Source organism: Gigantopelta aegis, chromosome 7 (assembly GCF_016097555.1).
Source record: "Gigantopelta aegis isolate Gae_Host chromosome 7, Gae_host_genome, whole genome shotgun sequence".
NCBI lineage: Eukaryota > Metazoa > Mollusca > Gastropoda > Neomphalida > Peltospiridae > Gigantopelta > Gigantopelta aegis.
The window spans coordinates 4,281,361-4,353,449 of record NC_054705.1 but is presented as its reverse complement, the minus strand read 5'-3'; the positions used below and the strand labels follow the sequence as shown (position 1 = coordinate 4,353,449).

The following is a 72,089-nucleotide window of genomic DNA, read 5'->3' as shown; positions in this document are numbered from 1 at the left end:
TGTACGTGCTGAATACCCAACAGTCAGTCTACTGTACGAGCTGAATACCCAACAGTCAGTCTGCTGTACGAGCTGAATACCCAACAGTCGGTCTGCTGTACGAGCTGAATACCCAACAGTCGGTCTGCTGTACGAGCTGAATACCCAACAGTCGGTCTACTGTACGAGTTGAATACCCAACAGTCGGTCTACTGTACGTGCTGAATACCCAACAGTCGGTCTGCTGTACGAGCTGCCAGGTTGCTCAATATTCAGTTCAATTCCAATGTTGTGAACAATCCAACTCAGTGATGTTGAGGCTGAAGCATTTTAAAATATCCAGTTCAGTTCCAATGTTGTGAACAATCCAACTCAGTGATGTTGATGCTGAAGCATTTTAAAATATTCAGTTCAGTTCCAATGTTGTGAACAATCCAACTCAGTGATGCTGAGGCTGAAGCATTTTAAAATATCCAGTTCAGTTCCAATGTTGTGAACAATCCAACTCAGTGATGCTGAGGCTGAAGCATTTTAAAATATTCAGTTCAGTTCCAATGTTGTGAACAATCCAACTCAGTGATGCTGAAGCTGAAGCATTTTAAAATAGACTCCAGCTCAGAGCATAAGAGAATTGGTAGAGAAGAATGGCGCTCCATAGGGGAGGGAGGGGGGTCAAATCAGTTCCGTGGGGTAGTGAACAAACTGGACAACAGCTACGTAGGGGAGGGTTAACAAAGATAATAAAAAAAAACAGCTATGGGGTATAGTGATGGAACATGAAAGCTTCTCCGTAGGGGAGGGTAGAAAATCAATACCGTGGGAAGTGATCAAACTGGAAAACAGCTCGGGAATTCCATGACATGCTTCCTTTTTTAAATTTGGAACTCTTCTTGTGAAAATTCATAAAACTTACGGCAAAACCGACGCGTAGTGATGAGGCTATATATACGACAGCCGTGTAAGGTATCCTTGAATTTTATATAAACGATCGCCATATATAGAGACTTGGCAAATGGTGGCCGTCTATATACATGGCAAAGAATTAAAAAATATATATATATATTTCATGACAAAATAACGGCGAATACGCCGAAATAAAATAACAGACAGTCGAAAAATGAACTGGCAAGTTTTTTATTTATAATAATTATGATTTCGAAAAAAAAAGACTATTCATAAATCCCATGGCTAAAATCTATTTTTACGATTTTATTTTATTTGCATTAAAACAAAAACAAACTTTTGGAGGGTTTTTTTTACGGAGCTATCGTACACAGTACCACTGCAGGCGCGTGTGCGTGGAATTTAGCAGGGGCAGGAGTCTAGACGGTTACAACTCTATAGTGCTCGGTTCGAAAACGGGTAACATGTTTTCCAGCAGTTTTATTACCTCTGTTCACCTGTTGGCGAACTGTTTTCATAAACACTGTGTGCTCTTAATAAAATGCTTTTGGATATGGCCCGAGGTTTACAGACTGAATAGAAAGCCATTCATCGTTCATCCTGTGTACTCCTCTATTATTAAACAAATGAATGAATAGCTCAACAGCGCTTAAGAGCACACAGAAAAAGTCGACTATGTGTCAAAGAAATACAAATGAATGAAAATCACCACACACGCATTTTGTCTGGCGTCATTAAAGTCTCACTTTAAACCAAACCATACCAGAGTATGTTCTTTTCATAATTTGCATATGATCACCAGGCCCGGCACAGTATAAAAACTAGTGGTATGGATTGAGGTTGCCAGACTATCCTTTCAAATTCACCAGTGACGGACATTTTTACAAATACAACAAATATAACACACACACACACACACACACACACACACAAACACACACACACACACAAAAGGTGGACTTATAGTTTGCAAAATTATGTAGCGTTTTTTGTGGTTTTGGTCGTCATAATGTCACATGTAAGTAGCCTAAACAGACTTTGGTCTCTCAATAATTTCCTACGTAATTTGTTATAAAGAGATATATATATATATATATATATATATATATATAGAGAGAGAGAGAGAGAGAGAGAGAGAGAGAGAGAGAGAGAGAGAGAGAGAGAGAGAGAGAGAGAGAGGGGGGGGGGGGTACCAGAATGTTTATATTGTTTTATTGATACTTTTTACAATTCTTACCGTGATAGTGATCGTCGAGTACCAGCTGGATACCCAGTTCAGTTCCAATGTTGTGAACAATCCAACTCAGTGATGTTGAGGCTGAAGCATTTTAAAATAGTCAGTTCAGTTCCAGTGTTGTGAACAATCCAACTCAGTGATGTTGAGGCTGAAGCATTTTAAAATATTCAGTTCAGTTCCAATGTTGTGAACAATCCAACTCAGTGATGTTGAGGCTGAAGCATTTTAAAATATTTTAGTTCAGTTCCAATGTTGTGAACAATCCAACTCAGTGATGCTGAGGCTGAAGCATTTTAAAATAGACTCCAGCTCAGAGCATAAGCGAATTGGTACAGAAGAATGCCGCTCCAGTTTCGTGGGGTGACAAACTGGACAACAGCTACCTGTACGTGGGGAAGGGTTACCAAAGAGAAAAAACAGCTATCGGGTATAGTGATGGAACATGAAATCTTCTCCGTGGGGGAGGGTAGTCAAAGAGAACATCAATACCGTGGGAAGTGACCAAACTGGAAAACTGCTCCCTGGTTGTGGAGGGTTGAAAGAGTTCCGTATTTTCCCCACTATTGGGGTACTGAATTAGCCATATGAACTGGGTATTGCATTAAACACTACAAACGACGTAGTGCTAGGCCTGGATTTGAACTCCAGACTATCAGAACTGTAGCCGAGCACTGTATCCACTCGACCACGCAGTGGATCAACAAGTGAAAGTGCATTTTAATACTTATAAATCTCATAGGATGTATTTTGACGGAATGAACCGAATGTCTACGGAATAAAACGAAGATTTAGTCCCATGATGCCTCATTCTGTCTTCTGTGCTATATTTCTTCCAAAAGCACCATCAAAAGCACCCTTCTGGAGGAACTTTTACACAGAATAGTCAAAATGTCTAATTTTTCAAAGGCAAAACATCGCGATACTGGATTACGAAATATAAACATGATGTTGGTTTTATAGAACAAATTGTTTTAAAAGATATTGTATATAACTATCGCTAACCCTAACCCTAACCTTAAACTAATTCTAACAAATATTTCTTTAAAATCGTTATGGGAAAAATAAGGAATTTATGCCAAGGGATCTTTTATATGTACTTTCCCATACTGGAAAAACAAATACCACAGATCCACTGAGGTGGTTCGATCCTGCGACACAAGCACCTCATGTGAATAAATATCAGAGTACAAACTTACTATGGGTGAGAGTTCGATGTTAAATTAGTCTCCCTTACCTTGTCGTGTTTCAGATGAGTAACTGCAAAGAAAATGCCGTTTTGCCCTTCTAGAGCTCATCAGTATACCTGGAAGGTATAGACGGCATGTGAAGTATCAAAAGTTCCGAAAGTCTCTCAATCTCCCAACACAGGATTTTATTTCATCAGTATTGTCATGCCGCCGCTGTGTAGGAATGTTTAACGACATCCCAGCACGAAAAATACATCGGCTATTGGCTGTCAAACTGTGGCAATGGCAGCCACTCTGTTGGGAGTCGTCAATGAGGTTTCACTTTAAAAAATTTTTTAATAATTTCAGTCCTGAACTGTCACTGTACAATCTTTCATTTGGCATCGCATTCGCATCCAATATCGCACTATTTCACATTTGGCATCGCATTAACCTGCAATGCCGTAGTAATCCATCATGGCGTCCATGAATGATTCAGCTGATGGGAACTCCTTGTTAAGATGGCTTCTGACAAATTTGACGATGTCTGCTTTTGTCATCCCATTCTGGAGCAGAGCCAGCATCTTGGGGCTTGTCCAGTCGACGACGTCACCATCATCTTCATGCTCAGTGTCCTCCTGACGTTGTGCGGCTGAAACGGGCGACCCTTGGTGATTTGTCATGGCCTCCAGTACTGACACTGCTGTGGGGAATCTGTCTGTTCGATGATACTCGAAGAAACTGCTGATTTCTTGCGCCGCTATCCCATTCTCCAGTAGAGCCAAAATTTGAGGACTTCGCCAATCGATTACGTCCACTTCAGCATCATGCAAACCCCCAGCATGATCATAATGATCAGTATCATCATTCCCACCATCATCATCATCACCACCATCAGTAGCAGCAGTAGCAACTGGCTCTGTTGAAGTGGGCATATTTCTGTTGACGTCCATTACTGACACTGCAGGGGGCGATTCGTTGTTTTGATGAGATCTGAACAATCTGCTGATTTCTTTCTCTGCTAACCCATCCTCCAATAGATCCTGGATTACAGGACTTTGCCAGTCGATTATGTTACCATCTTCGTTATCACTCATCTGCCCAGAATCCACCTGGTCTTCATCAATTCCTTCCATGTTGGTTATTAGTTGGGCCTGAGAATTTCCTGTCGGTTCTTTTTCAGCTAGGGGGCTTGCTCAAAAGCCTGGTGTTAAGTAACACGTTATTAACGCCCTTGTACAGGGTACACACCACGTCTGGTGTCTTTTGTAGTACACAGTTCAACTATCTCAAGAATAACTACGTGAAGCTATCGACAATCCACAGTTCACACTCTTCCAGATACCGAAATAAATCCAATTACACGATAAACAACAACAGATCTTCCATGAAGCAAAACCGCGCACTGCTTCGATGAGCTAAGAGTTCTGCAATATACGTGTGCAAAAATACTTTTTGGGGAAGTCCCCAATCGATTGGGTGGATGCCAAGGGCGAGCGTAGCTTTAAAACGAACCAAGGCGGTCGCCTGAAATGCTACACTCTGAGAAATAAAGATGTGTTTTGTTTTAAAACTCGGTCTCTAGTAGTAGCACTGTTAAAAAGACCGTGTGTGGACGTTGGCCACAGTAGCACAGACATCTGTAGCCCCTACACGCACATAGACCTATTTCCATTGCGTGACGTAACCAACAGCCAATCAGATTACCTGTTCCGTGATCACAATAGCAGCTCGTGACTCGCAGGTCAATGTGACCTGAATCGGTAGACTGGCGGATTACACTGTACCAATTAGAATCCCATAAGCGGCAATGTTAACAATGTGAATGAATGAATGTTTAACGACATCTCAGCATAAAAAATACACAGCGGCTATTGGGAGTCACAAAGGACAAGTATATGAAAATAGTATTTATATAATTATGTAAAATCACAGTGTAAGTAGCTGTGGGGAACAGTATAATATCAAGGTAAGTATATTATAAAACTTTGTATAGAAATCAAAGTGTGTGTGTGTGGGGGTGTGGGGGGGGGGGGGGGGGGGGGAAGTCAGAATACCACGGCATCCAAGTAACGTGGTATTTTCACCCCCGTAGAATAATGACCCCCGGTCACTACGGACGTTTTTGCAAAATAAAAATACCTTTACTTTAGAATTGGGACCGCTGCATGGATTTAGCTCAGTGTTTTGAGCGCTCGACCGAGGCGCTTGGGTCGTAGGATCGAATTTCCTTGGTGGATTCATTGGGTTTTTCCCGTCCCAAACAGTGCCCCACGACTGGTATAACAAAGATCGTGGTGTGTACTGTCCTTTCTATGGGAAAGTGCATATAAAAGATCCTTTGCTGGTTTTTCGGTAGGAGTAGCCCATGGTATTTCCTCTCTCATTATCTTTGAGGTCCTTAACCATGTCTGACGCCATATAACCGTAATAAAATGTATCGAGTGCATCGTTAAACAAATCACTTCTTTTTCGACGGCGTTGACGACGACGACGGCATCAGTGGCGACGACCACATCAACGTTTATGTTGCGAATTAATTTCTAATTGAATTGTTAAAATTTAGCATAAATTATTATTATTTTATAAGTAAAACCAGATAAGTTATGAATTTGTCTCAAATGCAATAACCCTATCACACCCACACCACACTATCGGTCTACCGATTTTAAAAACAACAATTTCAAAGACATGTACCTGGACTAATTTTCAGCTAATTTATGTTATTTGTACCTACCTACGCATTCCAATATTTACAATATTTGATAATGAAAAAAAAAATTAGTTCCTTTGGAACCTTCCAGTTAAAGGCTTAGAAGAGGAATGTTTTGTGTTGGGGTGGGTGGGGGGGGGGGGGGGGGGGGGTGTTGAGGGCGGGTATTAAATTAATATTTTATAAAACTAAAATTAGCTACTTATGGAAAATGTTGAGCGGGTTTGATTTGTAGACCACTGACTAAAAAAAGTGCTTGCTTTGTGGTTTCTTTTAATTCTTGCATCCCCTTGTTTTAATATGATAGAGCACACGTACCCACGCACAAAAGAGATACAGAGAAGAAAGATATATATATATATATGTATGTATGTATGTATGTATGTATGTATGTATGTATGTATGTATGTACGTATGAATGTATGTGTGTGTGTATGTATGTATGTATGTATGTATGTATGTATGTATGTATATATATATATATATATATAGAGAGAGAGAGAGAGAGAGAGAGAGAGAGAGAGAGAGAGAGAGAGAGAGAGAGAGAGAGAGAGAGAGAGAGAGAGAGAGAGAGAGACAGAGAGAGAGAGAGAGAGAGAGAGAGAGAGAGAGAGAGAGAGAGAGAGAGAGAGAGAGAGAGAGAGACGGCTCTGATCAAGTACCAAAACATTACTTAAAGATCAAATAAAACTGAAACAGATATACCGCATCTACTTACTTTTTAAAATGTTAGATGGTCTTTTGACATGCTTACATCAATTAAAAAGCCGAGTCAACAATAAGATTAAAGGGCAGTTATATACAGGGCCGAACCCTGGGGTTAGTAAACCATTCAAATAATATTTATTCATAAATCTCCATTTAGGCTCTTGCTAAAGTACTAAATATCTGCACGATTCCCTCCCCTATACTATAAAACATGCACATTCCCCTGATGTACCTCATAAGTAGGTTATAAACGTAAAACGTAAAACGTAAACGTAAACGTAAAATCCTATGACATGACATGCTGCATTTGACATTTGAATTCATGACATCACACTATGCCCACCCTTGTATTTGGTCAGGGTACGGCCCTGAGATATAAAAGCTGGGTTAGTGCTCCATTAGCTTATTGACGGGTCGCATAAAATTACTTTGTCCACCACTGTACGAACAAGAAAAGTGGTTATATTTTTTTTCAGACGATAAGGCATTGCACAAAGAATAGCTAAAGACTGCATAACAGATATATTATATGACACAAAAAAACAAGAACCCCCCCCCCCCCTCCAAACTGAATCACTGGAGAACGAGACGTTTGTACGTCATTGCCATTAACCTACCCATTCTCGGCGTATTTTTTTAGAAATAATTATTGTTATATTATTTGAATAAAATCTAGTTGAAATATTATATGTTCTTCATTTTATGTATGTTATGTGGACATTTGTTTATTTGTGTGTTTTGTCCACTGTTTTTTGCTGAGTAGGAAGGTTTTGGTGGTTTGCCCTATACCCTATGGCATTGATCATGTTTGTTGTCGTTTTTATTATTAATTTATTTATTTTCAATCAATAATTTCACACAACGAAAAGTATTTTAGAAAACAAAACTTGTTTTATTATGCACAGGGCCAGCGGAGTGCATTTGAAAGTGGGGATGGGAATGAATGAATGAATGCATGAATGTTTAACGACACCCCAGCACGAAAAATACATCGGTTATTGGATGTCAGACTGTGGTAAATGCAAACAAATAAATTGATGATCAACATCAATATAAAAATTAAACACTTAAATGAAAACACAGTGTAGAGAACTGAGCACAAATACAAATATCACACAGATAGATCAAATTAAAATTTAGAGTAAACGTCAGTAGGGCCTATCACGTAAAAATTGTAAAACAAATTCTGGATGGAATTGAAATGATTCCAACACATTTCTCTGAAAAATATATCTTTTCGAGTCTCTTTCACTGCACTCCATCAAAATATGGCGCACCGTCAGAGTACACTGACCAAGGCACACCAACCGTGGCATCAGGCAAATCCAAAGCAGAATCTGCCTTTTCATCACCCCTGATGCCAACATGGCTGGGCACCCAACAAAATACAATATCTGTATTGGCAATGGATAAAAAGACACACTTTCGTATCACCATCCCAATTAAGGGATGATCCAGCTTCATGTTTTGTAAAGCTTGAAGACACGACAGTGAGTCAATAAAAATAATAAACTTGGATGCGCTAGAATCCTTTATTTATTCCAAGGCTTTAATGACTGCTCAAACTTCAACATTAACGATCGATGCCGAGTCAGGCAGTTTTATGAAAAATATTGTGTCTGGTGGAAAAACTGTAGCACAAGCCATGGAATTCCCATCCCGTGATTCGTCTGTATAAACAGGAATGTAATCACGGTACTTGTCTTGAATTTCCATGAAATACATTGCTTCAGATGCGCAAGATCAAACACAATTTTAGATGATGTAATACACCAAGGTGGTAAGACAAAATATGAAGGAGTTTCCAAAGTGTCAGTTAAATCAATGTTGGAAAGCCACAAAAAAGTGCTTAATGCGCAGACCAAATGTACGGATAGCATTCGGTCTTGCATGAAACAACTTCATATATTTGTTATCAAACACCGCATTATATGTAGGATGTTTTGGTAATGATTTAATCTTGGTTACATACTGCAGAGAAAGCTTTGCACGTCTAGCATCCAAAAAATATTCATGTGCATCAACGTACAAACTATCAACAGGAGATGTTCTAAAGGCACCAAGACAAAGCCTAAGTCCCTGATTTTGTATAGGATCTAGCATCTCCAAGTAAGACGTGTGTGCCGACCCGTACACAATGTATCCATAGTCGAGTGTGACGGAACATGCTCTTATTTTTGTTCGCCTGTGGCGATGTTAATTGTTTCAGAGGGATGTGTGCACTTGGTTACATAATACCTCCGCGCGACCGTACTCCCCTAATACACACTTAGACCAGGTGTGGGGGCCATGTGGCCAGTAGTTACGTAATACCTCCGATAGTGCGGTTTTACGACCGTGATTTTTGGCGATCTAGGCGACAGTAAGTCTGGCCATCTAAGGAAAAATACCGTCTCTGGGAGTTGGGGCAAATTCACTTGATAGGTGAGGTGCCGCGTTGTGCCCCCAGGCGATATTCGCTGTCTCTCAGATTTGTGAATAAATAGATAGGATTTTAGAGATATCGGGGAGAAACATAGGAAGGCCCCCAGGGAACGTTGTCCGTCTGGACTGGTAAATATATTTTTCTGCTCTGTTGTATAACCTTGATGTGATTGATGTGACTTTAAATATTTTAATACTGTATTATACCAATATTATTTAGACAGTGTTTCCGGTAACTGACGAAGTAAATTGTAGGCTTCACTGTTCTGAAAATATAAAGCTTAGCCGGTCATCCTAGAGGACCTAGGTAAACTGTATGTTATTGTCTTTATTGTGATAGGTACCATTATTAATTCTGTATTACAAGGTTACTGAATGAGTAGTTAAGGGTTAATTAAAAATTAACCAAGTAGGAATAGAGTTGTAATTTCTTTATTAATTAAGTTCCCCTGGAAGCGTTTCTCAATTATCACACGTGTGGGTGTTGTGTCACGGTGAAGTGATTAGAATATTGTGTAAACTAGACACCTAGTGATTAACTAATTAAGTGATTAGTTCTGGGTTGTTATTATATTGTTGTTGTTGTTAATTAACTACTACGGCAGTACATTTGTCAGCGTAGTATTAATACAGATTCCAAAGTGCATTGTGTTTTTGTTGTGTTTTCTAGTGAACTAAACGTGCTATAATAACACATATTTATATAAGATCTATCTCTGATTATACCTAGAGACGAGCCACTCGGGTTTTAAACTGCCCGATACAGAGAGATCTAATAGATATACAGTTAGGAGAGATATTTGGATAATCGTGTTTTATTCAGTTACGGGTATTATAGGATCCCCGTGACATCAAGTCTTGACCTCACGAGAGATCAATACAGGCGGAGCATAACCTTTCAGTCTGCTCCCCATTCCGTATTGACCTCACGAGAGATCAATACAGGCGGAGCATAACCTTTCAGTCTGCTCCCCATTCCGTATTACCAATAACTTTTAAAATATTGAGAGCTTTGAAGCCCTTCTTTTTAACATATTTGAAATGGGTCACAAAAGATAGCTTCCTGTCAAATATAACCCCAAGACATTTAGTCTCCTCCACAACTGGAATTGGACTTTTTGTCCAAAAACAACTGTGGATCTAAATGGAGACCTCTTTTCTGGCAGATATGCATACAAAACGTTTTTGCCTTTAATAATCTAAAGCCATTGTCAGTTGCCGATTGATGAAGTTTATTCAAACAAAGCTGCAACTTACGTTCAATGATACTCATATTGGACGATCTATAGCAAATCTGAAAATCATCGACATATAACGAGCAATCCACACTAGGTGTTAAACACAGAAAATAAAGTTACAGACAGGATGCTACCTTAAGGTACACCCATCTCCTGTGGGTGAATATCGGACAACGTCGACCCCACCCGAACTATAAAATTTCTTTTTTCAGTTTTTTTTTTTAAATTAAGAAATAAAAACAGGAAGTCAACCTCTAAGGCCCATGCCATGGAGGTTGTTTAAAATTCCATATTTACACGTGGTATCGTAAGTGCTGATTATGGAGGAGACCATGGCTCTATCGGCTCTCGCTTGTTCCGCAGCCCCTAATAAACAATTTGACGAAGAAGAAACACATGTTTTCGAGACATGCAAATAACATACAGACAATATATACATACAATAATTCAAAGCCTGGTGAAAATGTGGGGTGCCCATTAGGCCTAAGACGTTAAAAAAGACCCTGTTTTTCTTGAAACTGACCCTACCAAAATTATAATAATAAAAAAATACATAATAATAATGGGCTGACCCTAATTATATGTTCCCTATTTTTCTTTTGTTTTTTTGTTTTTTTAGAATTATTTTCTGTTAAAAAGAGTACACATGTAGTAACAAAAAATATATATATAAAAATTATACTGGCTCTACCTAATATGTTTTGACATGTTCCCAGAAACAGAATTTGTTTTCGGCACAAGGCAGAATAAAATTTTATTTTATTTATTTGTTAAACTCTATAGGCCTATTTGATTATTTCTATAGGGGGCCTACTAGCTGGATATCAGTATTGTAAGATGAAATTACTGACAAAGACACTAGCAAAGGCTGTTGTGATGCTGATAATGGTGGAGGGACGTTGATGATACACGTACGAAACGGTGTCGGAACAAACCCGCTACAAACATTGCGTGCATGCGCTGCTGCGCAGGACAGGAAGAATTAATACCAGTTGGTGTAGCCGTGTTTTTAAAACGATCAACTGAAAAGTAAGTAGACATATTACATAAAGTATAATGTAATTAATATTGAATTTTATGTGTTAGTGAAGGCGTCTATGCTAAATGTTGTTCTTGTAGGCCAGAACTATGCTGCACCAATGAATTACAAGTGAGCAAATTATAGAATGGGACCTACACCAAGACTGGCAAGGTCGATGACACTGACGTTGACAGAACATTTCGGCAACATAATTTTGGTTTCATGCACAGGGCCGTAGCTAGGATTTTTTGTTTGGGGGTGGGGGGGGGGGGGTGGGGGGAACTGAGTAGTTAATAGTCTAAAACTCCTTAAACAGTTAAGAAGAGAAAATGTTCTTTAAGTTTCTATAATGCTTTCCGGATTTTTTCTGGAGGGGCTACTGCCCCCCCCCCCCCCCCCCCCCCCCCCCGCACCTTGGCTTCGTACATAATAAACGGTAATTTTTTATATGATATATTTGACAACAGGTAGGCCTAGGCATACTTTTTATTTCTTTCATCTTTTAAAACTTAAAATTAATATGTTGTCCAGAATTATGAGAAAACAAATAAAAATACCGACATGTAAACATCGTTGTCTGCTTGTAGAAATTCGACAGGGGTCAAGGCTAGTAGACCAGTTTTTATTTTAATGTTGCGAAGCCTTGTAATAATATAGCTAATTTTGAATTTGAATGACGTCAGTATTCCAATGACGTCGCTTTGCATCTCCTTACAATAACCATAAACTGTGTACATGCCGTTTCCGTTTTAAGAATGCTGGACAAATTCCAATGCAAAATTCCTATTGAAAATGTTTTGTTTTAATATTACAAATGCACCTAAATGTGTTTGAAGAAAATCTTGCAATGAATTGTTTTTTCACTTTTTACGAAATATAGATTTCAAGTGAAATTACGGTAAGATATGCTATATTTATTGTATACGAAGCCAAAACAAGGGTGCGAAAAGTGACTGTCCTCGACCTTAGTAGACATTCTGGCGGGCTAGTAAATTTTAGTTGGTTCTAGTCCGGCGGGCTAGTCACAGACACATTTTCCATTTCTGCACCCCGGTAAAGCAAGTGAATTTTCAAATAATGTTACAGGGGAGAATGTCCTCTAGCATATTCAGCCCCTTTTGGGCACCCAGTTAATGTTTCACCATTTTACCAACCCTGTGAACAAAATTCCTGGGGGAAACACCGTGTTACATATTAATATTGTTTATATATCTTTTTTTTTAAAGTGTTTCATTTATTTATAGGCATGATTCTTTTACAAATCATCATTGAAGTTGCTGTGACCATTTTTGTCCTTGAACCTAACTTTGTTGAAGGTAGGCCTACATCTTTTGTTACAATATACTAAATAATATCTTGACTACATTATTTGTAATTGTTTGCAGGCATCACTGCATGGAAAAAACAAATTTACTTCTACATACATGTGGTATAAAAGATAATTTTTACATAACCTTTTATGGCCTTTACTTTATCGTTGCGTAACAAGTTAAAGGCAATACAGATGATCTTTATAATGGCCTTTACGTACCTAATAGGCCCACTTTACAGACAACAAAAGGTGAAGTCAAGCTGATTTTTTGCTTAAAGTAAAGACTATCTTTTACAGGGATTTCTCCAGGTGTTGTACCGTACTGAACATCTAGTTCATCAAGATTAAACTCGCGTGCAAGCACAACGGCGAGGTTTATCCTGCCTAGCCATTAAGCCATTAGCACTTCTGAACGGTTCCGAGGAATTTTGCTCGGAACGAATTGCTGTTAAAATAACGACTACCATCACGTATTCACACACTAATCGTGTGTTGTGATCTATTTCGAGCTCATGGAGACCAAGAAATACTTACTTTGAAACGATATTCACTTTGAATTAAAGGGAAAAAGTCCAACTGTGGGTTTTTTTCACTGAGCAGGCCTCTCCGTGAGAGGCGAGCAGCGACTCGCGCGCGCCGCATACTCGCCTAAAACTTAAAACTGGCGAGTAGTTTATTGCTCGTTTCAAGCGTTTTGCTATAGGCTATTGTTGAAAAAGTGTTTCAAATTGTAAACCCATTAAGGTAATATCGTAAAAACAGCCGTTTCGTTCTTTAACACTAAACTATCACAGCCACAGAACCAGTGTTCGAGATTAATTTTTTTGGCCAGTATCCTATTTGGATACTAACATTTAAAAATCTGGTATCCCACCTGAGAATTCAGTATTATATGGCATCCCGGTGGGATACTGTGTTCTTGAAGTCTGGTATCCAAAATTAAATCCTGGTATCCCCGGGATATCGGGATACCGTTAATCTCGAACACTGCAGAACGCGTAAACGTTGATAACAGGTAATTATTATTATTAGCGGTACTTACTGCCTCTACGTCACGTCCACTGGCGTCCACCGGTGAACAGTTAAGAAAAGATCTCTTGAAAAATAACCCTAGTTTTAAAAATCAAAATGGTTTGCACACAAATGTTTAGTTATTCAACCACTGAATATATTTCAATATGTGAGTTGGGTAATCTGTCAACTGTTTCAAATTATTAAATAGAAACGTTTCGCATGCTTGCGTGAGAAATTTGTTTTTAATATGGGTATGTTTTCATCATACACCGGTGGACGTTAGATTGTAGCTGAAAGGGGTGTCCGGTCTATTGCCGAGATGGCGAAAGAAAATTTGTAGAACTATCAACCTGTTACATTCTAAATAAAGCTATACACAATTTGTTTGTGGTTTATTTTTAATTTTTGAAATTGCTCTCCTTATTTGGTATTTCTCGCCTGGGATCATATTCAGGAGAGCAGTGGATTGCTCTCCTGCTATTTTCAAACGGAGAGGCCTGCCGAGCGGATTCTAGCAGCCAATTACGATGGCAGACAATTTCAGCAGACACGTGTGGCGACAATCTAAACACCGGACTCATACGCCTTTTAGTTATCTGTATTTCCCACACTTTTAAACACACTGTTATGCTAATTACTAGTATTCACTATAACTTAACAATTTCAGAGTTTTAAAGAGTATCTTCATATAAAAAAAAGCACACAAAAACAAAATAACAACCAACTCATTTTCATAGTCTTATATTGTTACTAATATCTGTATAATATATACAACATAACAGTTTTATTGAGCAATTATTTTTACAAAATATCATTAATAAATGGAGTATGGTGGTTATAAAGATGGTCGAATGAAGTACATTTAAGGACAAATCGAATTATTTTTTTGCTCAAGTAATACTTTTTTAGACCATTAAATAGGTCAGTGGTCTATGACAGTATACCTTAAACCCATGGGCTAAATTGGGTCCAAATAAGTTCGATCCATGGGTATCCAGTTTACAGAGGGGATTGAGGTAAAAGTCTTTGTTGTATTCTGTTCACTATTACTATAATAAAACACTTAGCTGGGGAGGTGGGTGTGCGTTTTCATCATCAAATAATTTGACGTTTTCTCGGACGTTTGACATGTTGCAAATTTCATTTGAAAATGAAATACAGTCCATATCTTTCCACGAATCAAAGCCGAAGTATTTATTTTGTTAAATACACGTTAAATACTTAACAATTAAAACATCAAATTCGTGATCGTCCGTTCACTGCGGAAAAGCCTACGAGATGTAAACGAATTTCAATCACTTTCGCAACTCAAATAACTTTACAATAACAAAGCTAATGCTAAACATAATGAATAAGGTGTACTTTACTTACTTCAAAATAAACGTTTCTATTTAATTTTGGTTGCTTACTTGACATTTGTCAAAAACGCAACACAACCTGAAGTGAAGGTACCGTATTGACAACTAACCCGCAGTCTCGTCCAAGGCCATATTCTGCCATAAATGATGACTGCTACCTATGGGACCGTGTGGTACCGTTTATACTAAATAAACACAAAGGAACTAGATGATTCGTCCACTGTTCAGTTTAGAAGGATAGGCCAAAACATTCATTTAAAGGATGCGTTGGTCATAGAGCCATTCGCAACGCATAGGGCGTCCTCGGGTCTATTAATAGATATGGTGACACTTTTTCTAGTAGAAGCACGTGCATGATATGGTAAAACGTTTAAATGTGCATTTTAAAACGTACTACATCGCACTGCTTCAACACAGAAATATTTATTCTTATTCTTATTCTTCTTGTGAATACCAAAGCTTGGCAAATGACACATGGCTAGACGCTTATTAAATTTTAGGTCCGTAGGAACGATATCTGGAGTGGAGGATGGACATAACCTCTATGGTGGGGAGACAAGCCATATTTTTACTTTTATTTATGTAGAAAGGGCCTGCTATTTTCAGACTTGTTCTCATAACAAATCAACAAGAAACCACGTGATCGGGCTTATCCCGCCTTTTCACGGATCATAATTTTGTTTTATCATACATTATTTTTATGTAACTTATTTAATAAAATTCACTGCAGGTATATATGTAAATACAACTTACATCTGAAATAATACAATAATAAATGTTAAGTAATATGTTTTTAATCTTAGATTAACCCGTCTAACTGGTTTTCGTTTTATCACATTACCGATAATGTAATCAGTAATTCACAAAAATCAAAGAAAATCTCATTTTCACATTTGTGGTAAACAGGCAATTATTTCGTTTTAAACGACAAAATCATAAACTTTGTTTTTCCTTTTTTAAATACGAATGGTATCGAATATAATTTGTCGATCAAATAAATTACTTATGTCATCCAAGATGTTCCGAATGGGGAAATCGGAACTCATTCGCATCTGAAAGGTATTCCGAATATCCACGAGTTAAGACTATTATGTTATCAAGACCATGTTTATTAAACTCTCAAACCACGATATTTGTATAATGTTTTGTGATGAGACACGGCTGATTTCGTTGTTGTTTGTTTTGTTTTGTTTCTTTTCTGGGTTTTTTGCGCCAATAGGTTCTGTTGACTGCAATTGGATTGTTAGTTTGAGTTCGGTTTTTAGTATTGACCTTTGTGGTAATAAATACACTTCCGGTTACTGTTCCGCCAAAAGATGTCTTGTGTTATTTTGGATCGGGTATTTGTGTAATACTTAACTAACTGGCGTGGTGGCAGCGGTGGGATACGATCCTACGTATTAACGGTGTTACCAGGTTCATTTACATCAAATCATTTGCAACATATCGCAACCGATCTATTATAAATACTATATTTTAGCATATTCTGGCGAACATCCGGTGTCAGCGTTCCACGTTTCTGCGAGACAACATTAGATTAGATTTCATTGATATTCAGTTACAACCCGATGAGCGCCCTGAAGATTTGTATCAACGGCTCATTGCATTTGTTGAAGATAACTTACTCACAGCTGAGTCCAACATCACGCATCATGAAGAACATATACCTGATGAAGAAATAACTCCTTCGCTTGAAAACTTTATTGTCTTAACATGGCTACGTTTGGTTCACCCCGGTTTGTCCAGACTCGTTAAGCAACGGTACGGTACCGAACTGAGATCGCGTAATCTGGCCAAAAAGTTCTTCGAGCATTCCCTAATTGTGACCATCAAAAATTTGTTTCTAGAAAGCCAAGCAACAACACCAACTGCCAAGCTACTACAAAGATATGCCCGCTGTGTAAACAGTCTGGCAGACGGAATTACAGTCATTTTCTTAGCACATGTACATTCCTACCCGATGCCGACCGCCGATACATAGCAAGGGCGAGACAAATCATGTCAATCGTAGAAAGTGATGACGAGTCAGAGTCTTGTAATGATATCCCTAATGAACTTGCATACCAGCCATCAACAGTTACCAAAGCATGCGTTCCGCCCGCAGCACGACGAATAAACATTGCATCATTACCCTATCTCGATGTATTCTGCAGACATCACACTGTACGAATTACACTTGACACCGGTGCTACTGGAAACATGATTCAAGAAGCGACGGCCGTCCGCTTAGGTGCTATAATCAACCATAGTTCACAGTCCGCTCGTCAAGCTGATGGCTTTTCTCCACTGGAAATAGTTGGAGAGACCAGACTCACATTCACTAGAAAAAAGCAACACTTTACCTTCGATGCTTTAGTCATAAGAAACCTAGACGTCCCCATTCTCGCGGGTGTTTCTTTTATGGAGAGTAATGATGTTTATGCACGACCTGCATCTAAATCCATTATCCTTAAAGATGAGACTTGTTACAGGTATGGTTCCTGCAGCTCTGCGAATCCTGAGGATGTGCCTCATACCATCCGCCGTACGACCATCCTGCGTGCTCCCTCCTCAGCATCTACAATCTGGCCAGAAGAATATATAGAGATTGATGTCCCAGACTCAGACTACATTGGTGACAGTGACTTTGCTCTTGAGCCTCGACGCGATATCTACCAAAAGAAACAAATGGTAAACATACAGGAGTGGCCCGTACCGGACATAGTCACAAGTGTTTCGGGACATATTCGAATCCACAACCCAGTTATCCTGTGACACTCAAGCGCAATGAACATTTCGTTCAAATTCGACCTGTGTTCATCCCAGAACACAATGTTCCTGACCATCATAAACCTGCTGATCACTACCACTCAAAAAATGGTGTCGAGCACTTGTGTGATGTCATATTGGATCCAGACAACATAATGCCTTCTGATATCAAGCAGGACGTCAGACACCTACTAAAAGAATATGATCATGTGTCCAGTCCGCATATTAAAGGATACAATGGCGCTGTTGGTCCTTTGGAAGCGGTAATTAACATGGGCCCAGTCTTACCGCCCCAGAGAAAAGGTCGATTACCACAGTATAACTATAACCGATTGGTTGAACTTCAAGACAAATTCGATGAAATAGAGGAAAAAGGTGTTTTTGTGCGACCTGAGGATGTCAACCCATCGTTCCTGATTAATAAACCTGATGGTGGCACACGTTTGGTTACTGCGTTCGCTGATGTTGGACGTTACAGTAAACCACAACCAGCACTCTTACCTGACATTGACTCCACTCAGAAAATGTTCAAAGTTGGAAGTATATCATCACCACTGATCTCACCAGTGCCTTTTATCAAATTCCTTTAGCCAAAGAATCGATGAAATTCTGTGACGTGGTGACTCCCTTTGGAGGTGTTCGTGTTTATGTCCCATCAGCAATGGGCATGCCAGGCTAAGAAACAGCCCTTGAAGAATTGATGTGCCGTGTACTTGGAGACTTGGTAAAAGAAGGCTGTGTAGCAAAAATCGCTGATGACCTTTTTTTGTGGAGGTGACACTTTACCTGAGCTCCTACTCAACTGGAGAAATGTACTTGCACGTTTATCAAAATCCGACCTTCGTCTGTCAGCTCTAAAAACTACCATATGTCCAGAGTCTACAGCTCTTTTGGGATGGACTAGGAAGTCAGGCACACTCACAGCTAATTCACACCATGTTGCTACTCTCGCATCCTGCTCTGTTCCTTCCACGGTTAAGGGTTTGCGATCATTTATTGGAGCTTTTAAAGTTCTTGACCCATATTCACAAAAAGGTGAACATTTACGTCTACGACTAGCACTTACGTCTGCCGTAGATTTACGTTTACGTGCAAGAAGCACCTTATTCTCAAAGACGGTCGTAAATGTAAACGTAACTTAGTTGGACGTAAATCTACGATTTAACACTCTCACCGGAGAATTAAAACCCATTAGAAACAATAGCTACAGGGTAAATAACAAATGCATAAAACACAATTTCGTTTGTCGTCTGCTAACAATAACATCGCGAACGACGAACCATGACATTTTGGTATTGAGAGGATCCGCGTTTTGGTACGAACTTGAGGATATTTCTTAAAAAGGAAAAGATAACTCAGGAGAAATTGGCCGAGTCGAAAACATCACCAACAAAAATATGTTAAATCCGTGGGCGTTCGCTATCGCAAACTGCTTCAATTGTTGGAAATGCTGCCAGTTTCCCTAAATAATAGTAAATAACGGCGGTCGTGCCTGATTTATTATATGTACACGACTTACGTGCAACATTAGTTGTAACCGGAGGCACTCTTATATTTACGTCCAACTTTACACGTAACTTACGTTTTCGTTGTTTCGTGAATAGCTCTTCAGTCGTAGATTTACGTTTACGTGTAAAACTAGGCTTACGATGTTTTGTGAATATGGGTCCTGTCCTGTGTACTACCTGGGTGTGCGTCAATCTTGTCACCTTTGGATGACATAGTTGCTGGAAAGGAGTCTAAAGAAAGTATTGTATGGTCTGAGAGTAGATTGGCATCCTTCCTCAAGGCTCAGAAAGAGTTGGCTAATCATAAGTCCATTTTGATTCCAAAACCGTCTGATCACCTATGGATTGTGACTGATGGATCTACCAAACATCATGGTCTCGGTGCTACATTATATATCACAAGAGATGGCCAAACATGCCTGTCTGGCTTCTTTAGCACCAAACTTCGAGCTCGTCAGCTCACATGGATTCCTTGTGAAATCGAGGCATTAGCTATAGCCGTTGCAATCAGACACTTCAGTCCTTACATTATCCAATCACAACATGACACCATCATTCTGACTGACAGTAAACCATGTGTACAGGCATATGAAAAACAACATCGAGGTGAATTTTCTACAAGCCCTCGCGTATTAACCTTCTTGTCTACTGTCAGTAGATACCAAACCAACTTAAGGCATATTGCAGGTGCAGCCAATATTCAGTCCAACTTCTCAAGCCGTAATGCCCCATCTTGCAACGAGATGAGGTGCCAAATTTGCAGTTTCGTACGACAAACTGAGGAAGCTACGGTTAGACAGATTGATCTTCAAGATATTGTTCACGGCACTGTTCGTTTACCATTTACCAGTCGACATGCATGGTTGTGTATTCAGCAAGAATGCTCGGATATGAGACGTACCCGTGCACATGTACACCAAGGAACACGTCCGTCCAAAAAGCTTACAAACATTAAAGATGTCAAACGTTACCTCAGAGTGGCATCCATCTCAAGTGATGGTTTACTCGTGGTCAAAAGACACGAACCACTTCATCCAACTCACGACTGTATTATAGTCCCACGTCAGTTCCTGGAAGGGATACTAACTGCTCTTCACATACAGTTAGACCACCCAACTCGTCATCAGTTGAAATTGGTATTTTACCGGTATTTCTATGCCCTAGACAGTGATAAGGCCATTGATAGTACGTCTACAACCTGCCATCAATGCGCTTCACTTACAAAGATCACTCCAACTATCGAAGCACAGACGTCGTGTCCTCCCCCAGAAGCCATTGGCACCACCTTCGCCGCTAATGTTATAAAACGCAACCGACAAGTAATTTTTGTCCTCAGAGAAACTGTAACCTAATATACAGCTACCATGCTAATCGAAAGTGAACATGAATCATTACCAGAGGCTTTGATTAGATTGTGTTGGTCTTCGACCACTCGATGGACCACCAGCTGTTGTGCGGACAGATCCAGCTCCTGGCTTTCAAGCTCTTGTCACTGACAAACTCCTAGAATCCTAACAAGAATCCTGTTGCTGAAAAGGCTGTCCAAGATTTAGAAGAACTCTTGCGACATAATCCTCTCAACAGTTATATTTCTGCTATGACTTTAGCTGTTGTTACGGCAAGGCTGAATTCTCGAATCTGCTCACGTGGTCTATCTGCAAGAGAGATGTGGACACACAGAGATCAGTTCACGCACAAACAAATTCCAGTTGATGACTAACAGTTAATTAATGAGCAGCAAGTGATTCGATCCAATAATCATGAACATAGTGAAAGGTCCAAGACTGTCCAACATCTTTCATCACTCTCCCAAGATATCAGTGTGTGACATAGTGTACCTTTCTAGTGAACGTCAGACGACTCACAGTAGACCTCGGTACTTGTAACTCACATAGATGGCACATGGATTAATGTGGCCAAGTTCATTGGCAGTCAGTTACGTAGTACTACTTACAGGGTACGAGACAGCGAGTGTTTCAAGGTTCCTAACTCTGGTATTTCCAAAACCAATCTTGTTTGTACACCTAGCGACCAGTTATTGGAGGATGAAGAAGCTGAGAGTGTTGACCAACCAACCCCATTGCCATCTGTTCCCAGACCATCATCAGCCATTGATTTCCAAACAGACAACATTCCACTTCATACTAGTTCCAGACATTGTACCAACTGATACTCATGACTTATGTGATAAGTCTCCAGACCCTACCCTTTCTAAGAATGTTGAGGTATCTCATCGGCCTACTCGTCATCGTATCAAACCCAAATACCTAGATGACTATGAAACAGAGTTTTGACACAAGGCAGAATAATCCTGTGGTCCGGAGGTAGTCTACCCGATGATGGTTCCACTGTGTCAAATTATGTTACATGTGTACAACTTGATACCTTTTAAATTGTAGTAGTTACATTATATTCATGTGGTTTGATTATATGCAGTTTACCAGTTGTTTTGCTGACATGAGTTTTTGTATCTGTTACTTAAAATTGACTGGATCTTAATCCGAAATGTTGTAGTTACAATAACTTGTCAGCTATCCATCATTCCTTTTATCGATTAATGCAGTCAAATTTGTTCAGTATTTAGTAAGTTAGTTTCTGCATAGCATTCCAGTTTATATGATTATTTTCAAAATGCTGTTTAACATGAAAGAGAGGACATTGATGATGAAAAGAAAGAAAAGACAGTTACGTCAATAGGTTCTGTTGACTGCAATTGGATTGTTAGTTTGAGTTCGGTTTTTAGTATTGACCTTTGTGGTAATAAAGTCACTTCCGGTTACTGTTCCGCCAAAAGATGTCTCGTGTTATTTTGGATCGGGTATTTGTGTAATACTTAACTAACTGGCGCTGTTTTTTTTGTGTTTTTTTTGTGGGTTTTTTTGTGGGTTGTTTGTTGTTTGTTGGGGGTTTTTTTTAAGTATAACAAGTTGCTAAAAAAATTATGATACTAACCATTAAGGTTAATTCTCCGAGTAAATTTTTACATGCAGGGACAAACGGACAAGTGCTTATTTCGAACGCTGTAAGCCTTTTGACTATAATACATTTTGTGTTAACAAAGTTGTGGGGTTTTTTGTTGTTTTTTTATCATAGATCTATAAAAAATGGATATCAAATTATTTTAATATTATTCTTCAAGGGCACAGGGAGCCCCCATCGCCATCCCACCACTCCCGCTTCCTACGTCAGTGTTCTTTATAGTAGGTACTTTTCACATGCCAGTATTACACTTTTAGACTATATAGTCTTCTTTTTAATATATGTGGGTATTTGGCATGTCAGTCAACTCTGATACACAAGTACGTGTAATTGCCACTATATGGTATAATTGTGAATTGCTATTAACAGTTAGTTAATAAGTTAACATTTTAGCTTGGTGTGTGTGGCTGCCACCTCTGCACATACTGAACTGTGAACATTGATGTGGAAGTTGAATCAAAGAAATTTAAAAACAGTTGTCTTCATTATATACTTAACTCCAAAAGAAACGCGAAAATTTTAAAATATTAAAAAACCCACATTTGAATAAACTATGTACAAATCGATTAAGTTGACCAATAGCCATCTTGTCAGCGTATCCAATTCCACATAACGCATGAAAAAAACGAGTACAGTGTGACGTCACGCACGTGCTGAAATTGACGACCAAAATCGATCTGGAATGCAAAACGGGTGGATCATGAAAGATGCGAATTGCACGTGAAACACTACCAGGCCTGGGTATAAAAGAAACGCCAGACAGCAATGTTCAACTCATTTTACGAGTAGCGATACAACGATGCCACGACTTAACGCTGATTCCAGACATAGAGCTTTGGGGAATTTGGAGGCCGGAATGGATGCCAGGCAGGTTGCACGTGCTTTCGGTGTCCATGTCTCGACAATCTACCGTCTCATAGACCGATTTCTACAGAACAACAACGTCGTCGACCGTCCACGTAGCGGCCGTCCCAGAGTGACGTCACAGCGCCAGGACCGTTACATCGTCCGAACTCACATGCGTGATCGGTTCGTACCAGCCACCACAACAGCCCGGCAGACAGTGGGAACCCACAACCGCCCCGTTTCCTACACCACGGTACGACGTCGTCTGATCGCCATCCATCTGAACTGTCGTCGACCGTACATTGGACAACGTCTCACACAGCGACACCGCCTTGCACGACACAACTGGGCTGTTCTGCATCGACAGTGGCGGAACCGACAGTGGCAGAACATCGTCTTCTCCGACGAAAGCCGCTACTGCTTAGATAGGGCCGACGGTCGTATGAGGGTGTGGAGGCGTCGAGGTGAGCGCTTCACAGATGCGTGTGTTATGGAGAGGGACCGTTGGGGAGGGCCTTCCGTCATGCTGCGGGGTGCCATATCCTGGGGACGTCGTGTACAACCTGTCATCTTCGACAACAACGGCCGAGGACGCGGCAGGGGCGTCACAGCACAGCGCTACATCGACGAAGTGCTCACGCCTGTGGTGGTGCCTTTTTTTCGCGGGTCACCGTCAGATGGTTTACCAGCACGACAACGCCAGGCCACACACGGCACGGGCCACCCAGGCATTCCTGGCACAGCACAACATCATCACAATGGACTGGCCAGCTTTAAGCCCGGATCTGAACCCCATCGAGCACTTGTGGGACGAGGTTCAGCGCATGATGAACCAACGCCCTGCTCCCGTGGTGACACAGCAGCAGCTCCGCCAGGCCGTCGTGGACACCTACAACAACGTGCCTAGGGCCTTCATCAGGAACCTCTTCCTCTCCATGGGTAGGAGGTGTGCGGCGGTCATGGCCAGCAATGGCGGACACACCCGCTATTAGTGGACATGTTTGAGTGGCATGTGACGCCATTGAAGAAGCGCCATGGCCTTGACATTTCAAATGACAATGCGACCTCGATTTTTAACATGTCAATAACATGAAATCTCATCTTTACGAATTGTTTAAGTTTTTCATAGAAACGATTATTTTAAGAACTTTGGGACGTATTTCAATGAGTGCACTCAAAACCTCCAATCTACGTATTCGCGTTTCTTTTGGAGTTAAGTATATTATAACTGAAATTCAGAACAATAAAAACAGGTGCAGTTTGTTTTATTATATACTTAATTAAAAGCAATGTATTAACGTCAAATGAATATAATTAAATTTATCATGTATTATCTAGCATATCCTGTGTAATCAAAGTATGTGATGTTTTTCAGATCATATACTTTCAGAATTTGGTAACTTTGCAAATTAAGTTGACGACAGTCACTTTTCTCACCCTTGTTTTGGCTTCATACACAATAAATATAACATATCATGCGGTAATTTCACTTGACATCCATATTTCATAAAAGGTACAATTTTTTAATCACAATATGTTTTTCAAACACGTTCAGGTGCATTAGTAATGTTGAAACAATAAACATTCAACAGCAATTTTGCATTGGAATTTTTCCAGCATTCTTAAAACGGAAACGTCATGTACCCAGTTTATGGTTATGTAAGGTGATTCAAAGTGACGTCATTTGAGTGCTGACATTGAAATTCAAAATTAGCAATATTATTACAATGCTTCGCCACATTAAAACAAGTAGACAACGTTGTTTACAGATCGGTATGTTTTTATTTTTCATAATTCTGCACAAAATATTAAGTTTAAGCTTTAAAAGATGAAAGAAATAAAAAGTAACTTTTGTCAAATATATCATATACAAAAATTACCGTTGGATATGTTTTATTTATCATCTATTAAAGGCTTTTGTTGGAGATATAGCTGGCACTATAGTTTGCGATATCTCCGCAGAAGATATTGTTTCTTATAATCTTGATTGGTCAAATTTTAATCACAAGACAATGTTTTGTTACGTCAGTGTTTGTTTCAGCGCTAAACCTACCATTAGTGACGTCACGCCACTGCCATTCTGCTAGTGAACCAGTCTACCGCGACGTTCAACTCACATTACTGACATTTACAACTGTTGCAAATGACAGCCTCGGATTTCATACTTTTATCAACTCGTGCTGATAAATTATGATATCACAAGACACTCGGGGAGTATCCTCTATTTATTGTGTACGAAGCCAAAACAAGGGTCCGAAAAGTGACTCGTTGATTTTAGATGTAAAATAATCAAGGTCACGGCACTACGTTTATTAACATTTAAGCAGCCGTACTAAGGTGACCTTCAATAATTGACGTATGTCGTGATGTCCATTCAAAAAGCAGTGGCGTAGTGTGGGTTACCAGCGCCCGGGGCAAGGCAAGTATTGCGCCCCCTACTCTCTGAACCGTGAGCACTCCCCGAGTCCCTTCCACCAGTCCAGAATTTTGCGCCCGGGGCAAGCGCCCCGGTGGCCCCGCCCACACTATGCCACTGTCAAAAAGACACAGCGTCACATATTCGTACGTCATTTGAATATCCCGTAATGGCTGACTGGAATTAAAGTGGCTGATATACAGTTTACAAAAAAACAAACAAAAAAAACAACAAACAAACAACAACAACAACAGGTTATATCAAGCTTGAGATTATATGATAAAGAGATTATTACCCTCGTGTTTTTCGGTATCGTCAGTATCATATATTAGGAATAAAAATAATATATTGTGCTCGCCAGAGGCTCGCATAATACAGTGCTTATTCCTAATACATGATATTGACGATACCGAAAAAAACTCTGGTAATAACATCTATATATGTTTTAAATAATATTACAGATGCATAAATTCAGTGGCCCGAAAAGAAATCTCAATTATGACTAAACTCGAGCTAATTTTCCCAATCCGATCATGCAGCCATGGAACCCTGGGGAAAAATCCGGGATAAATCCCTGATATATATCTCTGAGTTCACTAGGGTTTTTTGGGTTTTTTTAATTTTTTTCTTTTTAAGCCTGGTCATGTCATATGGTTTTATGTGCAAGCTGTTGTAGCGCATGCCTGTCATGGGTCGGTACCTCCGTCCAGGACAGGAAAATGTTGGGTTGAGTGGGAGGAGGGACCGCCCGTGCTGGTAGTGTAAGAGAGCACGAGCAGCATGATTGGGATCGTGTGGGGGGGGGGGGGGGGGACAATTTTGATGGTATTGAATTTTGAATCCTGTGGGATTGAGTCAAAAAGGAAAAAAACCTGCACATTTTTTAAAGTAGTTTTGGAACGATTCACCAAAAAAGAAAGGGGATTTTTAGCCACATTTTGAAATGAATTTTCGCAAGAAATACAATACTGAATATACTATTATTTAAAGTTCCAGGCTTAAAAAAAAAAACATAAAAAAAACCACAAGGAATTATTTGGGGGTGTCGGAGAAAGTCAGTGCAAAGAAAATTGATAGCACATTGTTTTCGGCCCTCCTACTTCAGGGTTGAACATTAACATGAAAACCATGGTCGCTAGCAGAGCGAGTTGAAGAAACATCTTTCTAGCCCTTCTCTAATTCAACTAGCCTTCCAATTATCACACTGAAATTTAACTGCACAGCCAAAATGCAAACTAGAATGTTTATTGTTGAATACTAACCATGTGCTCACCGACGGTAAATTATTATTCATTTAAAGATACCCTGATATGTGCATGAACAATAACACAAGCACATACACACACGAGAGAGAGAGAGAGAGAGAGAGAGAGAGAGAGAGAGAGAGAGAGAGAGAGAGAGAGAGAGAGAGAGAGAGAGAGAGAGAGAGAGAGAGAGAGAGAGAGAGAGAGAGAGAGAGAGAGAGTGAGAGTGAGTGAGTGTGTGTGTCTTGCATAGACGAGTTTGAATTTCACCCCACTGCAACCATATTCCACTGAATAACATAGCTGCAACATGGTTACAGTTCGGGTTCCCATTTTCGGTTCGTGGCAGACTGGGTTTTTTGCCTGCATTAGACAAAAATGCCCGAATCTGGATAACAACATTTCTTCATATTACATTAAACTTATGGGTTTTAAATTAATATGTTGTTATATGACTTTTATCGTTATTCATTATGAAGTTACATTCCACTTCATCTGTTGACGCAAATGGGCAATATTGTCTCAAAATTAATATTTTCTGCCTCAGTAAAATGGAATAGTGCATGTGTGTGTGCATGTGTGTGTGCATGTATGCATGTGAGTGTGTTTAATTTGGATATTATAAATGCTACAGTAGTAGGCTACTAATGAAATAAATAACGAAATCTGAAGAAACCCAAACAAAACAAACATAAATTTTACAAAAATATACGATGCACTTTGTTGTTATATTACAAAACATAGATGCATAGTTATTGTTTATTACAATAATCTTGGGGCGGTGTCAAGGCTTTCGTTCTGATCTGTTCTTCTTTTCGTGCAAATTGATTAAACTCAAAACAATATACCGACAGCGACAATCAATTAACTGACCTTTGGAATAATACGTGTAGTAATGGGAAATTTCATTGATATTTTTATATCCGCGCATGCGCTCATGTTAGTGTGAATTAAAACTACAAGATAAACTTGGATTTTGTCCCAGAATAATAAAGATAATTAGATTCATTTTAGCATAACATTGAATAATATCAAAAGGTAGGTCTACTAGATAATTATGGTGTATCCAGTATCAACTCCATTCTAATAAGCCAACAAATTCAAGATTAACAGTCTGGCTTTGTCAAAATATAGAGCCAGGTTTGTGATTTTAGTGTGTTTCTGTTTTAACTGGTAACATACTAGAGACCTGCCAAGCTTCCCGGATTCCGCGGGAGACTCCCGGTATGTGATTAAGTATTCCAATAACCTGCGTGGGAAATAAAATTTCCCAGAAAATGTCGAATTAACTAAAACTTTAAGCTACCATGGCTGTTTATGCATAATACGTTAATGACATCAAACTTGTAAAATATCTCCACACTAGACTACATAATGCAACTATCACATGACATTGTAATACCAAACAAAAATACATGCTTGGATGTCGCAAGGTAGTTACAAGCTTGTTACAAGGTAGTACGTACAAGCAAGTTAAGCTATTTGCCTCCACCTGTGATTCCTGACTGGCAAGTGTATATTTGATTGGTAAGCAGCTGAAACAATTAATTACCGCCATCTAGACACATCACAGGGTATCGTGAAATAACCCCCCACCCGTAAAACGGTTGTGGACATTTTATTACCCGTCATGGTTTATTACTGTAAATAATTTTGTAAAAGTCTTAAATAAGTGGACTGTCCCATCTAAAATCACAGGACTGACCAATTACGTAGACCCAAAAAAGAAAAAAATATCACCTGGGCATTTTCAATTTTCAAGAGAGAAAAATATTAGAATCCCATTTCGTTCTGTTAAGGAAAATTGAAATATATTTAGTTAAATAATTTAATATATTATCAAGTCATTTATGTTGTTTTACAAGTCTGGGAAACGCCTTGTTGTAAATTGTGCATATAGGAGTTGATAGGAACTGACGTCACTTCATCCGACGCTAGAGTACCATATACAATGAAAACGAAACAAAGCGGCTGCCCCCATTTAGCAGGAATAATATTTTCTATTTTTTTTAATGATAGAATTATGCTTTGTTTTCATTTCTTAAAGTGTCAGTATGTGTTGGTGGTCTGGGTATGTATCTTTCCAACACATAAAGCTCATATTTGACGTTTCTTCCCCTTTAATGTAAAAATGTAGCGGGTTTACTCTCTAAATCAATATGTCAGAATTATCAAGAATATTTGACATCCAATAGCCGGTGTGGTGTGTTTAAACAAAACAAATGTTTTTGTTCTTGGAAACTTGTTTTGGCAACCAGGCTATAAAAATATATATCATATCTTATTACAGGTAGAGCAAATACATCTATTGACTGCATGATTGGTGGATATCCTGGAAGAAGTCAAAACATTATTTGCACTATACGTGGGACTCTGGAAAATGGAATTAAATGGTGGCGACCAAATGGTGGATCGCCCGAAGAAGTGATTATATGCAGTTATGTTAACGCTGGGTGTTACACAGTTGGTATTCCAGGCTACAGTGCTGTTGTTGACACATCTACACAGCTGACACTTACCATAGACTCCTTCAATCCTGCAACAGATGCTGGGACATGGACTTGTAGTGATGGAAATCCAAATATTCTAAACGCTACATGTAACAATACCATCATGTGTAAGTTAACATTTATAATTATACAATGAATTGTATTACTATTACACAAATATATTTATTATTATTCATACGGTAAATAATATTGTTATTAAACAGGTGTATTGATCTGAGACAGGTAGTATATAGCACGAAAATAATTGTAGGTTAGCTCCCATTTAAAGTGCATAGCATACTGTGGAAAACTACTTTGCTGATTATCGAAAGGTGTATCATGTTTAATTTTAGCACACATTATATATTTTGGTTAGAAGATGTTTCTCCTGGGAAATCATTATTTTCTAAGGATAATAATAATACAAATCAGGCTACTGTGGCCGTGTATTGATATTCAGTATTGCATATATATATATATATATATATATATATATATATATATATATATATATATATATATATATATATATCTAAATGTATATGTATATGTACACACACACACACACACACACACACACACACACACACACACACACACCCTAAAAGGCAAACGTTATTGTGAGACACAAGACAAAGATAATTGATAACATTTTACTGCCGGGTATGAAACGTTATATCATGGACAGAAATGTCCGAAGGTATGGAAACGAGCAATAGTCCATGAAAAGGGCGTTAATTACCTGCTATATGCAAATGAGCCACATCACTAGAGGGGTTCCAGAACGAAGTTCCCACAGTCAGTAGCGAGTGTGTCCACCTTGAGCATTGATACAGGCCTGGCACTGTCTCATTGAGGCCACTAAACGCTGGAGATTGGGATGGCACGGGCTGTGAGGGTTGCTGGCTGGAACCTGTTCTCCAGATGTGTGTTTCGGATCCATGTGTCTTGGCGAGGGGTTGTTTTGTTGATATCGTTGCCATAAGTGTCATATTGTGTTTCTGTGGACGTTGAATTGACGTGCGACGTCACGCTGTGAGGTCCCAGATTCAAGCATCCCTATGTCTCGCCATCTGTCATTTGTACTGAGGCATGGCATGACGAAATTGCATCAAACAGTTCACTAATGGTGGGTTTTTTACTTCTGGACTTCTGAAGGCTGCACAGACTGACAATGATTTGCGACTGAATGTCTGACCTTTTTATGGTGAATATTCCATGTTTCTTGCACAAAGCATGTAATTGCTGCAACAACTGCTTGGTTGCATTTCTTTGGGCTGTTTCATGCACATTTTCTCTGGTTTACATCCATACATCTATTCACAAATGTATTACTCCAAACAATCCATGTCACAATAACTTTTGCCTTTGAGTATACTTAAGTTTGATCAATCCAATTAATTTAGGCCTAATTAATAACACCTCTGACTAGGAAATGAGAGGTTTGTTATATGATTAGACTGGCGTTACCATATTGTAACTAATAGGCCTCTAAATATGTACAGTAACAAAATCCCACATTTTTTAACTAGAACGTGATAAAACAACATTATCAGAACTGTCATCATTAGTACCACCACCACCACCATCATCATCATCATCATCTCTATCTGCAACATCTTCAGATTCCATGGTATAAAATATTGATATCTGATTGTCGGTAAACTCTAGTGTTAGAACCATTCCACAAGCCTCTTTTTATCCATGGCTTAAATGTTCTCTTGTGAACCACTTAGATGTGTCACATACTTGCACTTATGTTGCACGTTGGAAATTTGCCGTACTAGACAATTGGATTTATAGTTCTGTAGGAAGATTTTTAACACTCTTTAAGTTTACCACCAACAAAGATGGTGTATTCTCCAAGACTGCTGAATCATACACCACCTTTTTCTTGCAAAGAAATTACAAAAGTGTCATGTAGTCACATCCTATCATATCATCACAATTTGGCAATGCATCCCTGCCTATATTTTTTTAATACATAATGATATCGCAAACATCTGAAGTTGATCCACATACTGAAGTTTAGCTGTCCGGATTAATACAGGATGAATATAATATCAGCATCATTCTGTCCTGGTGGTGTTTTTGACAACACATTGAGATGGTGTATTTGGTGAGCATTAGTCTCTGCATGTGACACTACATACTCAGGTACCTCATTACGTTCTACATATCCAAATACCCTTGTTCTATAGAGAAAACACTGATCTTGAAGACAAAATAACTCTGTTTATGTTACAATGGGTTCCGAATTACATTATATATTAATAAAATAATAATATTTTTTTTAGAGCATATCTGAATTATTTAGGACATAAATCCCTTGTGAATACAGTATTGGGTTTTATGCCTTTAAAATATAACGTGGGGGGGGGGGGGGGGCGGAACGTAGCCCAGTGGTAAAGCGTTCACTTGATGCGCGATCGGTCTAGGATCGATCCTCGTCGGTGGACCTATTGGGCTATTTCTCGTTTCAGCCAGTGCTCCACAACTGGTGTAACAAAGGCCGTGGTATATACTATTCTGTCTGTGGGATGGTGCATATAAAAGATCCCTTGCTGCTAATCGAAAAGAGTAGCCCATGAAATGGCGACAGCGGGTTTCCTCTCTCAACATATGTATGGTCCTTAACCCTATGTCTGACGTCGTATAGCCGCATATAAATGTGTTGAGTGCGTCGTTAAATAAAACATTTCCTTTCTTTAATATATAATGATTACTCAAAAACGATGTCCGCCTCGTAATGTTCTGTAGCAGGAAAGGTATATTTAACTTTCATGTACACTGGTTTTGGCAACAGGAGTTGACCAGTGCCAACATGGGTGACGTCCACATTAAAATATCAGAGCTAAAACAAGTTCACAGTGCATACGTGACTGTAGTCGTTTGCAGTAAAGAATATGCCGTTAATTTTACCAAGCATAAAGCTGACAAATATCCACACATTTTGTTCTTACAGTCTTATTAATAAAAGGACGTGTATATGGATTTAGTTCTCCAAAAGCTGTGCATTAATGATATACTTGCCAACACCGCTGCTATTGCAGGATTTTTCATAAGTCATCATGGATGCAAAATATTTCAAATATTTCATCTACTCTGGTGACAGTTATGTTTGGACGGAACCCAGGGATTAAATTACATATGCAGTAGCAAGAGCAATTCCATATGCTCAATACATGTACAGAGATTTAGATTGCACCAAAGGTGAGCCGATAAAGGGTTTTTCGCCTCAAAATCAACTGAATGTTAAAGGGACATTCTTGAGTTTGCTGCATTGTAAGATGTTTTCGACTAATAAAATATTTCTACGGTTCAACTTAAATATTAAATATATTTTCTTGTTTAGAATATCAGTGTCTGTATATTGAATGTGTTTCTGGTCGTCTAATATACCTAAGAAGCTCAAACTGGATTTTGTCTTCAAATAATTTCGTACATACGAAAAAACCATATTTATTTTATAAAATGAAATTTAACCTAGTACAAATATTAGCACGAGCAGAAACACGTTTAATATACATCCACTAATATTTTATACAGAAAAATATATTTAATATGTAATTACAATCGTTAAAAAGTATCAGTTAGTGGATAACATCTTAATAATTGCAGCAAACTCAGGAATGTCCCTTTAAGCTGTATTTAGAAGAAAATAACTTGAAATGCAATTATGAATATGTACGCACTAATAGAAATAAGAAACAAATTTCATCTGTCCACAAATCTAACATTCTACTCGTCTGCCAATATTTCCACTTTTGCAAATATGAAAAAAAATGAAAGGCAGGAGGTGGATGCATGACAATCAAGAAAGTGTTTGGGGTTTGGGGTTGTTTTTGTTTTTGTTTTTTTTCTTGGTTGTTGGGTTGGGTTTTTGTTGTTGTTTGTTTTTTGTTGTTGTTTTTTGGTTTTTTTGTATTTGTTTTGTGTGTGTGGGGGGGGGGGGGGGGGGGGGGTCCAAGCCTAACGTAATAGGATAAAATAAAATGCAATGGCAACCAGTTAAATTATTCTTGAGCATATTCAATTTACTTTCACTTTTTCATCCCCCACAATGGGCCTATTAGACTTTTTTTTCTTTTTCTTTTCTTTTTCTTTTTCTTTTTTTGCGGGGGGGGGGGGGGGGGGGGGGGGCTCTATTCGTGGTATGTATTATTCTGTCTCTGGGATGGTGCATACAAAAGAGTTCTTGCTATTAATGGACAAATGTAGTGGGTGTCCTCTCTAAGACTATATGTCAAAATTACCAAATGTTTGACATCCAATAGCCGATGATTAACGAAAACAAACTTCCACTTTCTGCTGCGGGCTTGGAAATAATTGGTTTGGCATGCCTGTCGAAATTACCAACATGTATGTCATAAATGAAAATATGCCTGCCACCAAATATTGAAATAATGTTATGCGTGTCCTTTAGTAATCATGTACTCCTACATATACAAATTAGTTGCATGATGTAGTCAAACTTATCTAAACAGTAGGCTACACCCATGACCCAAATTGGCCCCGGAGTAAAAAAATCTGGTTCTGAAGGGTATTCACTGCTCAGTTTCAGGGTTTCTGCCAGGGTGTAAAATGGGTATGGAGCCATACCCAAATACGTTTGCAGATATGTTTTTTTAAAGTTAACTTTTTGACAAAATTAATTGCTCTTATCATTACTGCATGATTTTCTTAACCCTAACCCTGAACTCAACCCATTTTCTTTCTGGGGAAGGCCCCCATACCCCCTGTTGACTGTGATTGCATTCAATTCTATAGTGCCATACCCAACAATTTCTTTCTGGCAGAAACACTGACTTTACAGGTAACGGTCTTTTTTGTATTCTGTTCACTACTAAATATGGGAAAAGTAATAAAATTGTTAAATAACAGCTATAATCAAATGTGTGTGTGTGTGTGTATATATATATATATATATTAAACCAAAAAATAAAATGCATAATTGTCCGGTCATTGCCAAAAGTTACTCTACTTATTTCAAAATAAAAGTTTTGTCTTAACTTAATTGCTTAATTGACATTTGTCAAAACCGCAACACAAGCTTAAGTAAAGGTATCGTAGACTGACAACTGACCTGGAGCATGCGCATATCGCACTAGCAATCGACCAAAGTAATAATATTCTGCCATAAATAGGGAATATGGTTTCAGAGATACAACTTACATTAAATAATATAATGTTTACAAGGGTTGGCCTAAACATAATCAATGCCATGGAAGGAGGGGGAGTAGGACTGACCAACCCCCCCCCCCCCCCTTTACACCACCAAAAAGCAGTGAACAAAAAAACACAAATAAACGAAAGTCCACATAGCATGCATAAAAGGAAGAAAAATATATTTTAACTAGATTTTATTCAAATAATATATAAATATTTAAAAAAATTAAAATCCACATCGAGAATGGATAGGTTTTTAGCAATGACATACCAACGTCTCTTTTTCCAAATTCACTGTTTGTTTTATTGTTGTATTTTGTCATACAATAGATCCGTTATGCAGTCTAGACATTCTTTGTGCAATGCCTCATCGTCTAAAAAAGCAAATATGACCACTTTTCCTGTTCGTACAGTGGAGGACAAAGTAATTTTATACGACCTTTGGCTTCAAATCACACTACCGAACAGCTGTTTAAAGCGAGACTATAGTGTGTATGGTAACGACGTGACCTCTATGGGGGAGATAATTTCTGGGGTTAATTAATATAATTGTTGTGACATTTAGTACATAGATAATGAGATAATTTGTTTTTTTATTGTAGATGGTCCAAGCAATGTTACATTCATTCCTCCAACACCAAATGTCAAAGAAGGAGAAGACCTGGGCCCGTATTTATCAAGGAACTTAAGTTTTGACTTAAGTTTGAACTTAAGTTTTTGAAATTGACTTATCTAAGTCAAAAAACTTAAGTTGGTATTCATCAAACAACTTAAGAAAAACTTAAGTAAGTCAGAGAGAAAAACTTAAGTTTGTGGTCGTTAAGGAAGTACTTACAATTCATAAACATCCGGGGATACACATTTTTAAAATTAAAAACCGAGAAGTAAAGAATAACTAAGGGAAGATTAAACAATGAAACAAATAAATCGAAAAAAATACATAAATAAAAATAAGGCCATTTCATTGTACACTGCGCATGATTAGTGGAAATTCTTTACCGGTTCTTGTTGAGTGTTACGCTGGCGTGATAACCAAGCTAGGGAAATCCCATCTATTTTTATATGGGATTCCCCAAGAGTTATTGCAGACGACAATGTCATCGTCATGGATGGAAAAAAAAGACGGCCAAACTGGACCAGCGAAGAATGTCTAAATTTAGCCCAGTTAGTGGCGACTAAAAAAAAGTTTGTTGAGGGCAAATTCTCTCCTGAAGTGACGTCAGCAAAGCGGCAAGAGGCGTGGCAGGTAAGAAAAACACAATAATAATAATAATAATAATAATAAATGAAATAATAAAAAGAAATCTTCAGTTTAAATAAATATTAACACACACCATCTCCACACACACCCTAAAAATAATAAAAAAATAAGAGAAACAGTTAAAAATATCTTATCTTTTACGTTACACTGCAACATTTATTTTTTTGATTGGTAAGTGAGGCTGTATAATACGACCTCCGTGAAATAAAAAAAAAAATTTACGCCTACGTGGACTGTGCTTGTTACACATAACTGTTTAATCGTTTTGCTTAATATGTGTAGAAACCACAGCCTATAAATTTTAAGTTCGATGACATAATCGCTGCATCACCACAGCCGATTAAAGAAATCAATACCATCATCAAACAACGCACGAATTCAGAAAGAGCTATTTCACCACACATTTTTTTTTATATTTCGAGGAAATCACCCAAAAAGGGGTTCCCCATTTATTCCTGTATGAAGACATAAACAATATCAGGAATCAATATATGAATGAAAATGAACATGAACGATTGATGATAAATGATACATACAACGAAAATGAAAATGATTATCAATGAAAACTGCACACACCTCCCTTAATATATATACAACATGATCACACTCACACCACACACAACTATATACAACATGATCACACTCACACCGCACACAACTACTCAAAATATATTACATACCACCATGTAAAACTTATAACCAGTGAATTGAAAACAAACACAAAACTGTATACACCTCCCTTAATATATACAACATGATCACACTCACACAGCGCACAATTACTCACTAACACAGAAAAACTCTCCCCCCTCTTAATAATACCAAATTTAAAAAAATACAAGAAATGCCTTCTCAACACGACATTACATACCACCATAAAAAAATAAAACCATTGAATTTAATACCTACTACCAAATATCAGTGAAGATTACCAAATCGGAGACCTGGATATCAATATGATGACTATAAAATTCAAATATGAAATATTAACCTACTCCCCGTATCCACATGACAAAACAAATCAGTACATAACCATAGTTTAACAAATTCAAAATCTGACATACGAAAAAAATCAACCCTAATCCTACTTTTTAAATGTGCCAAAAACCTGAGTACTAACTGGTTACTAGTTACCACCTTTCGATCAAATATAACTGCATTCCTTACAACCCATATAATATACTTATAGTAAGATAACAAAATTAACCCAATATCCCGACGAACCGACGAACCACTAAGGGGAAGTAACCCAAATCGAACTAACTCGTAATCAATATTAACTTTACCTTTCGTTAAATCTAACAACCAACCAAATATAATATTTCTAAGAGGGCGAACAAAAGTACAATCATAAAATAAATGTTGAGCACTCTCTACTGCTAAATTACATAAGAAACACTGCTTAAAAAGAGAAATACGTCTAGCATATAACTGATAGGCTAACGGTAAAGAGTGATAGATTAATCTATAATACAATGATTTAGTGACCGGATCGATACACTTATTATGCAAATTAGTCCATACTAAAGGAAAATCAATACGTGGAAAAGCAATAACTGTAGAATGACACTGAGCTACGTTATGAAGTAAAATATTATAAAAAGACCTAGTATTTAAAAGAAACCAATTATCTATGTCACATAACTCCTCTAACTCCCGCAATGCAGCTAAACAGTTTAAATAAAATAAAGGAATAAACTCACTGTGTGGAATTAAATTATTCTTAAACGACTCATCATAATCCCGTAACGATAATCCTATCCAGTATGTAGCAAAAAAACTCCACTTAGCATCCGACCCAATTATTAAACTACGCAGGTGAGACAACAACAAAGCTTTAACTTTAACCTTAACATTAACTAAACCAACCCCACCGTTATCCTTACTCTGATATACCACCACACGTTTAATAGGCTCATTTTTAGACAGCCATAAAAAATTAAAAAGTTCCCCTTTCAAAGAGTTTAAATAATGCTCTGTAACAGGGCGAACACTAGCCACGTACCACAATTTACTACAAGCCATTATATTAGAAAATACACTTTTTCCAAAAATAGAAACACTGCGACTTTTAGCCAAACTTAACACTTTACGGAATTTAGAAAGAACAGGAACCCAAACGTCATCCTCGTCAAATTTAGTACCCGTCAAAACCCCCACAATTTTATTATGGTCGATCCAAGAAATGCCAAAAGGATGATCGGACCGACTTTTCCATTTACCAAAAAAAATACCAAAAGTTTTAGCCAAATTTAATTTAGCCCCAGAAGCCAAACCGAAACGATCGCAAATAGAAAAAACCCGCTTAATGGATGACTCTTCTGTAATTACCACCGTACAGTCATCAGCATACGCCGAGACTGTACTAATTTCAGAGGTTCCTGGAAGTTTTAAACCGATAATTTCCGAATCCGAACGCAGTTTCGTCAATAATGGCTCTATTACCAAAACATAAAGCAAGGGAGACAACCCACAACCCTGACGCACCGAACGAGTCACCGGAAAAGGGGCAGATATAAATTGATTAACGATGACCGAACTAAAAATATCATTATAAAGAATGGATACCCATTTACAAAATTTCGGACCAAAACCATAACAGCTTAAGGCTTTAAACAAAAACTGATGAGAAACACGATCAAAGGCTTTCTCTTGATCTAAACATAAAAATGCGCACGCTAAATCTTTTTGATCGACATAATCTGAAATATTCCTTAACAAATGCGCATTATCTAAAATTGAACGACCGGGAACAGAGCACGTTTGATCTAAATGGATCAGATCTTCCATGACCTCTCTCAGACGCAACGTTAAAATTTTTGACAAAATTTTATAATCCACATTTAAAAGAGAGATTGGTCGATAATTTTTGACAAACTCAGACTTATTCTCATCCTTACAAATTAAAATGATATATGAATTTCTCAACGAAGGAGGGAGAATACCTTCTTTAAAAGCCAAATTGTAAACATGTAACAACGCATCTCCTAAAACATCAAAATTATACAAATAAAACTCTTTTGAAAAACCATCTGAACCAGGAGATGTGTCAGATTTCATTTTCTTTAACGCCAAAAGAATTTCTCCCTTAGAAATAGGACGATCTAAAAACTCACTGAAAGTAGCATCCAACGTTTGAACCCCACCCAAAAATTCATCTACAGCTGCATCATCTATATCCTGTACACTAAAAAGTTTTGAATAAAATTCTCTAAAAACCCCCAAAATTTCCTTAGAAGAAGTAACTTTCACATTATTATTGTCTAAAATACTATTAATAGCTTTCTTCTTACCTTTAGAATTTTCTAACTTTAAAAAATATTTAGTAGGCTTTTCTGCATCCTCTAACACTCTAGCTCTTGAACGAATCACCGCCCCCCTATCCCTCTCCTTCTCTAACATTAATAGCTGATTTTTGACTTCTTTAATTTGATCAATAAAACACACCCCGGCTGATAAGATTCTGCTACAGATAACTTATTAAATTCTCTCTCTAAAGACCTTTTGCTAGAAAAATAAAGTTTACTTTTATATTTAGAATAAGAAATAATGAACTTTTTTAACTCTACTTTAAATTGATCCCACCCTTTTAAAGTAAAATCTAACTTGCTAATCCTATGCAAACAAAATAATTTAACCTCATCCTTTAATTCATCCCCTAACAAAGAATTATTAAATTTCCAATACCCCGGTCCAAATTCTAACCCACAAACGTTATCTAAAGAAAGTTCAATAAAATCATGATCGGAAAAAGAACAGGGTAAAATATTAAAAGACTTAATATTATTTAGAAATGAACTAGAAATATAAAACCTATCTAACCTACAAGCCATAAAAGAATTTCGCCAAGTAACTGAAACTTTATGAGGAAATAAGGATCTAAAACTATCAATAAGACCAAAGTCATGACGAAGCACCTTTAAATTATCTGCACCCACCATTCCTCTAGTAGGATTCCCCCCTAATTTATCTAACCTAACATTACTAACACAGTTAAAATCCCCACCAAAAATAACCATACGATTAGTGCAAAAATTAGAATACAAGTTATCAAAAAATTGAACTCGATCTAAATCGTTATTGGGAGCATAAACATTAATTAGTCTAAACAAAGTATTACAAAACATAACATCGATAACAATTAAGCGCCCCTCTAAATCATGATAAACTTTCTGAACGCCCACCCCTAACCTATTCGAAAAATAAACACCCACCCCCCTACTACGGTTTGATCCAAAACTCCAAAAACACTTCCCCCACAAAATACCACCCACCGATTTGGCTACTGTTAAATTATAAATATGCGTTTCCTGCATAAACACTATATCAGGTTTCTTATCTAAAATTACTTGTTGCAAGAAACGCGTTTTACGACCCCCAAGTAACCCACTACAATTAATCGATAATAATTTAAAAGACGCCATCATATTGAAAGCCAGTAGAACCCTTTCTTCAACATAAAAAGACAAACACTAAAAGCACTCAAGCTAAGAACACAATGCAATGAACACAATGTCACAGTGACATACCAACAGAATACACGAGCACTCACAGACAGATAATCACCTAGTACAAAGGAATACAATACAAACCCAAGCTCGTGCAACGAGATCACTAAAAAACACAACCATTCAAAGCCACTCACAATCAAAAGCACACATACCGCAAGGGACAAAAACCAGGGGGTGGTGCAAATAATTAAGATGGCCATTAGAAAAATAAAAACACAAATTATGCAATCCTCGACTTCTTAACAGCACTCCCGCCCTTTTCAGAACTGGGAGCCTTCCGGGGAGTAACCATAGAAGGAAGCTTCAAATGAAGGCCCCTCCCATCGTCCACCCTTGAATCCTGAGAATCAGAAAGGGGACTGAGTAAATCCAACTCACTGTCCCCCTCATCATCTATCCCCAACACTGCATACTGATTAGACAACACTACTGTTTGCCCAAGTTGCAGTGAAGGTTCTAAATCCACCCCCGACCTACCCCCACCCCCCCCCCCCTGAAACTTCAGACCAGTGGCCCGACGCCTCAGCACTACGCTCCTCCCCACTAACTTCCATTACATCTCCCGTACCCCCCCTCTCACTAATCCCCTCCTCTCTAACCTCCACCGATCCACTTTCACCCCCCCCCCCCACCCCCCACTATTAACATCACATTTCTCTCCCTCACAAACTGTCCCACTGTCTTTCTTGTCTGTCTCTTTTTCTTCTGTCCTCCCCACTGGCTTTTCTTGCTTCTTCTCCTTCTGTCTTTCCTGTTTCTTCTCTTTCTTTCTCTCCGCCCTCTCTGTCACCTTACTTTCTCCTTCTTTCTCGCTCCCCTCTGTTTCTACAACACTCTCCTCCATAGCCTCCTCTCTCTCCACCGCATCACCACGAACTCTCCCTGCATATGAAGACCCATCACGCTGCACTAAACAGTTCTTCCTGGTGTGCCCCCGATTATGGCAATTAAAGCACAGAGGGCCACGCCCATCCACAACAATCAGAAAACGATACCCCTCAAATTCAGCTGTATCCGGGATGTTGGCACGCTCACTATGGGGGATACGGACTATCACCTCCCTAACACCGGTGCGGATGTGCTCTTGGCCCTTGATAGAAGAAGTTTCCAAGTCATATGAAATGACATCCCCCCCAATTTGGCTAAAGTACGTTTCAACAAAATCCCGGTTAATCCAACCTGGCAACCAGTGGATCCTGGCCCGAAAAGCAAATGTTTCCCCCGTACAAACAACAAAAGTACGTCCACGAACCTTCAACTCCGGCACCTTATCCAGGAAATACCTCCGCACATCCTCCGTAGCAAAGGTCACTGACCAACTGCCAGTCACTCGTCCCCTAAAAACACACTCCACCTCAGATATGTCCACATGCTCCTCAAGCGTATCTATAACGTCGTCCCTAGAAACAAATGACCTTTTCAAAGATGGCAGACACAGGGTCACTGTCCGACTTAACTCATCGACATCGATGAACCGAATCGACATTTTGAAAAATAAATATTTTTGGGCCTGAAAAGACCCAAAAAAACAAAAAAAAATGATTTTTATAGCAGAATTCAATTAATAGCTATGGTATTGCCACTGCGCATACCACACATACGTCTTGTGCGTCTATATAAACCTGTATCGAGTTATCAACCACACACGAACGTCAAAATTATATATATCAATAATAGTATAAGTCAGCAGCGGTGTCTACACTTATGAATAATGGCAAATTACAATTAAATTCTCATTACTTACACCAAATGTCTAACATAATTACTTTTTTCATTACAGCTACCATTTATGAAATAATTATTATTACAATTAATTAATTTTCATAAAAGAATTACTCAACTTTAATAAGTTTGATACAAATAAAAATACAAAACGTTAACACAACGATTTCACTAAACTGAAACGGACTTACAAAATACCGTTACCAACCATCATAGTCACACTAGCATGCACCTGGCACTGTTTATACTTTTTATTATTTGACATATCTTTAGGGAGGGTATGGGGATAGATCTAAGTGGGAAATATACATATACGTAGAATTTGTAAGTTAATGACAAAGACTGACGTTTGTATGAAATGATGAAAATGGAATAATAATTTAAAAAATAATATCAATATAAAACAATACACATACAAAACAAAACAACACCATCCTCTGTTCACAATAAATATAATGTATTAATTCCGTGAGTATAGTTAATATTAAGTGTAGTTAATATTGATTACAATTACAAAAAGTCAATAAAGAAACAAAATTTGAATTACAGAAACTACTGAAAATATTCAGTCGAAGTTGTAAATCATTGCACTTATTGAAATATTTATTTTTATTTAGTTCATTACAAATCAAGTAAACGCCACATCAAGCCAAATAAGAACCAAGGATGAGGTTGAAAAAAAATGGAAAAACATGAAGAGTTCATCAAAAAAACATTTGTCTGCATTTAATTGCAAAACCATTGCAACAGGTAATAACAGTAATAACTATAGCTAATACCATTTCAATTTAATGTTTTGATGACATTTTAAGACACCCAGAATACACTTTTAATAAATATAAAATTAGTGTTTTCTTAATGAAATGACATTACACTTAAAAGTTCACAAACATTTTGCATACAATTCTTCAGTGTCATTTCATTGTTACAACCACAATTGGAATCATTGTATTTGTCCTCAGCAGTAAGAAAAAAAGAGAGTTATTTCATTTAGTTCAGTGTAATAATGAAATCACATAATAAAAAGAGAAATACATTATATTTCTTAAATTTTACTTGTCATTCACAAAATAAAAATAATTGAATTATGAAATTAGATTGGCCTATCCGACCACTACATTTATATATATGTCAACAATTAACATTTTTGATATAACAGTACTGGAATATCACACTACCCTGTGGTTGTATTGGGTCATATTAAGCCACTAAAATGATACTGACAAAGCTAGCTTGGTAGTTAAAACCAATACTGGGGAAAAGCATGTGCTAATAAGAAGGACAAAAAGGACTATGGTATGAACAAATATTGTACATACATGTGTTAAATCAGTGGGGCAACACCCCCCCCCCCCTCCCCCCAAAAAACCCACAACAACAACAACAACAAAAAAACCCCACCTACAATAACAATAACCCTCACAAAGGCTCAAAAGGAAAAAACCCCAAAAACCAAACAATCCACAAACCAACATGGAACATTTATTTGAAAATCACTTTTTAACATTTAAGTTTTCAATATATGCACACTAATAGATGCTTTACTTTATTTCAAAAACAGGAGGAGGGACACCACCAAAACCACTGAGTCCTGTTACTGACACAGTAATAGATGTCATTGGCAGAGACAATGTCTCCCTCACTGGTATTCAGGATGGGCTTGACACATGCATGCTGCAGTTTCTGGATTATGATCAATCTAGTCAAAAGTATGTACTTCTAAAAATACTTGATATATACCATTTTCATATTTACCCCAATGGTCTAAAGCATTTGCCTGAGATGTCTGATATAAAATGTCCCTTGCTGCTACATGTTATTTGAAAAGACTACTCTATGAAGTGACAGTGGCGGGTTACATCTTTAATTATGTGTCTGGTGCTTAACCATACATGTATGTCCAACACTGTTTAATTGTAATGGAAATGTGTTGAGTGCATCAATAAATAAAATATTTCTTACTCTCTTAACAAGATAAAAATATTAAGGAAACTATTTTTTAATAGTAAAATGATAAGTACTCCAAAGAAAAATGTTATTATTGGCATTAATTTATTGAATGATTGATCAATGTGTATTTTCAGTCAAATTGTTGTGATGGCTGAACTTCATCCAGAGCCACGTGTACACCAGCAAGAAAGTCTAGTTCCTGTACAGCAGCCAGACATTCCAGCCTCTGAGAGGCAACCCATCCAGACTTCTTCACCATCTTATAATTCTCAGTTGAAAGAAAAACTGAAACTGGAAATAGAATGTCTGAAGCTAAAAAAAAAATATTTGAAAATGAAAATTGAAAACCTTGAAGAATAATTTTTAAATAAACATAACGATGTAGAAATGTTAAAACTTTATTTTCCATTGACAATTTTAACAATAAATTACATTAAATTCCAAAACAATATATCACTTTTAATCATGAATAATTTCATTTCAAAAACAAAATTGAAATATAATTATGATATTACATTGATGTATATAAATAGCAGGTACAAAACTATAGGTAGTACTAAACCAAATAACTTCCGGCTGGGTCAAAATGCGAGGTGCACCCAACTTTTGATAGAGAAGTGAACACCACAAGTCCTGTGATTGGTTATAAATATGAGTGTGTTGATTGTAAAAAATAATAGTTTCATCTGGGTAAAAAAAAATTGCAATTTTATTTCATCTAGTACCAATGTGTCAAGCAGCCTTGTGCTTGAAACATGTATGGGGTACCTGTAAAAAAAAGTAATCGAATTTTGTGCGAAAACTAGGGTAGTCATAGACGCTACCCGTTATCTCAGAAACGAGCAGCTTGACCCCCATTTTTTTTCTGATTCATTTTAAGTGTAAGGTGGTGGTAGTATTTATATCCGTGGCGTTTATGTCGGTTTATACGTTGCAGGTAGGAGTTTTAGCCCACATATGTTACTATTGTCGTCTGTGGGGATTTGATTTGCTAGTATACACCCAATAGTACAGCTGAGATACATGATACATCCTTAAGAGGTTTGATAGAGAAAAACACACATTAATGAATGTGTTGTATGTACGACTGGATTATAACTGTATGCCATTTATGCAGTCGGATGGATTAATAACTTGTTTCGGATCAACCACTGTTTATTATTGTTCTTTATAACAAAGGAAATAGTTTTGTATTATGTGTAATATGGTGACACATTTATAGTGGCAAACAAAGCTGAACAAGGTTTTCCTTTAGTGTTCAAAATTTAGACTCATTATATGATTGATCTTGAAAAATGAAAAGTCTGTTTCGGTAGCCTAGAGATAGCACAGGGTCTATTAAGTGAAACAGTGAAACATAGGTCAAAGTAACCTACCAGTGGTACACAATACACTGCCATCCCCCGTTGGAGTTGCATACAACGTTTGATGATCCTATATGAATTGATAAGAAAGATATGCCATGCACAATGATTCATTTCAATGTGTAGTAAACAATAAACAAAAGAAAAAAGTTAAAGCTTATTTTGTTTAATAAATCAATATGCTGTAGTCGTGTTGTTAATCATCGGCTATTGGATGTCAACAATTTGATATTACTCATAGTCTTAGACTAACCACAGTACATTTTTCCATTAGTACAAAGGGATCTTTGTATGCACAGGACAGCACATACCAACACCTTTGATATACAAGTCATACATTGCCATCTCATAACAGACCCATCAAAGGCTGGCATTAAGTTATTATCATTATCAAATAATGATTTGTGTTATTGTTATTAATACAGTGTTTGAAATGTGACAACACCAGACAATGGCTATTTGCTTTCTTGAATATGCCCTGGCTGTAATTCATGAACACTTAAAGTAGACTAAAACTTGACTCCATAATGGATAATATAAACAACAAAAATATAAGTAATGTTTGATTTCAATGATCATAAACAGCTTTAATACTGGAAAAATATGTCTTAGTGTTTAACACAAGTAGGGCTGTCCCATTAATATTTATTAATATTTGTTAATGCTTACATGAAAAGTGAATGCTTACATGAAAAATGATTAATGGCAAACAGCTGTCTGTATTGGGCCCCTGCAGCAAGAGGGTTCACCACAACTCCATCATCTCCTGGTACCTCTCCCTGTATATGTCCATCATCTGCCAGGGGCAAATCTCTCTCCTTGCATATATTGTGCAGAACAGCACAGGCAATTGTAACCTAAATATTAATAATTATGTTTTAATACAGTTTTCATAACCAGGCAGTTGGAACCTAAATATTAATAATTATGTGTTAATAGGTATCATAACCAAATAAAGTTAATAATTTGAAGTAATACATTCATTTAATTGTAATTTAATAATGATCATTTGTTCAAAAGTCATTATAATGATTAATTTACAGTTTGAATATATAATGGAAATATTTCAGTTTTCTGGAGGTTCTTTTCACATTTATCTCTTTGTCATAATCTATTATAGGCCTACTGTTAATGTGGATTACAATAAAAGAAGTTGACATGTTTCTATCAACGATTTGTTTTGTTATACTTTTGGTCTAGACACTTAAAAACAAAATACAACTGATCAGACAATTATTAGTATGTTTTAAAATGTTCAAATCATTAATTTCAGCAAAAAAATATATCAATAATCCTTTGCATTTAGATTTTAATAGCATATGTTTGAACAATGAAATGACTTTTCTGCTTACACATATTTTTCTTATTCATCTAGGAATAAATGGAATATTTCTTTCAAATTAAGAAATATATTTCTATATTACTTTACAGGTAACCAGCCATAATTCCTTGAAATACATCAATGAAATACGTCAATTAAATAATCTTGTCTTTGTTGTTGGTATGCATTAAGTGTACCTTGCAAGCCTTTTCAGGTCGGAGTCTTATTTCCCCATGTAACACATGAAATCGTCTCTTCATCTGACCAATGACTCTTTCGACGCAGCTCCTGATCTTCTTATGTGATCTTTTAAAATAAGCAAAAAAATTATTGAACTAATTAATATATGAATTATTATATATGTGATATGCAGATTCTACATTACTGTCATTTGCATGTATTGAATTAAATTGTATTGCTTTTTATTGACTTTATTATTATTAGCTCTATTTTTCATTTATTTATTTACTTCTTATTTATTACATGTTTAAGATGTATAACTTTTTAAAAGCCACATTGTGCATTTCAAAACATACATGTATACCTTGGCTTATGTAGTAAAGAAACCAAGTTTCGTTAAATATTCATTCATTCATTCCTATATAAATAACCTAATATTGCACTGTACATTTTTTTTCAGCCATAGCTGGGGAGGAAAGGGTGATGGGGGTGATGTGTGTGTATGTGTGTGTGTGTGTGTGTGTGTGTGTGTGTGTGTCTGTGTGTATGTCTGTGTGTGTGTGTGTTTGTCAGCGTGTGTGTGTGTCTGTATGTGTGTGTGTGTCTGTCTGTGTATGTGTGTCTGTCTGTGTGTGAGAGAGAGAGAGAGAGAGAGAGAGAGAGAGAGAGAGAGAGAGAGAGAGAGAGAGAGAGTTATAGCATTTTATTTTAACTTTTATTTGGATGTAATATGATTTTTGGGTTTCATAATATAATTTACATTTGGGTTCATTTGATGCTTGTTCTTTCATTTGGGTTCATTGTGTATTTTACTATTTGGATAAACCATCAGACCGCAATAGACTGGTTCATGAACATTTTCAATAACTTTTGCCAACACGTGATTTCAAAACTGTGAAACTTTGATATACCGATTGTAATTCGTCTGTGGACCAGGAAGTGGACGAAGAAATGGTGTTAGAATCCATCTTCTACAAGGATAGGCGCTGTCGCCAAGCAAATGACAGCTCACTGGTACACGATGATGTTCAAATAGTTGGTGCAGCCCGCTGTTTGTCAGTATCCTCGAATCATGCGTTGACCCTGGCCATCGCGCTACAACGTCTATTATTCGGTCATCACTATCAACCACTATTTGGGTGTTCATACTGTGATATCGATGCCTATTTACAAATTCGTTTTCATTAACTGTTGGAGCCTGAATTTGGATGTGGGTTCCGTCAATGATGCCAACAACACCGGGAAAGTTCGCAACATTATAAAAGCGCTGTTGGTGACGGCGAATTTCGTTTGGATCAGTTGGAAACTTTATGAACCTTTTAATTATTTCATTCGATGTCAAACTATCGAGTGTTTGTTGCACAATTCTAGATACAGTGGGCTGACTCACCCCATGGTCATCGCCACTACATAATTGAAATTTCCCCGTAGCCAGGTATCGTAAAGTAACAAGAACTTTGGTTACGGCGTCAACTGACTGACTCCTATGAGTCAGTGGACAAATATCCTTAGCCAAAAGGTCAGTGATATATTCTATACTATTTCTATCAAACCTATACCTCTCCACAAGTTCAAAATCGTTATAAAGATTCAAAACTGGCTTCCTTTCATTAAAATATCTTGGCAAACGCCCAGCAGCCATTTTATCTTTAGAATGACTTAAGTTGATTAAAAAAAACTTAAGTCTGGTCGGCAGGTGGCTAAAAAGTTCAGTCAAAAACGGACCAAACTTAAGTCTAAGTAGGTTGATAAATATGACTTAAGCTGTTTTATGAAACTTAAGTCAAAATTGTAAAAACTTAAGTATTTTTAGCTGACTTAAGTTTTTTTTATGACTTAAGTTCCTTGATAAATACGGGCCCTGACTGTCAACTGTAGTGCTGACTGTAACCCACCATGTTCCTTCTCCTGGACACAGGGAAACAACACAATCTCGTCAGACTCTCAGTTAACACTCACAAACATCAACATGAACCAGAACGGCAGAGTGTACACATGTACCGTGAACAACACGGCTATACCGAATTCAACAAGTAAAGACTTCGCTCTTGTGGTTTACAGTAAGTATTGTGGTGAATTTATCGTTACAGCCTAACCCTTACGGAACGACTTACATTTTTGCACTTATCAGAGAAGTGTAAGCCGTTAATACTTTTCAAGTTTAAGTGACTTACAACAGGAATCGAATTTCAATTTTGGGGGGACACGGCAAGTGTTGCCTTTGGTTTTAGTAACAAAAATTAGGGCACTGAGGCAATATGGAGGGGCACGAAGACAACTTATTTTCTATCAAGTTTTTCAGACAAAAATTATTTCACCATAATATGTCCTTGGACCCTAGTCTATGCAATTTCCTTGAAATATGCACAATATTTCACAATGTTAAAAGATAAAATGTAATGAGATCTTCAGGGGGTGGGTACTTGTTGTTGAGTCAGGGAAATATATTGAACACAAAAATTGCTTTCAGCAGGGAAGAGGGGTTCGACATCCTGGACCACCCTTCCCCCCCCCCCCCCCCCTCCACCGACCCACCTACACGTGCGCCTCTAGGCCTAACTATGATTCATATAAATAGAAGTAATTCTATAAGGGTCGTGTATGTTGATGTGTGTGTGGTTGTCGTGCATTGGTACTGACTGGACAGCCCGCAGTAGCGACCAACGGCTAATAACTATGTCAATATAGCTGAAGCACTAAATTCGAAAGACGGCTTCGAACATTTGGCTCCTGTGTAACTGGATCCTGGCACGTTTGCGTGCGTGGGATTCGGTTGTTGCAATAATTTAATTGTAATTTTGGTAAGGTTCTGTCCAAGGTCAGACGGCAACCTTGTCGTGTCACGCCCGTATCCCCGAGTTGGGCAGCTCAAGCCTGGTTTCCTTCGCTTCTGTCACTTTTAGTGCAAGAGCCAGTGCCCTTGCCATTGCTACCCAATCTGCTCATCCAGAGACTGAGGCAAACAGTGTGCCGTCCAAAGCTGGAGGTCTTCCGACTCCATGCATGGAGGGTTTCCATCCAAGACTGAGGCTTTTCTCAGTGGGTTGCCGAGCTCGTCTCCTCCTCGAAGCGCCAGACTATTGAAAGAGTCTACCAGTGTGATTGGAGCACTTGGGTTCGTTGGGCGACTGAGAGGGACGTAGATCCCTTGTCGCCTACTGTAAATGATTTAGCTGAGTACTTTCTGGCTCGTATCCAGGAAAGGCAGCTGAAGGTTCAGACAGTGAGAAGTCACCAGTTGTCCATTTTCACTACCCTGCGGCAGTGTGGACGTCAAGATGACAGGTGCCAGGGAAAGAGTTTCCTCCGGCAATCATTCAGAGTTTGTCTCATATTATTTCTTCGGATAATTGTGATAGACTTCTTTGTCCAGTTCGAGCATTGAAGTACTATTTGGAGCATACTAGGAACATGAGACGTGATATAAAGATACTTTTTATCTCTTTCATTGTCCATCCGGTCGACATTACAAATAATGCTCTGTCGAGATGGATTGTTGTTGTGCTAGTACTATGTAAGTATGAATAATGAAAATTAGAAAAAAAATCCTAATTTTATACTATTTTTATTGTTTAGAAACATGCAAAACCTAACGTTTAATATGTAGAATGAGCCTCTGACGGTGAGAGTGGCAAATATTGGGGGTCAGTGTATGGGCACCTACTATTAGGAATATTGGCAGAACAGAAAACAGAAATGAACTTTCAAATGGTGATACAAGCATGAACCTTTATACAGAGTATCTTTTTGGGAAGTTCTTAAAATTCAATCAATGAGAAACTTAAAATGTTAATATGGAGGTAATTTTTCAAGATAGGCGCCATTTTGTCCAACCATTGTCCATTATTGACATGTATAATAATACCTTTGTCCGATTTTAGCCACCTTGGTGACGTTTTATGTACTAGTATTTAAAAACATGTTGAAAGTAATTCTAATATTTAAAATACTATTAGAATTAACGGGTTTTTTTAAAATTCAAAATGGCTGTCATATTTGCAGCAAACAGTCACCAGCAACAATAGACGAACATAAGCTGGTATCAATAAACCTTGTTCCTTAACCAAACCACCTTACACATCACGGAGATCAATCAATACCTTATTTTGTCAACAGCTTGTTTAATGTGTCCCTTAATTAGCTTATAACATCATTAATTTATCTTTTTGACAATACATTTGGTATTTTAATTTGTATAGATTATAATAAAAAGATAATATTCTGTACTATTTTTTACAATCAAACTAAAGAAAATAAATAAATAAGGCTACATGCACTATTCACTAATTCGTATTATCATGGCTACCTCTGTACTAATTAATGTTTCCTTCATCCATGAGTTTTTGTCTTCTTCGTGTTTGTCTTGGGGGGGGGGGGGGGGGGGGGGGTAGAGCATGAAAGATGCACCCAAACCTGCGTGCTGTCATTTGTTTGACCAAGTGGTTATTTTTATTGGAACATACTAGCTATATAGCCTTGGCAATTTTTTGTCATGACCTTAAGCCGTAAATGTTAGATGACAGCCATATAACTTATGGACAAGTCCACGAGTCAAGAGACATGAGAGGAGAAATTAAATTGCATTACTTCGTTATTCAAAGGGTCCAAATTAATTCAGAAGACATCCAGTTTGCAGAAAAACAAAACATTATTGTTCACACGCACGTCTTTCCTAATGCTTCTGACATCAACACATATTACATAATTTCAAAGCCAACTCTGACCAAAAACGAAGAACATTAAGCCACTCATATCCCTTCCATCAAACTGGCTTCGATACTTTGTTACTCGATGTATAATGTCAGTAGCATCACTTTAAAGAATACAGGCATTTAAAATAGTTTATAAAGATAGGTTGCCCCAAAAATATGATTTGAAACAATGTGCTCGGTCAGTGTAAAGTCTGTCATCAAAAAATATGAATTGTTTATGTGAGAAGAAAATTTGAAGGTATGTACCGGTAATCATGTCCTTTGTAATCCTCTTAGCACTCATCAAGGTAAAGACAATAAATATATCATTCAGTCCTAAAATTATGAAAAGAAAGGAAATTGTAACGTCTGTCACATTCTGATTCAAAGTCAGAAAAAAGTCTACATTTAGCAAAGGTGGTTTTGCTATTTTACGCACAATTATTTAGTTATTTAGTACTATAAGGGACTATCCTGAGGTTTCTGCCCAACAAAGACTTTTGTTTGTTCCCCCAACAAAATAAACACGCATCTTGTTTTGTTTTTTTTCTCTTTTTTTCTCTTTTTTTCTTTTTTTTCCTTTTTAAATGTTATCTTAGCTTATCATGTTTTACATTTAAAGTTTTATATGGATAAATACATGTGGTATGACCTTTGGCTGAAATATTTCATATCTTTTATGGTCTTTTCAAAAAACATTTTTTTAAATTATATGTACAAAATAATTTGAGACAAAAAGTATATTGATATACTTGTATAACAAAACATTACGATATCCAGAAATACATTGGTTATAGAGATATTTATATCTCCCCCGGACCCCTGCGCGTGCTGTAACCTCACCGTGGTGCAGGGGTGTAACATTCTCTTTGAAAATGGCCAATACAGTACAAATTTGAAGTTTAGAGTAAAAGTCAGTATCTATCTGTGATATTTGTATTTGTATTTTTGCACAGTTCTTTACACTGTTTTTATTTATATCTTGAATTTTTCTATTGATGTTGATCATCACCTTATTTGTTTCCATTACCATAGTTTGACACCCAATAGCCGATGTATTTTTCGTGCTGGGGTGTCGTTAAACATTGATTCATTCATTCATTCAATCTCCCCCGGATGTGCACAGCTGTCAAACCCATTACAATTCTCACCACCATCGATGACGTCCCAACCTTGGTCATGGAATTTTCCACTACCATTACCAAGACTCACATCTGGTTCTCATTATACACACACGTTAAAACGATTAACCCCGTCGATTAGAAGGAAATGTTTTATTTAACGTCATGGTTGAGTGAACTGCTAGTGGAAAATTCCATGACCAAGGTTGGAGGTCAGGTTCCCACGCTCACATCAGCCTCTCTTGAAAGTAGCGTCCCCAATAGGTTATCCCAGCTGCTATAGCCATTAACCCAGGTCCCTTAGAGGTCAGCTACGTCATTAGGCCACGCCCCCGTCAACCAATCAGAGCGCAGGACAGAATGTTTAAAAATGTTCGTTTTAGAAGTAAAACCGTTTATGAAGTAAAACAATACACTTGGATTTTTTAGTCTAAACACAAGTTATTTTTGCAGATTTAGAGTATGCATATCAATTTACAAATGGATACATGTATTATGTACCGATGTGACTGTTTTGATAGAATAAAGTTGAATTGAATTGAACAGTTGAATTGGACTAGACGGTTCCACAAAGGTTATAGGGGTTTGCTTAATAAGTCCCTAAGCTGGCTGTGTAAGAACTGAGAACATGCAGGTGTGTCATAAATGGGATGTATACGAAATGAGGGACAACCGATGAGGCACTATAGATAGATATTCATGGAATCAACCACTTTCTTGCCTAATAACCTTTCGACTCATTGTGCAAAGATATAGTATGGAGCAGGTTTTCTTGTTTAGAATTATGTGAAGGTAAAGGTAGGAATAACTCTCTTTCATTATTGGGAATATAGTAAATAGATTTGAACAGTTTAGCTTATAGCTAATAATTTTATTATAAAGTTAACCACTAAGATGAGCAGGCAGACTTTGAGGCAACAAACAGTTTCATCCACTTCACGGGTCCAACTGGAGGGGACTACAGGTTTCTTATCCGTCTTTCTGTCTGTCTGTCTGTCCGTCTGTCTCACAAATCGTTCTTCTGACGTTTTTGGTTCTGAAATTTTGACTATAGCTTTATCATGTGTTGTTACAGATCTATCCATTTTTCACAGTTATGGCTCTCGAACTTATGAGGTAGGAAAATGTGTTTGACCATTAGGGTACATGTATTACTTCAACAGCACTCTAAGAATGTTTGTTTACATTATACTGATTGTTGACTTCAATTATGTTAGCCATGAGTCTCCTGGATTAACTCTAACAAAACTAGGATGATTAGGTACAGTTGTAAAAGTCATCACTTGTTTGTGGTCTATGCATGTGGGATTTTGTTTCTTGTTGTGACAGTATTTTAGAGCAGTAATATGTCTGTATTTATGAAGAAAATATGTTAGATAAATTTGCTTAATTTTACTAATTTGTGTTCAGACCCTTTATTCTAAGTGTTTGTGAACAGAAAAGTAACATTTGACCATTTTATTTTTAAAAACATCAATTAAAATAACAGAAAATATAAATTATTGAAACCAGTGCATGCAGCTCGTGAAAAAAAAGTGAAAGCAGTTTCACGAATGTTGTAAAGTAAACTCTGAACACTTTTCATTTTAATCAAAGGACCAGTCTACCAGTTTGCCTGCATTATTGCCATCGTGGGGATCATCATTGTTGTGGAATTATCACTGAACAAATAGTGAACCAGCAAAATACCAGTGTGTCTACAGACAGCACTCGTGGTAGGAGTCACGTCTTGACAAGACGTCCCTCTGATTTGTGCAGACATGTGGTTTAGGTGTAAGCGTTATAGCAGTGAATAGTATTGCTATGTTAATTGATAGTGTTGTATATTTCTAGATGATCCAAAGCGCGTGTCTGCCTTAAGTGCAGGTGCTATATCGGGGATTGTGATCGCTGTTGTTCTGGCTCTTGCTATTCCTACTACGTGGATACTTTATAAGAGGTAATTAGAATAGAATATAATAGAATAAAATAGAATAGATGTTTAACAACACCCCAGCACCAAAAATACATGGGCTATTGGTTGTCAGACGAGAGGTAATTAAAGCATATATAATTATATGTGTAGTCAAACTTTGCCAACTCGAATTTGAAATGGGCGATGAAATAGTTCGATTTTCAAAAGTTCGTATAGCACACCTTAACACTGAAACAGTGTTGCAGATGGATGATTTCATTCAGTTTTGTAATAAACCTTTGGTGGACTGCCCCCATCCCAAACTTTTAAAATTTTGCAATGCCTGTTGAAAGGTAAATTAATATTAAATGGCAGTTCACCACACCCCTAGCAGGCGGCATCTTCCAGCTGTATGTTTTGAATATCAATAAATAACTAAAGAAAACACCTTACTTAAAAATTTGCGGAACGTAAATAACAAATTAAAATACTGATTTGCGAATAGTTCCAATTATATATATATATAATAACACTACACACGTTCAAATTAGTTCAACACGATCCACTTGTTTGAGCAAACATAGACAACGTCAAGGGTTATTACTATTTAATCCCTACTATTGTTTGACGGTAACCACACAGTGTCTGTAATTAACGAGTCCCTTAGCACATCAACCAATAACCAAACACATAGCCTTCGTTCTGGTTAGTCCGCGATCTATTATTCTGTAATTAACGAGTCCCTCCACACACACACCGATTACCAACTGGTAACCAAACAGATAGCCTTCGTTCTGCTTAGTCCGCGATCTATTATTCTGTAATTAACGAGTCCCTCCACACACATACTGATTACCAACTGGTAACAAAACAGATAGTCTTCGTTCTGCTTAGTCCGCGATCTATTATTCTGTAATTAACGAGTCCCTCCACACACACACCGATTACCAACTGGTAACCAAACAGATAGCCGTCGTTCTGCTTAGTCCGCGATCTATTATTCTGTAATTAACGAGTCCCTCCACACACATACTGATTACCAACTGGTAACAGAACAGAACAGAACAGAACAGAACTTTATTACACTCAGGCCGTTACACAACGGCATATGAGGAACATGATATATAAACTGTAGTGACAAGATAGGGTTTACAGGAGACAATAGTACAATAGTATTAATACAAATGCAATAAAGTAATAGAGACAATAGTATAATACAAATGCAATAGAATAATAAGGAATAATATAATACAATTAGAATAAAGTAATGTAATGTCACATTATTGTAATTCCTACCAAATGTGCTAATCAGACATGCGCACACATATATACATGTATACTTGGGTAGTAATAAGACATTGTACATAATTCATATACATATATTTTAGGGTTTACTGCATTTATTAATAATTTCTTTTATTAATTTACATAATTTCTTGAGAACACTTATTTTGCTATTCGTCATTAGTTGTTTAAATTTCAGCGTACTTGGTTTATTATAATAATATGGCTTAAGCAAATTTTTACGGTAGTTAGTGAAATAAGTACATGTGAATAAATAGTGAAATTCGTTTCCAATATCATTATTGTTACATAATGTGCACGTTCGATCTTCCACTGGGGTGTTGTTCCAGCGTCCTGTTTCGATTGGTAAGTAGTGATTAGATGTTCTAAATTTGAGTAATATAGTCCAACATGTTTGTGGTAATATAATAAGATATTTTTTGTAATCTAAGGTTTTCCTTAAATATAGTGTACGTTTTACCTTTTGATGATAAAGTTATGTTTGTATTCCATTGTTGTAAATACTGGTCGTTTTGTCTTAATTTTACTTGATTAAGAAGTATTTTTACGGATGAAAAGTTCCGTGACATACAAACATTTGTCATGCCTAGCTGGTTAAATATATCTTCGACCATTTTTATCCATTTATAACTATATCCATTAACAGAAGAGTCGTGTAACATTAATGTAACTCATGCAGTAAAAACGATGATTTTGTTTGTTTACCAGATACGATACGGGCCCAAAAACTTATAATTCTTTGTTGAATAATTAGTTTAAGGGGTCTTCTTCCTAGTTCTCCATATAACATGAATAGCGGGGTGCCTTTTTTAACTGGTAAGATGTGTCTTAGGAATTTTATATGAATAGTTTCAATGATATCGATGTTTTCATAACCCCATATTTCGCACCCGTATAAGAGAATCGGGAGTACAATGGAATCAAATAGTTTTAATTTGCATTCTATTGAAAAGTTATTGTCTTTGGATTTAGACAGAACAAAGTACATTGCTTTTGTTGCCTTTTGAGTTAGTAGTTTTTTGCTTGTATTAAATTTATTTAGTTTGGTAAAAGTAAGACCTAAGTATTTATATTCTTTTACGTTTTCAAGCACATCATGTCCAAGTATAAAAACTTTCTTGTAATCATTACTGGTGCCATTGAAAATGATTATTTTAGTTTTACTTGCATTTACTTTGAGTTTCCATTTATTGCAATATTGTGAAAAGACATTTAGGGATTGTTGTAAGTCAGAGGCGTTTGATGCGAGAAGCGCAGTATCGTCAGCATATAATAAACATAAAAAGTAAAGAGCTGTTTTATCGAACGTTTCATCTCTATCCAGGGATACCCCAGTACAATTTTGGCTTTTTAAGTAATTATCTAGATCATTTAAATACAGGGAAAACAGGACAGGCGACAAATTTTCTCCTTGTCGGACACCGATGTTGCATGGAAATAGCTCAGAGGTTTCGGTTTTTGTACAAATACATGACTTTATTCCTTGATACATTTGATAAATTATTTTAAAGAATTTTCCATTAATATTATTTTCTAACAGTTTCTGCCATAGGCAAGTTCTAGAAATAAGATCAAAAGCTTTTTGGAAATCTACAAAAGCACAAAATAATTTCCTTTTTCTTGTCTTTAAAATTTCTATCAGAGAATGTATATTAAATAGATGGTCGGTAGTAGAGTAGCCTTTTCGGAAAGCAGTCTGAGATTCATTCAGTATATTATTTTCTTCAATAAAAGCATTTAATCGGTTATTTAAAATTGTGGTGAACAGTTTAGAGATGCAACAGAGCAATGTTATTGGTCTATAATTTTCTGGTAACGAACGATTTCCTTTATTTTTAAAAATGGGTTTAATTAATCCAGTCAACCATTCATTGGGAAAAACACTATTGTCGAAGATTATGTTAAACAATTTAATATAGATTGGTAGTATTATGCCGGCAGTTGTTTTAATGTATTCATTAATGATATTGTCGATTCCAGGTGCCTTACCGTTTTTCAGTTGTTTTATAGCATTTAATATTTCATTTTCTTCAATTCTACTGTTTAAAACATTTTCACTATCTGAGTCTATGTTATTAAAGTTTATTTTTGTTTCGTTATCGTCCGATTCGCCTTTGTTTAGAGTTTGGAAAAAATGATAGAAAACATCTAACGGTGGTAAGTTATTATCTTCGTTAGGTCGTTTAAGTAGTTTGTAAAAAGCTTTTGGGTCGTTTGTCCTCAATTGTCGCATTTGTTTTTCAATATTAAATCTTTGGACGGAATGTTCTTTCAGCAAGGACTTTTTATACGTTTTACTTGCATTAATTAATCTTTGTTTATTTTCTAAAGTTATTCTTGAGTTATACGTTTGTTTGGCCTCATGATATTTTCCGCGTAGAATTCGACAACTGTGTGTCTTACCGAACAGCGATTGGTTACCTTTGAGTTTTACACGTCGCTTGATCGTGCAAGATCGTGCATGACCTAGAGTCGATTCAGCCGCATCTAAAAATAGTTTTTTCATAGCCTGTGTTGCAGTATCGACACGTGTTTGAATGTCAACAGACTGATTATCAAGCATTGTGGATATGATTTCGAGTGAGTCCTGGTTAATTTTATTTTTAAATTCTGTTGATTTTTCAGGTTTCCATTTACTTGGCTTTTTGTTAGCTGAATATGTCATACAATTAGAAGTATCGTTATCGTTAGCATGTTTATCAACATTTAAGCTAAGTATTAAAGCACAATGTACATCTGAAAAAAGTGGGTCAAACTCACATACATCAAAATGTTTAGCTATTTTTAATAAATGATGGTTGCCAATGGCATAATCAACAACACTGCTATCTTTACAAGTCAATTTTCCTATGTTTTTATCATGTCCTAATCTGCCATTTATTTATATATAAATTGTGTGACTTACATATATTTAATAGTTTAATACCATGACTGTTTACTTTGCCAATATCTTGACTTGCTCTTTCTATGGGAATATTATATGATTCTAATTTGTATATGTCATTAAAAAAATCTAACATATAATTTTCCATGTTGTTTAGTATGTCAATGTCAGTATCAATTACAGTGTAATCTGGGAAACAATTTGTTCTAGCATTAAAATCACCTAGTAGTAAAAGTGGGCTATGTTCTTCTATGTGTTCAATAAGTTCACTTTCAATAATGTCAAAAATATTTTCTTTATAGTATGGGGATCCAATAGGAGGAATGTATACAACACCGATGGTTAGTTTTCTGTGAAGACCTGTAATTTCCGTGGGAATGCTAAACCAAGACACATATTCAGAATTATTTGTGATATTGAAATCTATAGTAGAAGACAATTCATTTTTTATACCAATGGCTATTCCACCTGATGAATTTAATCTTTTTTCCCTGTTATTCAGAAGGAAGGTATAGCCAGGTAATAATGTTGACATGCAGTCTGTTTGATCTGTTTTTGTTTCAGTAAAACAAAGGATATCATACTTAGATATAAATTCTACAAATTCAGGGATTTTTAGTTTACTTCTCAGACCACACACATTAATACTAATAACAGATAATTGAGTATTTTCACAACTGTCACAAGAAGTCAGTGGATTGGGCTTGTTTTGGTATATTTCCCCAGCTACATAAGGTTGATCAGTTTTGACGGTGCTCATACAGGGTGGGTTAACATTTGTGGTGCTAATAGGAACCGTATGTACATTTATGGTATTGATATAACATGGGTCAATATTTGATATACTATCACAAAACATATCAGCATTTGGGGTAATAACAGAAGGTAAATATACATTTGTAGTACTGACACACGGTGGGTTGACATTTATAGGTATATTATTAAATGGATTTACATGTAAATATACATTTGAATAGTAGGGTGGGCTAACATCTGTGGTGCTAATAGGAACTATATGTACATTTGTAGTAGTATTATCATAATGTGGATCAGTATTTGATGTACTATCACAAGGTATATCAACATGTTTGGTTCTAACAGGAGATAGATATACATTTGTAGTACTACAACAAGATGAGCTAATATAATTTGTAAGCAAATTATTCATTGCAGTTAAGTATACATTTGAGATACTATCACAGAGTGGGTCAACATGTGTTAACATATCATTAACTGCAGGTGGATGTACATTTGAAATATTATCACAAGGTATGCTAACATCTGTAGTACTAGCAGGAGGTAAGTATACATTTGTAGTACCACCACAAGGTGAGCTAATATTTGTAGACAGAGTATCAGCCGAGGGTAAATATACACTTGAAATATAGGGTTGTTCAACATATTCATTTGAATTATTATCACAGAGTGGGTTGTTGCTACTATTACAATTACTGGGTCGGTTAGTATTGTGAACTTTTTTGAGAGGTGTCTCAACTGTACTAATACTATCAGCAGTAACATGGCTCATGCTATCAGGTGAATCACAAGGTAAGTTATTTGCTATAGCAACATTACTTAAATTACCACTGTCACAGGCTACATCAATATTAGATAATATATCATAAGGTATTGTGGGACTGTGAACATGCTCACCTGTTAAGTTAGTGCTTCTATCACATAAATCATAGCTAAAAGTATTGAAACATGGTATGTCATGTGTACATATGCTGCTACATGGTAAATCTGTATTACTTTTACATGTAGTAACCTCATATTGGTCAGAATTCATATCATATAAATCAACATTGTCAAAATCTTTCAGACAAGGTAATATTGGTATGTCATGTGTACATATATTTATATTTTCATATAGAGAGTCTATGTTTCTAATACCAATTATACCATTATGTAGATCAGGATTTCTATCATGTAAACAAACATTGTAGAAGCTATTGGAATATGGTGCATGTATATCACATGTCAATATAGTATCATGTGGTAAGATTTTATTACTGCTAGTGCCATTCTTACCTTGTAGGTAGGTATTTCTGTCAAATGAACCAACATTGTAAAAACCACTAAAACTTGGTGTATCATTTGTACTTACATGTATGTCATCTGACAGCAAGTCAGTATTACTACTGTAAGTCAAACATGTATTGTCTTTTAAGTCTGTGTTGCCAAAATTGAAACAAGGTGAGTTAATATTACTTATAATATTACTAGCTTGTGTAGGGTTGGTAACATCACAAAGTGAACCAGTAGAATGTGTTTTACCACATATACATAAAGGTAATGTCCTGTCATGGAAAATATTTTTATTATATATATCTCTGTACATTGCATTGGAGTTAGTGTTTCCTGATATGGAATGGTTTGGTCCATTGCTTATACAGTGTTGGCTGGGGGTGATATTTGAGACAGTTTTGAGATGGGGGACACAGTTTATGGCTCCATGACATCCCTAACTGGAAGACATAGCATTCAGAGGGGCAAATCTGTTCATATCCTCAAACACTGGAACATGGGTGGGAGTTGTTATTCTGTATCTTTTTCTGGAAGGGCCACTGCTGTTGCTGCTTCTGTTTGGAACTTGGTGTCTTGGGTAATTATGGTGTTCAGAGGGTTGGGTGTAGCCATCTTCTGGGAAGTATTCTCTCCCTTCTATAAAGAGTCTATCCACTTTCAGGAAAGCTTTTTTGTTATTTCTCCTGGCTTCCCTGTATACAGGGTACAATTCTTTACGCCTTTCCGCAATTTCTCGTGGGTACTGGTAATTGATACCATAGGGTTTACCTGCTAGTTTTTTGGCTGCATTTTTAATTTTATCCTTGTCTTTGAGGTGTTGAAAATGTGCAACAATTGATCGTGGTTTTCCATGGGATTCACGATATGGCCCGAGTCTGTGTGTGACTTGGATGGGAATTGCATCAGGAATATCAAGTTCTTTCTTTAAAAATTCCTGCAGAACTTCTTCAGTATTTTCTGTATGGCCTTGATCAGGGATTCCGGAGAATATCAGGTTAAAGCGCATAGACCTTGTTTGCAGGTAAAGAATCTCATCAGAAAGGCGATGATTTTCAGACTGTGTGTCGTAAAGGTCTTGGGATAAGTAGAAAATATCACTACTAGCAGTTTTCAGTGTGGTTTTTAATTCGTTAACTGATTGTTTTAATTCATTGCTTTCGCTAGTGATTGTATCAAATGAGTTGCTTATGAATTGACAGCTTTGTTCGACTTTATTAACTCGTTCGTTTGTAGCAACCAGACTGTTTCTAATACTTTCCAAAGAGCTTTCTATTGTGCATATTTTGGAATTCATTGCTTCGAGCTTATCAGTTCGTCTGTATATCTCAGTTGTGGTTGATGTAAGGCGTGCAATTTGGTCGTACAGGTTTAGAACCCAAGGTGGTGGTGACGCAGATGTTTGTTGTATCAGTCCTGTTGACATTTCGCCGGTGGATGGAATTCCAGAAAATGAACATAGCGAAGGTGGCTGTTGTGGTTGTTGTGTTTGAAATGTGCACGAAGGGTTAGTTATTTGTCCGGTAGTCAATGTGCTGGCTGGAAGATTCATGTGCATTGTATTTACCTGTGCCAACCCAGTCATACTTTGGGTGGGGTCTTTGTTCTGTGTCGTGGCCGCCATTGTTGACACTGCGGACGATCGTCGGCTACCTGATTGCTTCCCTGGTTTACTACCTCTTCGCATAGTATGTTGCATCCACGATAATACAGAGGCATACACAAACTGTTTCTGCTTTCTCAATATGTAAATAGCTGACTTACGTTTTAATTTATCATAACAAATGAAGTATTTTGCACCACCGAATTTTTGTTGTCCAAACCGCCATCTTGTCACGTCGTATGTCTATTATTCTGTAATTAACGAGTCCCTCCACACACACACCGATTACCAACTGGTAACCAAGTTCAAGTTCTTTTATTGCTTTAAGTTGTTCAACTTATCAGCATTATAACAATGAACAAACATTAATATATACAATAGTGCGGAACAATGGTGGAGAGTGACTTACATATATACATATATACACACACATACCCACACACACACACACACACGCAGACACAAATACACACCCAAACACACAAACACACATATATAATAGAAAAAACAAAACAGAATAAAGATAAGTTATTTTACAGGTTATCCTCAGCGGCTAGGGTAATGATAAAATGAGAACATATTAGTTTATTTCCAGTAATAGTTGATCCCTAGTTCTGTTTGCTTGTAATAAATATTTTCCTAGGTTGTTTATCTCTTTATTGTTTCCGGTTGATAAGAGTTGTATTAATTTCAAAGTACTGGGATGCTTAAAGTAGTATTTTTTAATGAATTTCTTTCTTAAAGTTTCGTATCTTGGACATTGAAGGATAAAATGAAATTCGTCCTCAATCTCATTACAGTTACATAAAGTACATATTCTTTGTGCCCTTTCGATATTTTTATACCTACCAGACTCAATATTTAATTTATGTGCACAAATTCTCATTTTTGTTATTTGTCTTAAATTGCGAGATTCTATTGGTTTTGTAAGGTAGGTTTGTAAAGTAAATCCATTTAATAATAAGTGCTGATATAGCAATCCCTTTGGCGATGTCCTTATTGTACTATAGGCATTTTGCTTAAAAACATCATATACTCGTTCTTTTATTATGACAAACAGATAGCCGTCGTTCTGCTTAATCCGCGATCTATTATTCTGTAATTAACGAGTCCCTCCACACACATACTGATTACCAACTGGTAACAAAACAGAGAGCCTTCGTTCTGCTTAGTCCGTGATCTATTATTCTGTAATTAACGAGTCCCTCCACACACACACCGATTACGAACTGGTAACCAAACAGATAGCCTTCGTTTTGCTGAGTCGCCAATCTATTATTATGTAATTAACGAGTCCCTCCACACACACCTATTACCAACTGGTAACCAAACAGATAGCCTAGTCGCCAGTCTATTATTATGTAATTAACGAGTCCCTCCACACACACCGATTACCAAACCAAATCAAATTAATTTTATTTAGCCACATTGGCTGAACATAATATATATACAATGTGCAACAGATGGTAACATGGATATCATAAATGTTATATAAAAATATTAATACACTTATGACCTGTAATTAATACTTAATTAGAAGAGGAAACATGAATTATGATATTAATTCTTGACGACGCTGCATAGAAAAATTGATACATTTAGCTAGGTGTAATGTTTGCAATTTTGATTTTAATGATAGCAAATTAGTAAGTTTGTTCATTGAAGGTCATGAACAAAAAAACAAATTTAAATATTTGACTCTAAGGTCTCTATAACATGGACATACAAGCAAAAAATTATATTAATTCTCTATATTATTAGTATTACATACTGGACGTATTATTTGTTGTCTGGGAATATTTTCAAATCTACCTTTCTCAATACTATTATTCAGTACACCACATCTAAGATTAAGCAAAGCAGTACGATACTTCAGTGCCAAAATGTTATCTAAATGTACTTCAAAAGTGCATTTATATTTACAGTACAATTCTAAACGTGAGAACGTAGACAACTTTGCTATAGTATTTTGTACGTACTGATCTCTAAGACGTTGTTTAAGATCACTGCTATTTACAGTCACATAGGTTCTGCCAGCAACACTATAAGTTACTTGATACAATAAATACGACAAACGTGTAGTAAATGTATTAATATCCAATAACCTGTTTTCAAGTTGATATATAAGCTGAGACGTAATATCTGATTTTTCTTGTATAGCAAGCCTCAATTCTTCTGCTTAGGATACATTGTAGACAATTTTGGAAGTAACAGTTTTAGTAGAGAGATAGGATTGCTTATTACTTAATTGTAAACTAAACATAACAGGCGTGTGTGTGGAGAATTCTGTTAGATTATCCACATTAAAATTCTTAACTTTTTCCATGCTATCAGAGGATGTTAATAAAAGATCTGTTGTACTCGCGCCTTTCTTGTGGTTATATTACGTGAACTTCCCAATTCCGTTACCATTTCCAATTCGACTGTTTACAATCTTAAGATTTGTTTGTTTACAAAGCGGTATTAATCGCCTACCGAAAGCATGTACAGTATTCTGAAAACCTACTTGTCGAAATATCGTCACTACTAGGAATACAATCGATATATCTATCTAACATAGTATGTGTCATAAAATCATCTTCTTTTCCTGTTCTAGAATTCATATCACCACAAATAAAAACAGCCTTTCTGCGAGAAACGTGCAATATCATCTTGTAGTTGGTTAAAACAATCAAATTCATCATTTTCTTTAAAAATGTCATGGAATCGTGAGTTACTTGGAGGAATATAAACAAGTGCTATAAATATATCTTGACTTACTTTAAAAAAGATTTTGCATAATTTTAGCCATAAAATCCCTCTATGGTCTGGTTTCATTACAAAAATTCTGCAATACAATCTAGACTTATAATAAACAGAAATACCGCCACTACTGCATTTAGCTCGCTTGTTTTGAATTAATCTAGGACAATGAATACTACGATAGTTATCTAATTGTGCTGAGTCCATTTTTCTTAACCAAGTTTCTGTTAACAGTATAATGTCATATTTACAAAGAAGAGAAATAAAATCAGGATCACACAGTTTTTGTCTCAGTCCTTCACAGTTGAACAATAAAAACGAGACATGCTCCTCCTCGGTGTCCTATTCATGGCACTCGGGGCCGTTATACAGGTGACCATCCACGAATAGCTTGTCAGCACTGAGCTCGACGTTCCTTCCTGCCTCACGTAGTCTTCTTAATACCGGAACAAGTCTTCTCCGACGCTCCTGCACCTCTCACGGAAACTGCTCCCTGATGCCTATTCTGCTGCCCTGTAGATTCTTAGCTGCATTCCGGACTCGTTCACGATCCTTGAAGAAAGAGAATTTCGCAACTATGGGTCGAACGGCATTACCCAAACGATGCACTCTATCAAACTGGATTTGGTCGACATTGCCCAACTTCAGTTTATCCTTACAAGTGTCTTAACAATTTCTTCACAGTTTTCTTCCTGACACACTTAAATTGAAAAACAGTAAATGGTCTCTCATTGATCTCATTTGCAGATCAGTTAGCTGTGCTTGCAGATTTTAAAAAAAATTATGTTATTAATTTGATGTCTTTCTCTATAGTGTCCACTTTAGAAAATTTCATTTTGATCTCATCCAGTGTTTTAGAATCAAATTCACGACTTTTCTCGATAGAGTTAAACACACACTGCTTTCTATCACAATGACTTTGCTTGTAAGCTGGCTCAGCTTCCCTTCAATAAGTTCTAACGGCTGCAACCGCGACTCCACTTGTGTAATTTTCGCATCATTCGATCTAATCGCCGAATTATCTCATAGAGTAAGTTGTTTGTTGATGGTCCAGGTGTACTCGTCGGCGGCTGTGTGTATTGTTGAGGTATCTGAGCGCACTTCGTTTTTGGCCTGGAGTCAAGCAAATGTGTGTAAATGTGAGCTTGTGGTTTTCAGAAATGGCAGTAAATATAATGTAGACGTTGTATTCCATGTTTGAGTGTGAAAAATCTTCTGAATGCCACCAAAAAAGAAGTCGAGGAAAGGAAGCAAAGGTGACAAATCTCCACAGGCTGCAGATAAAATGGCGGACTCGAACAACATGAACAACATGTGTGCGGGTTCAGGTCAGGCAGGTATGGCGAACTCTTTTGTAAATGTGCCGTACGCGCAAGTGTCGGGAAGTCAAATACCAGTAAATATAAACACTGTACAGTCCAGGCCTATCCACAACAATACTCTCAGCATTCACAAGTTCAGTATCCCCCTCATCCAACCCTCCACCAGCCATGACAGTTTGGATGAACAACATATCTACGCAGCTTGAGCAGGTTATTAATCGATTGAATAAGCTTGATTCTATTGAAAGAAATGTAGTAGAGTTGAACAGTCGAGTGGCTACTATCTCTAATGAGGTGGGTAGGTTAAAGGTGAGGGTGGCAGAGATTGAGAAAAGCCAGCAGTTCATTAATGATACTTTCGAAGAAGTGAAAGTCAGCGTAAAAAATATTCGAATGGATGATTTGAAACAGGATTTGAATATTGTGTGTGAGAAATTGAAAAAGTCACAAAACGAGCAGAAACAGTTGAGGGATTGTATTGTGGATCTGCAGTGTCAGTCCATGAGAGAAAATGTATTATTCTTTGGGATTAAAGAAACAAGACAAGAAGACGGTGTAATGGAAAATTGGTTGGAAATTGTCAAGACATTTATTCGTGACACTATGCACATCGAGAGTCCTGTACAGATTGAATGTGCTAATAGATTCGGCACTTCGAGAAACGGTAGGCCAAGACCGATAGTTGCAAAGTTTGGTAATTTCGCGGATCGGGAAACTGTACGTAAATCATCTCACGTGTTAAAAGGTTCTGATTTCTTTGTGTCGGAACAGTTTCCAAAAGAAGTAAATGACAGCTGTAAGTTGTTACTTCCATACAGGAAAGAGGCTATTCTTGAGGGGAAACGCGCAGTGTTGAATAGAGATAAGTTGTATATTGACGGTGTTCAATTTCACATTCCAGTAGGTGCCAGGTGCAGTGGTGGGCCTGTCACAGATGTAAACAAGCATACGTCACCGAGCGACTAGGACAGATCGGAGAATGTAAACAGAACTGAAAAAAGGTCGCCTTTTAAAATTTTGTCATGGAACATTCATGGTGGTTTAGCTGAAAAGTTGAACTCTGTTGATTTTTGTTAACGTTATAACTACTTATAACATAATTCTTCTTTTAGAATGTTGGATTGATAATGACTTATTTTCATATTTCTGGGTATGAGTGTGTAGCTTTCCCAGTTAGAAAAAGGAGATGTGCACAAGGTGGTGGTATGTTTATTATGTATAAATCTAAATTTAAGTCATGTATATCTATAGTTGATAACTGTTTTGATAGTATTATGTGGAATATGAGCTGAAGGAACGAAGTCTATTTTTATTACTATACGCTGATGATATGGTTATTTTTTTCAAAAAACGGCTGAAGGTCTTCAGAAAAAATGTTAAACACTTTATATTACTATAATATAAAATGAGGTTTGTGTCTTAATGTTGAAAAAAATAAAATAGTAGTTTTCAGAAAGGGTGGGTGCCGATATGATTATGAAAAATGGTATTATAATGATTTGTTACTCGAGGCTGTAGACCAGTTTACTTATCTCGGATTAGGTTTTAATTATAATGGTAAATTTACGCATGCGATCAATTTATTGACATATCAGGGACAAAAAGCCATATATGCATTAAAGAGAAATACAAATAAGTGAATGTTAAACTATAGGTCTTCTTTGTCTTTATTTGATACATACATAGCATCTATTTTGAATTATTGTGCCGAGATTTAGGGGTTTTACAAGCCAAACTCTATAGAGAATTTACACATAGAATTTTGTAAGACTATTCTAAATGTTAAAAGTTCCACTACTACTATTATGTTATATTTTGAATTAGGTATATATCCCCTTTTGTATACTCGTAAGTACCGTATGATAAAATATTGGTTTAAATTATTGAACACAAAGAATTGTATCTTGTACTCTGCATATGTGGAAAATGTGATATAGGTAATAACTGGGCAAGACAAATAAGGCAAATACTGTGTTCATTAGGTTTATATGAACTGTGGTGTAACCAAGAAGCATTAAACTATAATTTTCATTTGTTATTAATAAAACCGAGAATTATGGACCAGTGTAAGCAAGATATTAATGGGCTCCTGGACACGTCTATCAAATGTTCATATTTGTATGAATATTTAGTAAAAGAGCTTATTTTACAAAATTACCTGATGAAACCTATTCCAAGTCTATATAAAAAAATGTATTACAAAGATAAGATTATCATCACATAGTTTAGCTATTGAAGTTGGACGCTATCATAACATAAGTAGATCTAAATGATTGTGTGTCTTGTGTAAAATAGGTGAAATTGAGGACGAGTTTCATGTGATATTATGTTCTCTTTTTCAGTGATTATAGAATTTTATATATCAAAAAATATTATAGAATCCATCCATCTATGTTTAAATTGATAGAATTACTATTAACTAACAATGTAAATGATTTATGTAAATTAGGGAAATGTCTGTTCAAAATGTTTAAAAGACGAGAATCGATAGTTAAATAGTATATATACAGAGTTCTATACAAAAGCATTTATATTCTCCGTGTCCTTTTCATGCCAACACCTTCCATTGTGTCATTGTTGTATATGCATTTGTATGTATAACTGATGAACTGTAAATGTTCAAGGTTAATAAATGAATTGAAAATTGAATTGAGGTGCGCACTGAACACTGTTCACTCCTGGTACGTCCGTTTACATAGCTTGTGCCATCGCCTGTGTTGAAGTCATCTGACCTTCCATTGTGATACTTTGTCGTTTTTCTAGTGGCACATCTTTCTCTTTTCTTTTTTGACCGTCCTTTCTTCATTAGCTAAAGTGACAGACTGATTTGAAAACATACTCTGTGAAAAATCACAGTTTCAAAAGTTTTGGAAAGTAGAATTTGTAAAATATTTCAAGAGCCAACACTCACCACGTCCACCATTTCTCACGCATGCGCTATCGATTACCAACCGATAACCAAACAGATAGTCTTCGTTCTGCTTAGTCCACGATCTATTATTCTGTAATTAACGAGTCCCTCCACAAACGTACCAATTACTAACCGATTACCAAACATATCCTTCATTCTGCTTTGTCGGCGATCTATTATTCTGTGATAAATTTAAAGAAATTACTTCAGAATATGTTCTCAAACCTATTTGTTGTCTTTAAAGGGACTATAGTGTTGACTACAATGGCTGGGACATTTTAATAATAATAATAAAATAAAATAATAAATATGGACACATTTTTTCATGCAACTGTCACTTATTTTGATGATGTTTCTGCTGAATTCTTTGTGGTTACGTGGAAAGTGTTTAGGTAGAAATTTGAGTAATGCCTTTCAAAAATTCATTTACTCGGTTTTGCTATATGTTCTTTTTTCTCTCTCTCTTTTTTCGGATGTAATCCACGGTTCACAGCTTGGACGAATTGAAGTTTCCAATAGTTACTTCCATTTAGAGGGGGCAGGACGTAGCCCAGTGGTAAAGCCCCCGCTCGATGCACGGTCGGTCTTGGATCAATCCCCATTGGTGGGCCCATTGGGCTATTTCTCGTTCCAGACAGTGCAACACGACTGGTATATCAAAGGCTGTGGTATATACTACGCTGTCTGTGGGATGGTGCATATAAAAGATCCCTTGCTGCTAATCGAAAAGAGTAGCCCATGAAGTGGCGACAGCGGGTTTCCTCTCTTAGTCTGTGTGTGGTCCTTAACGATATGTCTGACGCCATATAACCGTAAATAAAATGTGTTGAGTGCGTCGTTAAATAAAGCATTTCCTTCGTTCCTTCCATTTAGAGCTTTGCTGTAAGAGGGTGGAACTTCTACAACTTTTCCTGGTTGGGGGATAAGGATGAGATTCGTTTCATAGTGTAAAGGGGATGATTTTCTGCGATCAAAAACGGACGAAATCAGAGAATTTATAATTTATTTCAGTATCATTTCTTTATAACATACATTCTTTTGGCATGTCTCTACTGTTCTTTAAGAAAAGACTTGCAACATTTAGCATGCCGCTGCTGGTGTCCCGCACTAAAGAAATCACGCCGTTTTTGTAGATAATGCCTTCTTGCTATAGATATGGAACAAAAGCCCAGTGGTAAAGCACTCGCCTGATACGTGGTCAGTCTAGGATCGATTCCCTTTGATGGCCCATTGCACAATTTCTACTTCCAGCCCGTGCACTACGACTGGGATAGCAAAGGTGTGTGCTATCATGTCTGGTGGATGACGCATAGAAAAGATTCCTTGCTATTAATGAAAAAATTAGTAGTTTCCTCTGTAACATTATACGTCAGAATTTCCAAATGCTTGACATCCAATGGCCGATAATACATAAATCAATGTGCTCTAGTGGTTTCTTTAAACAATACAACATTTTAATTATATTTGAACGTGTGATTTTGACTTCAAATAAAGACATGTAAGGAATTTCATTATAGTGGTGATTACACAAGAGTTGATTGTACAATCTTAGTGCTGTACTTGTTTTTTACCACATGCCATCGGGATTGGACACAGTAACTTTTACTGGCCAGAATCCAAAAGAAAACACTGGCCTCGGATATCGGGCCGCGGTATTCTAGAACCTCTTTATTCTTCTTCTTCTTCTTGTCATTATCATTGTTGTTAAACTCTTTGATCATTCGTAAATGTGTGTGTGTGTGTGTGTGTGTGTGTGTGTGTGTGTGTGTGTGTGTGTTGTTTTAATTAGGGCCCCCTTACAAAAATTAGCACCCACTCCTGATTGCTTGAGGTGGTAATTTTTATGACTTCATTGTATTTTGGAAGTGCTCATTTACCTTTCCATATTGAATGCATTCAGCCATCAACCATTAATCTGTTTTCAAATTCTGTTAAGCCATTTATCGTGTTAGTAAATTTCCAGATTTGTAACAGGATTTACCTTGAATGTGTCTGTCCTCTGCATATTCACTCCCATATCATTTTTGTGGGAAAAAGAAGCTTTCTATCTCGTTCACTTTATGACACATTCTACCTTCACCAATAGATAGTTAGCACATTCATTCCGTGTTGCAATGATATAGGCGAATGTAATTGTAGACATTATTTTAGTGTTGAAAAACATTGCCCCAACACAATAAATATAACTGTTTTCATTTTAAGAAATATCTGTGATAGTGAGTAAAAACGGAAGTCATAGCAACTGTTTGTATGATGTTTACCAAGATTATGACACTCGTGAAATAATTTCCTAAGGACAACGTCTTGATAACTCGTTAATAATGTATTATCCTCTATTTATTTCGGTTATTTCAATACTAATCTTTGATATCATAACACATTGATATTTTTGTTATCATAACACTAAAAGAAATACTAGTATTACAATTTGTGTCTTGTAACATTATGAATAAATTATAGATTATATTTATTTTCAGGAAAATAAAGAAGAAAGCTGAAGATGTGCAGAACGAATCTAATAACTAACGGACACCAAAATCAAGCTCACAACCCTGCATATTTCTGTAATTAGTACCTGAATACGGAAGACAGAAACATGCTAATGCTAGAACTCCACAGTTTTCTGTTTTTATTTCGTATGAAACTGTATCAGTAAACAAGGCTCTCTTTTTTTGTTGGGTGTTCCAGTATTTTACATTTGGTTGGTATTTTAAAATAAAATTGCAGCTGAAATTAGACTAAAGTTGCAGTATCGTAGTTAGAAGTTCAGTATTTCACTAGTGTTACATTAGTTGTTAAAAATAACAATT

General features: G+C 36.9%; 2 protein-coding genes across 3 annotated transcripts; one reads left to right on the top strand and one right to left on the bottom strand.

Moving 5' to 3' along the window:
* The first annotated feature begins 12,645 nt into the window (after positions 1–12,645).
* On the top strand, positions 12,646–44,585 carry LOC121376863 (myb/SANT-like DNA-binding domain-containing protein 4). Its single transcript, XM_041504645.1, has 6 exons — positions 12,646–12,705; positions 29,105–29,431; positions 35,075–35,718; positions 42,584–42,716; positions 43,528–43,675; positions 44,051–44,585. Exons 3-6 carry the CDS (start codon positions 35,578–35,580, stop codon positions 44,274–44,276), a joined length of 648 nt encoding a protein of 215 aa, XP_041360579.1. The 5' UTR covers positions 12,646–12,705; positions 29,105–29,431; positions 35,075–35,577; the 3' UTR covers positions 44,277–44,585.
* Positions 44,586–44,770: 185 nt separating this feature from the next.
* Positions 44,771–48,423, bottom strand: LOC121377445 (putative nuclease HARBI1). Of its 2 annotated transcripts, XM_041505432.1 has the most exons (4): positions 47,693–48,423; positions 46,799–46,907; positions 45,969–46,137; positions 44,771–45,350 (listed from the first exon to the last, which is right to left on the bottom strand). In XM_041505432.1, coding segments are annotated over exons 1-4 (1,011 nt in total). In that variant the 3' UTR covers positions 44,771–45,348. The 2 variants fall into 2 exon arrangements, with proteins under 2 accessions (XP_041361366.1, XP_041361364.1); XM_041505430.1 differs by lacking the exon at positions 44,771–45,350 and having other exon boundaries at positions 45,918–46,137.
* Positions 48,424–72,089: the final 23,666 nt, after the last annotated feature.

Excerpts from the sequence above, each read along its gene's own strand:
- LOC121376863 (XM_041504645.1), top strand. The coding sequence starts at position 35,578 with ATGGATGGAAAAAAAAGACGGCCAAACTGGACCAGCGAAGAATGTCTA. Across the intron at positions 35,719-42,583 it reads AGCGGCAAGAGGCGTGGCAG|TTCATTACAAATCAAGTAAA; the intron begins GTAAGAAAAACA and ends ATTTTTATTTAG. Across the intron at positions 42,717-43,527 it reads TTGCAAAACCATTGCAACAG|GAGGAGGGACACCACCAAAA; the intron begins GTAATAACAGTA and ends TTTCAAAAACAG.
- LOC121377445 (XM_041505430.1), bottom strand. The coding sequence starts at position 48,423 with ATGGCTGCTGGGCGTTTGCCAAGATATTTTAATGAAAGGAAGCCAGTT. Across the intron at positions 46,908-47,692 it reads CCACAGACGAATTACAATCG|ATCACATAAGAAGATCAGGA; the intron begins GTATATCAAAGT and ends TTATTTTAAAAG. Across the intron at positions 46,138-46,798 it reads GACCTGAAAAGGCTTGCAAG|GTTACAATTGCCTGTGCTGT; the intron begins GTACACTTAATG and ends ATTAATATTTAG.